Below are 60,633 nucleotides of genomic sequence, written 5' to 3' on the forward strand. Positions count from 1 at the left end.
GATTGGCTCAGACAAGCTGCTTATGCTAGCAAGAGAAGAGCACAGAAGGGATGTAGAAATACATCCTTATAAACACAATGTTTCCACCAGATAAAACAGATGATTTTATAGTTTTTTTTCTCTCAAAATGACTTGAGTAAGACAAAACAAGCATTAAATTAGGCCAAGTGGAAAAATAATGATTCCCAAAAGTCTTGGAAAAACTGGATATAAGAATTTTAAAAGTGTTATTTATAGACCTTGAAAAGTCACAAGCTATTCAACTCCATGGGCACTTCATATTAAAAATAACATTTTCTAGTCAAGTCCAGCACTGATGTATTTTATCAATTGTTGGATTAAACAACTTGGATAAAAAGAAACTAGAAAGGTCACGTATTTGTTTTTATTGAGGCTCGTGTATTTATCCATCATCTATACAGCATTGTGGGATACACTTGTGTAAAAATGTCTAAGACTTAGGTCAGGTAGCGAACCTCCGCTGAGTGAAACTCATTCTGCAGTCCGTAATGATTTGTACAATTGTTTAACAGCTGGAAAGCAATTCAGCTTTCCTTGGAAATACTGTAAAAACTCAAAGCATCCCACTGGAAGAAATTCCTCAACATCACTTGATCATCTTGCAGGGATCATCAACTCATCTGCACATTTGCAAATAGTGTCTTTTTTAATATCTTTTTTGTTTGTTTGTTTAATGTTCCTTTTATGGTAAAATCATGTAAAAAAAAAAAAAAAAAAAAAAAAAGTTGATAATCCAAAAAAAGGCCAGATCCTGATAATCCATTTGATATGTAATAACAGGAATCATCTAAGGATGTGCTCTGAGGTTTTGGGATGCGAGGAACTGTAGCAGTTTCTCAGACTCAGTGAAAGACACATGCTCATCAGATGTGAAGGACAGTATATAGCAGATGGTAGTGACGGTGGGGACCTTTCATCTCCCCAAGTGTCCATATAAAAGAAATAGAGAAAGTAAAGGAAAACTCTAAGTTGGACTAATGGTCATAGGTTCATTCGTAGATGCTCTGGCCTTTTGGAGATCACGGGGTAGGTCTGCTGCTTAAACTGGCCCACATTGGAGCCAGCGGGTTGCCTGATGGGAAGAGGGGCAGTGGCCTCGGAACTAGCCTGGATCTCCATCTGATCCACGGTGGACACTTCCATAGCGAGCTCTGTGGGGGACTGTAGGGTGGAGGGTCCGGGCAAAGTGGGACCTCGTGGCCAACAATCTCCTGAGAACTTAACCGGGCTGAAAGACGAGAGAAGAATGGTTTTTAATTTGAATTTTGGGACATTTACAAGTCAGAAACCGTGATTACCTGACAGGCGTGCGAGGGCTTCCCAAAAACCGGCGAGGTGAACGGATTTTTGGCTCAAATGAGAACTTTTCCTTTAAATTTTCCAACACAGATGGAGCTACATAGGTGAAACCCTGCAAGAATTAGAAGAAAAGATAAAGGAAAGCTCAAGACAATTTCTCTAAACAGATAAGCAGGACAGTTGAATCATGACTTGACTGCCTTACCAAAAAGACCTGATTTGCACTTTCACTCAGTGTTGAGTCATCAGGACTGTCAACGGGAGTCTGGCTGGTGAACTTTGAATCAAACTGGCTCACATCGTCAGCAGATTGCTATCGAAATTAGACATCGGGTCACGTAATTCAAATATACTCAATTATCACATAAGATGATGGAACACCATAAGAAGTGACTATAGTTACCAAGAAAGGCTTGAATGGTGGTTCCACTTTACGCACAAGAAGGTCATCCCAATTAACATGTCGGAAGAAGGGATGAGTCTAGAAGACAAACTCAAGCTAATTAAAACTAAACCCAGCACTTCTTTCTGAATTCTGAAGTCTGGTTAAACATTAAAGGTCCCGTTTTTCGTGATCCCATGTTCTAAACTTTAGTTAGTGTTTTATGTTGTTGTTATAAATAATATCTGTAAAATTATAAAGCTCAAAGTTCAATGCCAAGCGAGATATTTTAACAGAATTCGCCTACAAAAAACGACCCGTTTGGACTAAATCCAGTAATGACATCACTAAAACAATTTTTTGACTAACGTCCGCCCACATGAATACACAAAAAAGGGGGCGTGGTCTTGTTGCGCTCCGACGGAGGAGGAGGAAGAGCTGCGTTTGTGTTTGTCGCCATGTCGTCGAAACGCTGTTATTTTCATCTCGGAGTCCAATCACCTTTGTCTGGGCTTCTCAGGGACGCTGTACTTAGAGATCAATGGTTACAGTTTATGTTTAACTCTGTTCCCGAAAATTATAATCCACATGTAAAACTATGTGCTATTTGCTGAGGACAGCTTCCTCAATCTCAATCAGTTTAATGCCGGATTCACACAAAGATTATTCTTGAAAGATGGAGCAAGGAAGTCATCAGCTCGTTTTTGTGACAGTGAAAACAGCAGTAAACAGATAGGTGAATTGTGTGAAAAATACTGTGTTTTTTTACACGCGAAACATGAACACGTTATATTGCTCATTGTAAACACAATCAAAGCTTCAAAAAACGCGTAAAACGGGACCTATAAAATCAACAGAAAATCAATAGTGAAAGACAATCTTCACCCTATAGAGCATTTTTTTTTTCATTTGATACACAAGTTTTTAAGGCCTGGAAATTATCAAAAAGATCAAATCTTGCTGAAAAACCTGTTGTACACATTCTACTACATGCCTTCTTCCATCTGATTGACAGTTTAATTTTTTTTTGACTAGTAAAAGGTTTTCAAGTATAACTTGAAAAACTCTTTTCAGGTCATGGGATGCATGTCTTTATGCTTTGGAATCTTTAATGGTTTTTAAACGATAAATATAAGAATAGATTATATTCTTAGCAATACTTCAAGATGAACAGTTACCAGATGGAAGCAACTTGGGTTTACAGCAACAGCAATATATTTTCTAAATATCAAAATCTATATATTTTTTGACTATTATCATTATTTAATGTCAGGCTTTACAAGGTTAAGATGTTGACATTAATGTTGATGAAAACAGACCTGTACTTCTGTTGCATCTCCAGGTCCAGCCCCAAGCCGAGATGAGGCATTTCTTTTCAGTAGCTTAACACAGTATATTTTTATTACAAAATGACAGAAAAATACTTATTAAAACAATTACATAACACACAATAAGTGTAATACAGGGAAAAATCTAATGGGTGTACACCTACCCTTTTGAGAAGGTCCCTGGCTTCTTGTGTGAGGTAGGGTGGGAGGTTGAGTTTGCATTTAAGAATTTTGTCAATGGTTTTTTTCCGGTTCTCTCCTGTAAATGGGGGCTAGAATGGACGAAAATGTAAAAAAAAAAAAAAAAAACTTCTAAATTGACTAGATCAAGGGTTAAAGGGATCATTGGATGCCCATTTTCCACAGGTTGACCTGATTCTTTTTACCCTGTCAAAACCCTGTCAAAAACAGTTCTTTTCAGATCAAGACATTTTGCAGCATTTTCCTTGAAATGTTAATGAGCTCTACTGACACCACCCCTCTCTTCCAAGCCGCTCACTGAGAGATTGTCAACTTTAGCCACATTCATCGTGAAACTCGCTAATTAGCATGTTATTAGTAAAGGCAATTTGCAAAGATTCATTCAAAAAAGCCTTACATTCATGGACGTGAAGCTTGATACCGAATTATTCGTATTCAATTATGAAGATAGACGCAATTAGTAGATCGAGGCATTTCCTTCCAAAACAAAAGTAATCCTCTGCGTCTTCAGCGGATCAGATGTCAGAAGTAAATAACGACTTCGGTGTTCATTACTACATCCAACAACAGAACACCTCAATCACTTAGGAGCCATTCTTGTCTACATCTGCTCCGGTGGTGAAACAATGGTGGACTGATGACAACTCACTCAGGGCGGGTCTAAAGTAAGACACCAGTCCAGTCTGTGCTGAAACGCTACCATCAATCAAACTATTGTGGGAGGGGCCTGTCTCTATGACATCACATGTGAGATCAGCTCAATTTGAGAAAGGGGAAATGATTTAAAATATATATATATATAAAAAAAAAACACTTTTTATCATTATAGGGTGGTTGCGTACACACACTGCCAACACACATTTCAGTTCAAACAACTTGTAAAAGTGCATGTTGCATCCAGTGACCCCTTTAACAAACTTTCTGATGCTAAGAATCACAAATACAGTAACACCATTGTGAGAGACCTTCCTGACAAACATAAAGTTAACGATTTTATTATGCCTAAAAAACGGTTAAGTGCAATAGTTTTGACAACTATTCATTTCAAAATTAAACTGGCTTATACATTGTCATTACACTAAAATACTGAAAATATTTTTTCATTGGATTGAAAATTAACTGTAGAAATGTATAAAATAAATAAATAAATAAATAAATAAATAAAACCCAATTCTGACAAATAAAAAAAAAAATTATGTCTGGACCAGTTTTTAGAAATCAGAATTAAATTATATTACATTTTGAGGGAATTTGAATCACAAAACAAAATCCTTAACACTTTAAGAGAACACATTATTGTTGAAAAAAAAGTCTAGCTGATTTAAGTAATCAGTAAAAAAAAATGACAAAAATAACGAATTAATTAAATTAAGAAAAATAGATACAAAAGAAAAAGATTTTTTAATTAGCCAAGTTCAGTAACTGGTTGTTGACATTAATTCTAAAACATAAATTTAAATACAAAACCCAAACTGAACTATCGCAGGCTATAGATCGCTGCACAATGACAAATTCCCAAGACGTTTATACTCACTGCTCCAGTTAACATGTCATACATCAAAGCCCCCAGACTCCACCAGTCAACAGCCCGATTGTGTCCGCTTCTCATGAGGATCTCTGGAGCCCTGAAATAAAGAAACGTCTCACACTACTGTAGAATTCATCTAAATGCATGTCACACGGCCACGGCAGGCAATGAAGAGAGGCATTTGCAGAACAGGAAATTAGCTCCTTGGACATCACAAGGATGTAAAGGTTTCTTTAAACGTCTCACATGTATTCAATAGTGCCACAGAAAGTGTGTGTCACCGTGCCGTCATGAATCGACTCCTTACACAGCCCGAAATCAGTCAGTTTTACATGTCCTGTGATAAAACGAAAAACGGATTATTAGAATTAAAGACTTCTCCGCTCATTTTCAGATTTACTCCTTTCAGGATTACAAAAAGCAGCGGCCAAACCTTGGTTATTGAGCATGATGTTCTCCGGTTTGAGATCTCTGTAGATGATGCCTTTCTGATGCAGGTGTCCGAGAGCCATAGAGATTTCAGCCAAGTAAAAGCTGCGTGTAAAAAGCCCTGAGCATCATTCTGATTTTCTCTGTTCATCTCATATTGAATGTAAGGCTTATTTTATGCATGTGTCGGTGTTCATGTGTCCGAAAATGGTTTAAAACGTTGACATTTCAATGAAACACTCCATTAAAAGGACTAATCAAAATTAAGTTTTAACATAGCAAGATTATGCTTTAAAAGTCACAAAACTGATCAAATCGCCCTTTCTTACCAGGCCGTATCCTCCATGAAAATCCCCTCTCGCTCAAGCTGCATGAAAAGCTCCCCACCTGCAAAAGAAAAAAGCAGTTTAAAGAGAAAACCCAGATGGACTCATAGTAAAGCTTCACCACATCATATCTCAAACATCACATACTGCAAATGTACAATTTCAGCCACAAAATGAAAAAAAGCGTTTCAAACCTTTTTTTTCTTTTTTTTTATGCATTGCACAATTTAGCTTATTATGCATTTTGTAAAATGTTTAAATTCCCTCTATGCAAAACAAAAATGCCTCCAAGGGCAGAATGTATTCCTTAGCAACTCCGCAACAACAGGAGGACAGCTGAAAGAATGAGTAGTTATCCATCTCTGAGACAAAGCTTGTTCTTGAGTCACGAACCACTTAGGTATTCAAGGATGAGGTAAAGCTTGCCGCCCGTCTGAAAGGCATAGATTAGATCAACGATAAAAGGATGTTTGACTTCCTCTAAGATGTTCCTCTCTGCTTTAGTATGCGCTGTGTCCTTGGCGTTGCGTACAATCATAGCCTACAAGCAGCAGAACAGAGGGACATTGAGACATTGGCACAAATGTAAATGAACGCATTCAAATTTAAGGAATTTGCTTAACCTTTTTTAAAACTTTCATTGCAAATATTTTCCCTGATCCTGCACCAGATACTTTCCGAACCTGGAAAACCTGCAAAAAAATGTAATAAAATAAAAAGGTTAAATTCAAGCCCAGACAGGTTCAAATGGAATACGTCACAGTGTTATTTTAGTAATATGAATTTTTGTTATTGTTAAATATTACTATTAAGGTTTATTTCATTTAATTTTGATTTTAGGGAGCATAAATAATACATTTAATCTAAATAGTAACATTGCTCTAAATAGTGTTATAAGTAGTAATTTTAATGCTCTGAGTTTTTATATTTACATATTTCATTTGATTTATACTGTATTTCAATCCACAAACATTTTTTAAAGTTTTATTTTACGACAGTAACTCCTCTGTTCCATTTATTTGATATTACAACACTGATATTGTATATTATCATTATACCCACTGATATTAGAACTTGTCCAATGTTGTGTAAAGTCATATTTGTGCCCTTTAATCTTTTAACAGATTTATTATTACTGATTATGTAATGCACTGTAAGGTTGTGTATATAACAATTATCGTGTTCAGTACAATGTTAAGCACTTTGGGGGTACGGTATAGTGTGAAAAGTGCTTAAAAATAAAAGAAATTAAAAAAATAGATAGAAAATATAAGAATGTGTTACATTAAATAAAAAAATACCTTTCCATAACCTCCTTTTCCCAACACACGGAGAAGCTCAAAGCACTCCGGACGGATGTTCTCAGTGCCTTGGTTCACATTGTCCTCTGATATCTCGATCTTCTCACAGTCGTCCATGTTACTGTAAGAAATAAAGCAATAAAGTGCATTATTACTCTCATCTACAATAGAATACTGTTGTGCTGTTTATTTCTAGGCAGTTTTTTTTTTATTAGTATTATTATTATTATTGCAAACTCTACACATACTTACAACTCAAAGCCACTGCACTGATCCATGAGGTCATTGATCTGAGCCTGCAGAAGAGAAGTATGAAATTCATAATCAATAAAGGCTCAATTCCCTGCAGCAGTGAACAGCGTTATGTCGGGTGGAGAGAGATGATCAGTGCACGAGCAGATAACGTTACAAGGCAACAGTTAGCAGCACTTCTAGTCTGAACATGAAAGCGTAAGGGGTCAGATTTCGCAATACTATTCCCAGATTCCATAAGGTAAAAAAGAAATAAATAAATAAAGTATATTAGCGAAGTTAATAAATTATTTTAAGCAATATGCATGCAAAAATGTGTATATCTTAAGCATGCTGCATTGCAAGTTTCGATGCTAAAGGAAACGCATACATCCAGCCAGCCCTTTAAATTGCCACAACTGTACAGTACTGTACTGTCAAGTAGCAAGCTCACATACAACCAACCCCATTATATTCAGCTCGTATCATTGTCTACTGCACATAAAACACATTTCAACATGTAAAACTCCAATATCTCTGACTTGTGCTGACAGACAGAATACCAGTCATTCAGTAACGTATATAAAACACACTGTAGGTTAATCGTGTTAGCCTGTTAGCATAACATAAAGCAGTTCCTCGGGCCTCAGGCCTGCACTCTGCTCGGGGTGGTACACTCCCGCGTGCCGTTCACTTACAGCGACCGTCCCTTACCTCCTCCAGCTCATCATCGGAGACATTTTCCTCTGGCTGGTCCAGGTCGATATCGAAAACGCCAGCCATCGTTGATTTCGCTGTCTGGGATCACTTCAAACCGCGTGAAGAGCTCGCGCTTCCCGCCTCATGGACATGAACGCAGCGTCGCCATGACCGGCATGACGCGATCTGACGCCCCCGCGCGGAGGAATCCGGGAAATACTCGCGCGAGACTGTTTTCATCCGTGTAACTGTCAAGAAAATTCTATCAGGATACAAAAGCCATAAATAATTATAGAATATATTATAACATTACTTTGTGTGTGTGTTGTTTTATGTTAAATATATATGTATTTATATTTTACAATTTACATGTAGTAGCCTACATATAATCCAAATAATATCAGAATACAAAACAATGACAAATCATGGCAATAAATACATTTAAAAAAATTAATTCTAAATGTGATCTATTGTGTTGTGCAATAGAACTTGAAAATGACTTTATCACAACGAATAACATGCTTTCTTTGTGCACTTGAAGGAAATAAATTGTTATCAGTGTTATTGATTGATTAATTGATATTCCTCAAAATCAATCATTCTATCAGCCAGTTTTTTCCAATATTTCTTCAAATTTAAATACATCAATGAATTATTTTTTTTATATTTATTTATTTATCATTCTTTCTTTATTTGGGAGGATCTATGCATGTTTTTGTGATATTCGTAGAGCAAGGTAGCCCCCAAAATATATGTTTTGTGCACTGATAATCTGATAGTTGGACAGATTTTCTGACCTTTAGTTCCCATCATGCATCAGTTCCGACACTTACAAACCTGCACCCGCCTTCAACTGTGCGCACAGATGCTCTGCTTTTACTTTGTAAACGTTTTCAAAAGTGGTGACTTAATGTTATTTAAGCAATGATTCCAGTGGACCAAGCAGAAAGAGGTTCGAGCAACGCAGTGATGAGAGATTCTTCTATGAGAGATCTACTGGAGAGAGGTTCAGCTCCCTCATATGTCTTAATACCACTGTAATATTTTATATTTATTAGGTTCTTAATTTTTATGTGTAACAGAACTGGTTGATATGGAGCCCAAAGTTATCTCTCAAGCAATAGCCAAGGCTTCAGAATCTGGAAGATGGAGAAATGGAAACAACTGGGTGGATGTAAGAGAAGTCCGCTCTTGGTTGGAGCTTTAAATCTGCGTTTGCCTTGTTTGTTGTTCTCTGAAGGTTCTGTGTTCATGGTCCTCATCATGAAGAGAGTGTGGAGGATCTGCTTCAGATGGAGATGGAGTGCTGTGATCATCTGGCTGGGATCTTCACCATGATGAGTGCGTGGGTAACCTAACATTACATCACTCGATGTTGAGGGGCTTGTATCCCAATTCCTTCATCCTCAAGTAACATGGCCATATGGAGCTGGTGAGGTAGTGAGATTTTTGTATTTTTAAGTATAAATGGCACAGAGGCAGTTGGGTCAATGATATGACATGTTTTGTGTGTGTGTGTGGATCTGGTAACTTAATGGAAAATGGCTTCAAATAAAATTAATACATACAATCATCTGAATACACCTCTTATATATGAACATATTTTTAATTTCTGGATGAATTTTCGCTCATAAAGTAAAAAATGTCAGGGTCAAACAACATCACAGTCATTACATCACAATGAAGAAAAGAGCTAATTCGGTTGCACTTTATTTTACAGTACGTGTACTAACATGTACTTATAGTGTACTTACAGTGTGTTTATCTAAGAAAGTTCTGGTAATACAAGGTAACTAACTACATGGGTTAGGGTTAGGTTTATGGGGTAGGTTCAGGGTTAGTACCTAGTTATTACATAGTTATTGTAATTACTATAATAAGTACATACATGCGGAACAGGGCTGTAAAATAAAGTGCTACCGCTGATTCAAATAATAAAAATCACGACAAGTAAACCTTTTTAAATAGTTTAGCAGCTTCACTGCTTAATAATAAAATAATCAACAAACTCATGTGGTGCAAAACATGCAGAAATAAATCTCAAACCTCTGCAGACCTTCATAATTTGACCTTTTTATGACAATGCAAGTTTAATTCGTTTTGTAAAAAGGCATGTGGTGCGACTCAAAAACTTAATATTTATACATTTACAAAGCATGATATTTGTCATAAGAATAATCTACCTATTTAAACTTTTTTTTTTTTTTTTTACCATAATGACTAACATTAGTTGTTCCATATAATTTGGTTTCCTTAAATGCTATCAAAATTTTATTAAATGTAAACTTTTTGTTTTTCCATGCACTGGTATACAATTTTGATATTTTTCGGGCTATTTTGTTTTCACAGCATGTGCTTTTTCAGACTAGTGGAAAGAAAACTTCCAAAATACACATAAATTAATCTTTTTTTTTTTTTGTTTGCAACAAAGTTAGCAGGTGAATCCCTATTTATATTTTGCAAGTTTTTACAGAGGGGTCTGTAAAACCAGGTTATTATTTTTTTATTTTTTTTCGGGGGGTTGGGGTCTGTTGTCATGATTTTTCTGATTTATGGAGTGATTAAAAGAAAGTGGCTTTATCCAATGTTCAGATTTCTGTTATGGATTTTAATGCAAATGAGTGCATATTAAATGAAAGAATTCCACGTTTAAATATATAAACAACACTCTTGTAATACAAAAACCTCTTATTGTGCTATGATTAATCAACTGGTGAAGTATGGTGATATCTGTTATTTTGTTTGTTTGTTTTACCATATTTCACCAGTGATGTACATTTAGTGGAATAAGTTTTAAAACCACATGAATACAAAGAGTGCATTCCTATACGAACTTGGTGCATGTGCTTTAAAAAAATTTTTATCACTTTATTTTGAAGATTTTATCACTTTATTTTCGAAGATATTTTGAAGATTCTGTGTAACCGAACAGTGTGTGTGTGTGTGTGTGTGTTTGTGTACACACACCGTTGATTTAAGCTGCTGTACGTCTTTGTTACATTGAAGGGATTGTGTTAAATGGTGCCGGTCTCTTTTTCATCCTCTGCCAATTTGTAAATAAATTTATAGCACACTAGAGACATGAAGTACATGCAGGGTTTTATAAGAAAGCATGTTCTTGCAATTTGGAACAGGATTTTAATACATATTTTTTAGAAAACTGACATGCAGATTACTTCAATCAACAGATGGCTTTAAAGGGGGGGGTGAAATGCTATTTCATGCATACTGAGTTTTTTTTACACTGTTAAAGAGTTGGATTCCCATGCTAAACATGGACAAAGTTTCAAAAATCAAGTTGTACCTTTGAAGGAGTATTTCTGTTCCAAAAATACTCCTTCCGGTTTGTCACAAATTTCGGAAAGTTTTTTTCGAGTATGGCTCTGTGTGAGGTTAGATGGAGCGGAATTTCCTTATATGGGTCCTGAGGGCACGTCTGCCGGAAGAGCGTGAGCACAACAGGCATTTGCTGATCAGAGCAAGAGCATCGGGAAATGTCACAAAAGAAGTGTGTTTTTGGTTGCCAGGGCAAGACAACCCTGCACAGATTACCAAAGAAAAAACAGCATTAAGGGACCAGTGGATGGAGTTTATTTTTACAGAGCATCAACGGAGTTGTGCAAGTGTTTGTGTTTGTTCCCTGCATTTCTAAAATGCTTGTTTTACAAACAAAGCCCAGTTTGACAACTGATTTGCGTATGGTTTATTTCTTAAGGATGATGCAATCCCAACGAAAAAGGTTCACGATTGTGTGTTGGAACCACAGGGGGTGAGTAAAACTGCTTAAAATATCTCTGCCTCCTTAGCCCCTTTCACACTGCACGTCGGACCCGCAATATTCCTGTAACATTGCCTGGTCGCCTTCTGTGTGAAAGCAACCACGTCCCGGAATTGATTACCGAATCGAACCCGGGTCTGGGACATAGTAACATTGCGGTAATCGATCCGGAACGAGCGCTGTGTGAACAAAAGCCAGATCTAATTCCGTATCGAAGTGATGACGCGCGTTATCGCGCGACTCTTTTACCGGCTGTTTTGAAGGAAGATCAACATTCGCGACGAAAACATATGTGCAAACTGTAATGAAGCAGAGATCAGTTAGTTCCTCACTTTCCGCGCTGACGCCGAGGTCGTTTGCTTGCTTGAGTTAAAGTATAACGTGCCAAGCCTTGTCGACTGGTACATTACACGTCACGCGCTGATGTCACGTGTCGTTACGGGATCTTCAAGGGTTGTGTGTGAAAGCACGCACATACACTGGCAGTGTGAAAGTGCCAAATCTAGCGACCAGGGAACAATTACAGGAACACTTTACCCCTGTATTTGCCGGAATGGCAGTGTGAAAGGGGCTCTTGTAATTGCGTCCGCCTCCCATCGGAGACCCGGGTTCGAGCCCCCCCCCCCTTTAAGGATCCGTTATATGTGCCTTTTGAAACCCTTGGAATAAGCTTGCATCGGGGTAAGAAATACAGTAACATAAATATTGGACATTTTTTTTGTATTGTTTAATTATTTTTAAACAATTCCATGTTTGGAATCTCTGAAGAGGATTTTCTGGACTGTTTTACAGCACTAGCACAGCCACACACACCTCTGATTTACCGGATCACACACCGCTCATCATAAAGTGACAATATTGATTTCATATGATGTGCCTTTCCTGCCACTGGAGATATTTGTTAAAATAGGGCAGTTAAATGCACCATTTTGGCATACAGTTATTTATTTTTGTCTTTCAAATCTGTTAATATATATATTTTCTGTATGATTTGGAAATGATAATGAAATAAAGGTTTGTAATCTCGCTATATAAAGTAATCGTCATTTCTTCTCCTTTCATCTGTTTCAGACATTTTAATTTAATTATGACCATCAGCAGGGCAAATACTGAATGTGAATACGAAGACATATCATCAGAGATGCCAAGAAAAAAACTATTCACTTTATTAGATCATTGTACAGATCTCAAGTAAGCACAGACCCCACCAAAACAATCTCTAAACTGTGAATTAAATATATATAAATGTCTGCAGATGTTAGGTTTGGTAAGGACTGCTAACATGATTGGATGCATGTCAATCTTTTTGCGTTTTTGTTTCTACCTACACTACTTCACCATTGGTCCAACCTTAATTTTATGAAGCTATTTTTTTGTGTGTGAAGAAAACAAATACTCCCATGAACATGTGTCGAAGACATACAGGGACAAGAAGAAATTGTTCATTTTCTTTCCTTGTGTACAAAATGCATTGTCAGAGCTTCATAAAATGACATTTGAACCACAGATGTTACATGGACTATTTTACAGATGTGCTTACTACCTTTCTGGGCATTTTATTTTTCTGTTGTGCTGGTGATTTAGGATCAGAAAGCTCTCGGATTTCATCAAAAATATTTGTGTTATGAAAATAAACGAAGGTCTTAGGGGTTTGGAACGACATGAGGGTAATTACAGTATTTTCGTTTGTGGGTGAACTGTCCCTTTAAGAAGTTATTGGGTTTTACTTTTAACAGTCTATGTTATAATTATCAATTGGGTTTTTAGCAAATACAGAAAATGGAATCTGCACATACAGCTAGAAAATGAAGGACGATTCATGTTACAATAATTGCCCACAACAAAAGCTCCGTTTGAAAGCCTCAGAAAACCCCTCAAAACAATGATGCAATTGAGTGTGCACTCAACAAGTGTTGTTTATAAAGCACCGCATCTAACCGTCATGCTTTGCTGCCTAAAGTTTTACCTTACAATATATTCTCTTAAACTAAATCTAATTATGCCTAAATGTTTAACATTTAACATAGCAAAACGCATGCAAGAAGGAACCAGAGTTTATTGTGAACAGCAGCGTTTTAAAAAACCAACTGAACTATGGAAATAACATTTTTTCGCTTAAATAAACAACTGAATCTAATGAGAAAATGGCAACCAGATATTACCTATTACAGATTAATAGACACACAAAAAAAAAAAGAGTTAAAAGGAAAAAAAGCAAAACGCTTCAGCCTAAACATGTCTATCTACTTAATAAACTAGAAAAAAATTCATTAGCTATTCAGATCCACTGAACACTGCAGAACACAAACATTAGTCAGTAGCCTAAATAGTTCATGTAAATATTAACTTCACACAATTCAGCCTGAAAAAAATATGCAGATGGCGATGACAAAGCCCAAAATTTCAGGCAGCCTATTAGACTGATATTGCCATATGACTTACAGCCAACACCAGTCTGATAAGCTACCTGACAGAATGGGACACTTACGACTCAATGTGCACAACACACTGAAACAGGACACTTCTTATAAGTTATATACGTGTGAATAGACAGAAAAATAGATGGATGATAGACAGACACTTATAATAATAGACAGACAGATAGATAGCTTCCACATACCTTTTTTTAAGACCGCATCCTCCAACTTCTGTCATCCATCGGTCTGAACCCAGAGAACCGATTATTCATTATGTATTTTTCTTTTTAAATGTAAAATCCAAATATAACACAACAGATGTATTAATGAATTTAATGTCAAACAAATTATGTGACAATAGTTCTGAGGGAAATCATAATTAACTACACAAATGCTTCAGCCCAAAATAAGAGGAAAGTATGGATCAACTTATAGTTTTAGTTCAAAATGCACAAACATATGCAAATATTACGTCTTAATTTTCTTGGGTTAAAATTCACATCCACTAGTTTGAGACATCTTGGTTTAAGACCAGAGAATAAACATCGTGTGCGTATAGTAAAAACATTATTTTACAAGATGTGCAAACCATTTAGATGATCCCACGATGATCGGAGTTGATATTGCTATCCTCTTTAAACATTTAAAGAAATACAAAATGACATCAATATCGATTAAAAAAAAAACTATCCCTGAAATTCCAATCACAAAACAGACTCCCCATCCATACCTGTATGTTAGAAATTAAATAAATCAATCTATTGATTAAGAACTTTATACACTTCAATGGAAGCATGACCTCCAAATGTTGCATAAGGCATTGCAACAAGTCGGACTCCACACAGCCTGTTAGTTAGACTGCCTTGGTTCTGTAAATGTTAAATCTGGTTTTAAATAGCCGAGCACACTACGGACAAAGGAAGAGGGACTCCACACGACTAAAGGGATCTCAATGAACGTTAACATACAGAAGCGCACATAAATCAGTGCTCATGTAGCAGTTTTAGCTTAAATATTTCATAGGTTCCAAACGGGAGCGTGAGATGGTTTTCTGCGAGTCCGTCATTTCGTTTTCTCTTCCGAGTACTTCTTCTGCTGGAGACGCTTGGCGTAGCTCTGCGCCATGGAGTTAATGATGGACAGAATAAAATAGAACACCATGACCAGCACCACTTTTTCAAACACCCACGAGAGCCAGCTTTCACCCTGCAGAAAGAAAAAAAATTATACAAATGATATATAAATAATACATCATTATAAAAAAGACTTTTGGGCCACATTAAATTTCTTTCATATTTTTAGAAGCAAGGAATTTCTAAAAAAAAAAATATTAATAAACAGAATAACTTACAGATTTTGTGGCCAAATTAAATGTGTCTTTCATATGTTCATACATTTTTAATCAAGAAATTTAAGATTTTGTAAAAAAAAAAAAAAAAAAAGATCAGATTTACTAAATTAAGGTTTGGGGCTACATTATATTTCTATTTTTATTATTTTTCTCATTTGAAAACATTACTTAATGAATCATAATTAATGAAGATTACATTTTTAGAATAAAAAAAACACATAATTAGAAAAAATACATAAGATATAGATCGATAGTTAAGATAAGAAATGAAATCATTAAATCAAATCACAATTCCTTACGATTTTTGGGCCAAATTAAATTAGCCTTTAATGTTTCTAGAATTACATAAAGGTTTCTAAATAAATTGTGAGAATTTATTAGAGTAATAAACCATTCTTACTGCTGGTGCTCCATCGCCCGCTGGGTTATGAAGCTTGGCTCTCTGGGCCTCCAAGTACTCCCTAAAAGGTTTCTGAAGAGATGCTCCGATTCCAGGGATAATACTGTCCAAAAAAAAACAAAGTTATGATTAGCAAAGCCTTACCAGTAACCGAAACCGCCAGCAGTCCACATCAGCCTTCCTTCACTGAAGCCCCCAGTACAATGAGACCGAAGCTCTCTGAACCCTCACTTATAGCAGCCAGGCTTCTGTAGGAACTGCTCGAATGCAATTAATGAGGAAGTGACTCAATATCGTGTCATCACTGCGAACCGCCCAGTTCTGGGTGGGTGTGAATGTCACTGAAACCAAGCCATCATGTAAGATCAATTATAATACTTCTGCACCACATATCTTCAGTTTCAGATGCAATTCTCATATCTTTATTACATCGAATACTATTGAAAGGAACCACAATATAAAGTCTGAACGTTGCTGGTCTTGGTCACATGACCTCACCACAAGAAAACTCCTGGCTGGTGATTAACAACCTCAAGTTTGAGCGGCATCTCGCCCAAATCATGATGAAACATGCTGACTGCATTCTTAAATGGTAATTATGAAGTGCTTTCGATGTGGCTTGATTATAAAGCTACAATTGTCAGGCCTCATTCAGAGATGAATAGTAGATTTCCAACATGGAGACCACATCTCCACTTTTGAGTCACTCTGCTACATCATCTCAATTCTGACTGCATCCCCTGCTAAACTCACAGACATCACCATAAATGGTGAAGATTCCTCATGCTTACTAATAAGTGGCTTTAGTGTGTGATGCAAATGTAGTGTTGGTGTATCTCAAGGTCTCAATTCAACCTACAATCAAATGAAAAGCATTACAAAAGATGATCAGGAACCATTTTAATAGTCAACTACAGGTTTATTTTTTTAAATGGCAATTAAGCACATTTTCCCTCGCCCAAGGCTTGACACATAAATAGTAATGGTTTTAAAATAGGATCGATTTACACAACATCATTTCCTCTCTTTCTGATTTTTAGGTAAAATGTGACCTGGACGGATTGAGCAGTCTAGAGGAACAGAAACTTTAAGCATTTCTATAGATGATTCAGACTAAACAATGCTAAGAATGAGACTGTGTGAAAGGGGTTTGTAGGCAAGCATTAAAAAAAGCTGGCCACAGCTCATGAAAGTTCTTTGAACCCTTCTAGATCCTTTTTTTGTTTCCTTTTTTTTGCATTTACATGTCACAATGACATTCACAAAGAAATTCATCTTGTATTTCCATCTATACACTACCATTCATATTTTTATTTTTATTTTTTATGTTTTTAAAACAAAACAAAAAAAAAAGTGCTTATGCACACCAAGGCTGGATTCATTAGATAAAAAAATGCAATAATATTCTGAAATATTATTACAATTTTAAAAAGCTGTTTTATATTTGAATATATTTTAAAAAGTAATTTATATCTGTGTGGCAAAGCTGAATTTTTAGCATCATTACTCCAGTCTTCAGTGTCACACGATTCTTCAGAAATCAGTCTAATATAATAATTTTTCTTAAATATATACACATGCATGTGTATTTATATATACATAATAAATATACATAGTACACACTATTTTTGGCTGCAAGTAATCTCTATTAATCATTTGACAGCGCTAATTAAATTCTTAAAAAAAAAAGAAATCTTGCTGACCTCAAAACTTAACGTTAGTTTAGGAGATATATAGATATATAAATAATATATATAGTGCAAAATTTTATGATTAAATTTGCTTTTGATGAAGCCAAAAGCAAACAAATCCATCTTCAGAATGTGGACAACTAGTATAATTTCATGCATTCTTGATTCATGAAGCTACTGTTTATTCGCTATAAATGTTTACTGTTGTTTACACAGGGTGTCCATATTCATCTCATGCTGGTGTCGTTACTCACCCGATCAGAGAGACCATCTGCTCCACTATGTGCTTGCTGAATGTTATGATAACAAATAGTTTCTGTAGAGAAGCAAAAAGCAGATAAACATGGTCAGACAATGAATCAACGGCACGTTCCTCAAGGCGGCGGCTGCATGCAGCAGATCTTGTGTTATGTGTCTTTAGGAGACAGTGAGACAATAACGCTGTGATGAGACACATGACACCCGGTGAGATCACAGACTCGCTCATGCTCATGATTCAATCATTCGGATGAAATAAGCAGACCCGAAGACATCAAATGCACCGCTGTGTAGAATCTGCTTAGTCAATAGGAGCTACATGCAAAGGTGTGTCTTTGATGATCTAGTGCCTGCAGTCTGTTTTATGACTCACTCAAAAAGCATAAAGCAAACGTGTTTAATAAATATGCAACATTGGTTTTCATACCTGAATGTGCATCTTAATAATGGCCTTTCCGATGAGAGTCGCTCCAAAGAAGGTCCAGAATGGAATCAGGAAATGACCACAGGTGATTCCAGCCAGGTCAAACAAGGGATTTGGGATCTGAGAAACATTGGAAGCATTGGTGAACACTGAAAGATAATATACTGGAAAATCAATGTGAAACTCAGAACCAAGTATTCAAGTATTACATTAAACTCAGTGAACACACTACATTAACTGCTTATTCACAGTGGATGTGTTACTGTAAACCATTTACACTGGAAATCTGTAATTATCCTTATATATATATATATAAGGATAGAGGTAATTAAATGAAGAGACATACTCCATTCATAATATCTCAAAAATAAAAAAAAACAAAAAAAAAAACCTGGAAACAATTTTTTTTTTCAAGAAAGTTACTTACAGAGGCACAAGCTAGAATTCCAAAAAATCCCACTTTCTGCACCATGTTTTGCACTGCAAGTTTGGCTCTCGTCGCAAAATCCTGTAAGAAATTTGACAAAGAAAAAAAGCCTTGGATATCTGGGCTTGACATGGACAATTGATTGTAGGATTCACCAATCTACATGACTTCTTACAACTGCTATATACAATTTACTTTATATTATTTGAAACAGTTTATTTCAAAACTAAAATCAAAAATATTAAATGATTAGGAACTATTTGTATTTTTATATAAATATATATATATATATATATAAATAATTACTTGTGTATAATTATGCAAAATAAATAAAAAATTCTGCCAGTTTGCTGATTAATCACTAAACTCGGAGCTAAAAAGGAACCATATTAAAGCACTCCAATTAAAAAAAAAATTCTAAAAGGTAGACCATGTGGGGTCCACTTAGACACTAAGAAGCTGTGATTAAAGAGAAGCTCTACTTCTGAGTCACCCGCTGCTCAAAGGGTTTACTGGAAATCAGGGGAGAGCCCTTCCAAGAAATCATGTGACCCATAAGTGAACCACAATAGTGAGGGCTCATGGGAATAAGACACTGGGACACCTGCCACTAACAGGATACAGTATCAGCTGCATCATGGGGGGCATCACTGTCGGCTTCATCAAGGCATGAGCAATGGAAGGAAATGGTAAGTTAAGCTCTGAACATCGACCGGAGCTCCTAATGATGATCAAAAGGAGCTGCTGCCTGTGTGAAGGTGAAGGTTCAGACATGCGGGTCCAGTATGAGATGAAATCCTGACCTGTGCGCTCTGTGCCTGCTCCAGCATCTCCTCAAATTCCTCATAGTCTTCATCATCAGGATCTGCTCCAGACAGCCGTGCCGCCCGTGCCATGAAGTAAGGGGGCAGCTCTCCAATAGCCGTGCCCGCACCCTGCAAACACAGTCACAAATGATGAGCCTAATGGGGACAACATGGGATTCATCGAAGGTTTCTGAGAACATAGGCATACATGTAATAGACTTTCACAGTTTATAGTTTAAACTTGAAATATGAATTTATGTAAAATGATGTCAAAAAGGATCAAAACATGAGATTGACTCTGATAATCAAACGCAAAGGATTTGCAGAAACCAACGTTTTAGATCGTGCAAACTTAAATTGAAAAGCTGATGCAAAGCATTGTTAGCAAATGTTTCTAATAATTACTTAACATTTAAATGAGGATAAAATTTTAAATTGTATGGGGGGAGGTATAATTCATTATTAAAGTATATAAGAAATACAATAATTATGAATGTTCCAAATTATTAATATTATACTTCCAAATTGCATTAATATTACTTGTAATGTAAATTAGTAATTTAGAATATATAAATTTACATTACTCTTATATACACATTGAAAAATAAATAAATATTATATATAGTCGTGATTAATCACATTCAAAATAAAAGGTTTACACATATACAAGGTATGCACATGTATTTATTTTAATTAAATTATACACACACTCTTACTATATTTAAATTACAAATATTATATAATAACTTAGTATATTTATATTTTAAAAATGTATATTATCAATTATAAATCTACATTTACAAAATAATATAAATTATTGTAATATATAAATGTAAATATATAAACTAGATTTACATTTCAATATTAAAATAATTAAATATCCTTACTAATTCTAAACATTCTACTTAATGTTTTACAATGTGTATATATATATATATATATATATATATATTTTTTTTTTTTTTTTTTTTTTTTAATAGAGGTAGTGACATCATACTCGTTCCATGGTTTGAAATAAGTCCACAACATTTAGTGTGATCGCTTTTTACACTTGGCAGGAGTTTGGACTTTCAAGAGTGCCTTCAGTGAGCAGCTTTAGTACTTGAGGGAAGACTGCGCTGTGAAAACACTCACCCACATGCAGGCCTCCAGGCGAACCTTCGACATGATGGTCCATAATGAGATGCTCTCCTGTAGGACCTCCTCCTCTGGACAAACTATCTGGGCTGGGTAGGGCGGCTCGGGGAAACTCACAGAGCCACATTCATATGCAGCCAGGGTGACAGAAGCTATGTGCGGACCCTGGAGGAAATGATGCAGTCACATGTTTACAGACTGAAATAATACTTCACATGAGCATGAACATTTCTTTTCCATGAGCGCTGTCACATGCACAGCTTGATACATTTCTAAGGCTAGTACCTCACAATTAAAATAAACAATTGTTCACTTGTGGTTCAAATGCAACAGCAAAAGACTTGTGACATCAATGCAGCACGACGGAAAAACCGCAACACCTACTGAATGACAATTCATTTGCTAAGTGAAAACAGACATTGATGTCATTCATTCCCACAGTCGGTCTGTTCGTGGGAGACGATACGTGGGAGAGGAGACTGGACGATATACCATGTCTAGCATTTTTAACCTCTGATTAATCTTGCATAACCAAAGGAGGCAAGAATGACTCAGGTGGTACCATTCAGTGGACAGATCCATCCGAATCAACCTTAACCCAACAGAAAATACCATGTAGATGCAGCAAGTGATACAGAAACTTTTATTTTCTCACTTCAAACGGTGCTTTATGATGACCATGTCTGTTAAACCTAAACCCAGTCTAAATACTGATGTTAGTCTTATGTCACTCTGCTGACTGTTGGGATCTTTACAGGCAGAGGTGATGCAAAACAGAGTCAGGACCATTTTTTTGTCATTTTCAAGGGAATTAGCTCATGCAAAGAGCCTAATACAGCGACTGTTTTATCTGGTTACTCACTGCAACTGAGTTTATTTCCCAGGCACTGAAACCTGACACAAGCCACTTCCCAAACTCAATCATTAGATGCAGACGATGAGAACCTGCTTGTTTTGACAGGCTGGTTTCCTTATATTAAGGTTTAAAACAGGGCTTCTGGTGCCAAAGACCCACCAAAAATGAAGTTTTTATTCAGCAAGCATGCATCAAAGTTATCAAAAGTAACAGGACTTTATAATGTTACAATAAATTATTTCAAATAAACACTGTTCTGTTGAACTTTCCCTTAATTAAGAATCCTGAAAAAAACTAGTTTCCACAAAATTATGAACCAACTTAACAGTTTTTGACACTGATACTAATATGAAATGTTTCTTGTGCAGTAAATCAGCCAATTACAATGATTTCTGAAGGAACATGTGACACTAAAGACTGGAGGAATGATGCTGAAAATTCAGCTTTGCAACACAGGAATAAATTACACTTAAAAGAAAATTTAAATAGAAATTTTATTTTAAAATTGAATAATTGATAAATTAATTTTACCAACCCCAAGAGGAAAAAAGAATAAAGTACTATATAAAAGAAAAAAATATTCCTAAAGATAGGTGTATAAACCTAAAAAGAAGTCTTTATCATTATGACTGACCGTGACTGCCCTAAAAAAAAAAAATTATAATTATTTTGTGTGCGCTTTTTTCTCTATAGTTTTTGTCCTTTACAAATTCAAAAAGATTTAAAAAATAATAATTTGAAGTGTGGAAAAATATTAATCTTTGTACAAAAGTCTTGAGTTGAAACGTTGCACATATTTGCACTTTCACATCCCATTCTTTCACAATGCCACCCATGCAACACAAACGGAGCACAAAGTACTAGAGTTCTCTGGTGACAGAGAAGGGGTTTGACTTTCACCACAGCCAGTGGAAGTGGACACACCAACCACGGTCTCGCAGTTCAGTCTGAAACTGCTGAAAGATCTGATTACGAGATTTTAAATTTAAAATCAGAGAAGCAGAGGAGCACATGCTCTGTCACACTATTAATATACTCCAGTGGAACATCGAGCACACATACACTTCGCTTTTGACAGAGGGTCCCACAAGGCCACTGACAGTTAATTTAGGTGACTGTACCATAAGTAAGACCCCATGAGATGTGTTTCAGACCATGTTTGTAACCATCGAGGTCATATAAATGTATGTATTTACATATATATAGAGCGGTCCAGTATAAGAATCCTTACCAGGTACAAAAGGAAAGTGTGCAGTCCAGTGCCAAGACCAACCGAAGACAAAATACCCAGGCCTACCCAGTAGGCACACCACAGGAACTTCTTCTCCAGGTACTGTACATACTACAAACAACACAAACACTAAGTTCATAAAGAATCAAGACACTTCAGAGTAATGAATTCTCTTAAAGGCTACCTTCCAGAGGCTACCTTCTTTAGCAAGAAACTAATCTTAAAGAAGTGTTACAATAATTCAATGACATTAACAATACAGCAATTCTGATGACAACAAAAATGCTGTAGAAGCCCCTGAGCTCACCTCTTGATGTTCTCCTTCTACTGAGTAAGCCACTGAGAAAAGTGAAAAAAGGACTACAGTCAAAAATACCACACCTCTTCTCTGCCAAAGCCTGCAAAATAAATTAATAAATAAACAAATAGCCACTGTATACTGATCTGTACTATTAAAAGTAGATTTGATTGCATTACTAAAAGGTGGATCTGATTATATGTATGACCTTAAATGAATTCAAATAATCCCAACTAGCCCTACAGTTCAAAAGTTTTGAGTCAAAAGATTTTTTATTTCCATTTTAAAGTCTTGTGCTCATCAAGTATGCATTTATTTGATTGTGATATATATATATATATATATATATATATATAGCCAAGATAGGAAATCAATTTACCATACAAGGACAGACACAAGGACAAATAATTTTGTTCCCTTCCCTTCCCACAAACCATATATAAAAGACACTTAAAAATTGAGTGCAAAATTTCTTACTTCCACGTCCACTCTTTCAGGGTAATGAGGGTTTCTATGCAGAAATACTGTAGTGTGGTAAAAGGCCTCTTCCACAGCACTAAAGAGAGACGCTCTTCCCGGTCCAGCTGCTTTCTCTCTCTCAGAGATGAATCTGTGGGTACAATACACATGCTTTTATAATACGATTAAATTATTATTATTATTATTTTTTTTTAAAACATGCAAAACATCTATTGGTGAGCAAGTGATGCTAAATTGGCCTGAGGGTTAGGGTGAGTTCACATTTTAAGGTGAACTATTTCTTTAAGATCAGTGATGACAGATCAATCTATCAGTGACCAGGTTATGTCCGTTTATCTCCACGGGACGTTTTATCTCTGGTCCTGACCCTTGATCAGCTCAGCTGAGGGTGACGCTGTGACTGCCAGCAGGTAATTGATTAAATCAGGTTTCCATCAGCTTAACGAACCTGTAGAACTGCCGTTCTGCTTGTCTTTAGGGTTTTGTCTTTTCTGTGGCTGTTCACATTCTGCTCCATTTGCAGCCATCTCCCACTACTGTTCACAGACACCTGCACACAGAAAACACACTCTGTAAAGTCATCATAAATGACAGCCGCTGAAAAATGACTCACTGAGCTCTTGGGAAGTTTGCTGAAGGCTGACAAACAAGTTTTGATGGTGGTTTGTCCTCTTAAGAAAACCTTGAGTGTGCTAATAGTTAGTCTTTAGGGAATAAATGTTGATTAAAAATAAATAATTAACTTTTTTTTTTAATCTGATGATCACAAAGACCATTACAATCATTAAAGCTAACAAATTATGATGTATCTAGTACAAGTATATTCATTTGTTTCCATCACAGGACTCTGGATGTCAGTATAGGTTGAACTATGACCTTAACTAGCACTTAAGCTAACCCAACTGAGCTATAACTTCATAGCAGAACATTAACCATCTGATTAAATAGGATTATAGTATATGGACATTTTTAACACATGTTGGGTAATTACCAGTTATTATAAATTAACAAAATCCCATTTCCAGATTCTATTTACAGGTTACATTTAATTCAAACCGTCCATGTGTGTGATGAACCGGCAAGAATTAGCTGTCTATATTAGCTTCGTGTCCACTATCGCGGTTTATATTAGATTTCAGACCCAGCGTCGATTATATAATGATATTCACATACTTTAAGACTAAAAAGAGAGAGAATAGACCTAACAGAGGTAATGTAAAGTGAAGCGACACAGTCATACCTTTAACTCTTCCGTTCTGACAGCAGCAATAAGCGACAACAGCCACCGGAAATGACTCACGTTTAGCAAGAACGGTGACGTCTTTTCAAAATAAAAGACTCAGAGAGACCTACTGCCTGCTAACTGGCATCTGTCGCTAAAATTAAGCGAGCTTTAGTTTTGCTTGAAAACATTTTCACCATGCTCTCAATATTATATAACGTTTGTGAATTTTAATTTAGGATGTCGCACAGCAGCTTCGCCATATGGCTTGGGTACTGTCGATGACAAAAAATAGAAAAGCTATTTTAGGATGAACCAGGCGGACATTTATTCTGCCACATGCGTATCCGGGATCAGAATATCTGACTTCTCCAGAATTTCTTGCGTACTATCGAATGACTGAAGGAAATTCATGACCTTTCCCGTGTCCATATTTATACACGTCTAAAATATGTAGAATAAAAAAATAATAATAATAATAAATCCAGCCTTTTCTCTTATAGACTGATACAAGTGAACATGTTTACAAATATACATTTCTGATTCTTCCACATTTTAAAGTTTTAGATTAAATGTGTGTAAAATGTTACATTACATCAGTAGCCCTATTTATTTTTTTAATTTATGGCTAACTGCACAATTGTTTTTCAGTTCCTTCCAATATGACCATCATATAAATTAGCAAATCTAAATAAAAAAAGACCATGTGCACTTTTAATAGCTTGTGTGTCTGCTTTGTAGAAAAATAAAGTGGCAAGCTTTCTATGATGGAGAATGGATGGGTTTCATTTTAATCTTTGCCAATTTACAATCAAGCCACCAAAATAATCACAATCCTGTGAATTTATTCCCCGGTTTTCTGAATATGCAGATCGCACACAAACCTTACAGGTGGACAAAGCATTGGCATCCGTTTGCATATTCATTCTTCTGTACACTACGAATAGAGAGCTAGAACAGCACGACACCTGGAAACACACAAACCTCAATACAAAGAATCGGATGAGTAAACACAGAAGTCAGAAGAATCAATGTATCCCTTGCTCATTTATGGAAATGGATTCACACAAGAAAGAGCACTGTATTCAATACAAGGAAAGGTCACCTGTTACACATGGAGTGAATGAGATGTTAACAACTACGAGGTCGATCGGGGAAACAGGTTTAGGCTAAGGGACATAAAATCATTTACTATATTCATGTCTGTATGCGATTAAAATTTCCATACAGCTACATATTTGTGTAGAATATCAGATTATTACTTAGTGTTAGCTAAATGTACCCATGGATGCATACGTTCATGTTCAAATATCGTTGAACCTTTTTCAGAATATACAGTAATGAAATGCATTAAACAGACTGACAGTGTAAGCTCTTCACATACAATACATCAAAATTAAGAGATTCTACATTAGTTTCGTCTCACAGCAGAGTGCAAATCAGATGCTTCACGACATATTTTAAGGTTAATTGCTCTTCTCGACACTCCACTTACATACACAACCCATGCCCCCTTAAAAATAAAAATCAGCTCACAAACAAACAAAAAAAAAGTAAAGAAATGCTAGTGATGTAAGTAGCCTTAAATATGGAATGTGAAATAACAAAAATGTGGTCAGATTATTTTCTTTGACAACACAAATAAAAATGAAGTCCTTCATTGCATTTTAAGGAAAATAATTTAAAACTTTTTTTTTTTTTTTTTTTTACTTTATATAACCTTGTGAGTAGACCACAATAAGCCAGTAAGGAACTTAAGGAGCGATGGATGGACAGCTGAGGGCAGGAGGGCTTTACATGCCGTAGCCGAAGCCTGGCTGTGCTGGTTGGCCGTAGCCAGTCGCCGTGGGGTAGCCGTAGCCGTAAGGCTGCTGTGGGGGGACTGCGACGTTGGGGCCTGCAGTGAGCATCAGCTGGGGTGTGCCTGGGAAAAATGAGCAAACACGGAGCATTAATACAAAAGCCACCTACCACAGGTTTAGTATGCGACTGTAAATTATTTTACACCAGACTACTCCGCATTTGTTATGGTGATAGACCAATATATTATGCATATTCGTTATTTTGAGGTTACTTTATTTTTGAGTGAAAATATTACATTAATTGTATATGTATATAATATAATGAAATATCAATTTAATTTGTACTTGCTAACATTAAAAAAAATACCCAAAAGGTTACTGCACATATACTCATACTCATATACTTGCTAGCACTAAACAAAAAATAAAACAATAACAAAACCAAAACATTTTATATAATGAGCAAATATCTGGTATATCTGGTACTTTAAGGTTACTGCAAATGTGAAAATTACATAAATTATACATGTGCATTAAATATAAATTTATTAAACATTTATTTTTAAATGTGAAACAATGAATTTATATTTTGGCATATTTTGTATTTTAAGGTTACTGCAATTATTTTTATAAATGCAAATTAAATAAAAATTACTCTCTTATATTTATATTTCATAGCGTTAAACAACAGGAAAAAAAATCTACATAAAATGTACAAAACATGTAACATGATAAACTAATATATTGTGACATATTACGTATTTTGAGGTTACAGCAAAAATTTGAGTGAAAATATTACATTAATTATTTATGTGAATTAAATATACATTTCATTCATGCTTGCTAGTATTAAACCAAACAAACAAAACAAAACCAAAAACACAAAATAACAACAAAAATAAACACAAAGACAAAACAATAAGAAATTGTTAAAAGAATAATTATTTTAAATAAAACCTAATAAATAAGTATTAAAATCTAATATATAAAAAAAACAAATAAGTGCCTTCTAAATATCTTTATTAGCCAAATAAATAACATATTGCTTGATCAATAATTTGAAGCGGAGCTATAAAAAGTTTTTCTATCTTGGTCATACCGTAGACAATGGGTTGTGCCTCTGTGAGCTGTTCTTCCTCTTTCCTCAAAGACTCTGAAGCATCCAACTTATCAACCTGAATGAAGGAGAGCGAGAAAGGAGGAGAAGAGAGGAACAATGAGGAGAGATAAATACTTTGAAGAAGAACGGGGCAATGACTGATGGATGGGACCATTCATGGGAGATGCATAAAGCCAAGCTTAATACGAGGTGCAAACGCTTTCAAAGCAGGTCTTGGGGCACAAGCTTCTTGCCAAGGCACTCCATACCCAGTGACAAACACTTCCCATTGAAATAAGCATCCTATCATGTATGTACTACTGGTCTATGCATTTCACATGTAATCATGGTCACTAAGGCTTTGTCAGTTCAATCGATAAAGACTTGGTACTGCAAAGATGGTCCCCCATACAGTCAGTCAGCATCCTATTAATTATCAATTTATGGTCAGAGGACACTGCTCACTTGATAGGTTCCGTGAAAGATGCTCCTGCGAGAAAAAGAAGTCACTGTGCGAATAACTTACAAAAGACCAATAGATGCCTTAGCACCATAAAACAACCAAAACCATAATCTGATATAGATGACAAATAAGCAACTAAAAGCCAAGTTACAAAGGTTAGACTGTTCTGGGTGTCTTACTCATCCTTGAATGATTTGAATTATGATTTAAAGCAATAATGCAAATAAAAATACAACTCTGTTATCAATTACTCACCCTCGTGTCATTCCAAATCTATTTTTTTTTTTTTTTACTTCAGTGGAACACAAAAGTAGTCATTTTGAAGAATATTCAAAACATGTAATGAAAGTGAATGGGTTCTGGAGTTGTTGATCTGTATGGTCATTTTTGGAGCGTGGCACCATCTGTTTTGTCGTTTTCATATATATGGAAAAGAGCACCTTTGAAATTCTTCAAAATTTCTCCATTTGTGTTTCACAGAAGAAAGTCACTCATACAGGTTTGCGACATCCTGAGGGTAAATAAATGATTAAGGAATTGTCATTTTTGTGTAAACTGTCCCTTTAAATGTTGTATTTGATTTCAGTTCTCTACATAGAGCTGGGTCTCGTTCTTCGTACGTCGCCAACTACGTTAGCTGGATTTGATTGTTGATGATTTGGCAAGATCTTGGATTGGTCTTCGAAGCTTATCCCGGAGTTGCTGTCATACCGACAGGTCTGTAAGATTAAACCTGCTCGGGAGCAGGCTTATGTCATGTAAACAGGAATAGATCGCATCTTTTTATGCAGAATTGATACTTAAAATCTCTCCGCTACCATCACTACTTTATTAGTAGAGCATCCTACTCATACAGTGACAATTTAAAATAATAATCATTTAAAATTTATTCAAAGATAATATAATAATGTTGTGTAGTCTTTAATACTATAGAGAATTTTAGTCACTGAAAGATTTATTCATCATAAAATAATTACATGCATTAATTTGAACAATAACAGCTATCATGGGAATGACTTGATGGATTGCAGGAGATGCAGATAACATGATCATGACCCTTAAGAAACTATAATTAATGCGGTCACGTAACAAATCTGTTCAAATATAACATTTATTTGAAATATGAATTGCTAATTACCACATTGAAATAAAAATGTAAAGCCTAGTAAAGCCTGTACAAATAATAGAAGTCGTGAATCTAAATAATTGGGAATCGTAAAATTTTTTAAATTACATTTTAATTTATCTATTATAACTTTTATGTAGTTTTGTTCTTTTGGCTGTTTCCTTATAAAAGTCCAGAAATTTGTCAAGTTTTTCGTCAGGTGTCTTTTTTAATTATATGATGTCATTACGTTGCTGTCTTGCCGCCAGCCAATCGCTGCACTGCTGATCGTGGTTTCGAGTATCGACACACAACCCCCTTTAAACCAAACCATGAACACACAATTATCTCAGATAATTCAATCCAGCCAGACTAATCATCAACAACAGGTGCCTTCGAAGAACAGAGCCCTTGGGCCAGTTCTTCGTACGTCGCTAACTCAGTTAGCTGGATTTGATTGTTGACGATTTGGCGTGCCTTGGATCGTTTGGTTCTTCGAAGCTCATCCCGGAGCTGCTGTCATAGCAACAGGTCCGTAAGCTTAAACCTGCTGAGGACCAGACTTATTTCATGTAAACAGGATTAGATCGCTTCTTTTCAACCAGAACTGATACTCAAAATGTGTCTGCTACCACTGCTACTTTATTACAAGGGTATCGTACTGATCCAGGGACAATAATTTAAAATAATAATCATTAAAAAAATATTTAAAAAATAATATAAAAATGCTGTGTAGTCGATAACAGCCTAAATATTTATTTGTCATAAAATTATTACTTCATAATTGTATTAGAGTCTTACACACATGCTATGCAGATAATAGTCGTGCATTATTTTGAGTGATGACCGCTATTATAAAAGCGCAGGAGATGCAGATAACATGATATGGACCCTTAAGAAACTTTCATTAATGCTGTCACGTAACAAATCTGTCCAAATATAAAATGAAATGAATAGATAATTTCTACATTGAAATAAAAATGTAAAGACTGCACAACTATTATAAATTGCTAATCTAAATAATTGGGAATCATGAAAAAAATTCTAATAAAATAAAAACATGTATCTATTATCTGTTTCATGTATCTATTATAACATTTATGTAGTTTTGTTCGCTCGGCTGTTTCCTTATAAAAGTCCAGAAATTTGTCAAATTTTTCGTCGGGTGTCGTTTTAAATTATATGACGTCATTACCTTGCCGTCTTGCAATCGCTGCACTGCTGATCATGGTTTCGAGTATCGATACATATCCCCTTTTAAGACAACACATGAACGAGCAAATATCTCAGATAACGCAATCCAGCGATACTAATCATACACAACAGGTGTGTTCGAAGAACCCAGTTAGCCGGATCATGATTAGCACGATGATATCATCTTGTATGTGTCATTTGATCTCAGATGTAATAAGCGACGTACAAAGAACGGGCCCCAGATGTCAACTTTTAAACATTCGAGTATTATTCTGTTGAGCAGGCTTAAAGAGATTGGAAGGATCGAAGTTTCGTTGAGAGGAAGAAATCATGCCACAGGTGTAGTTTGTTATTCCCATGTTAAAAAGAGTGTATGAGAGAAAGTAAGAGTGAAGGTGTGACGGGGTGAGAGATGGGTTAAACAGCCATTCACGGCTTCCAGAGGCAGGCAAAACAAACAGCTACGATCCCTGACCTTTTAAGGTTGCTACTAACACGTTAAAACACATGCTTGTGAAGTATCTACAGCATACAATGGTTTTAGTTCTGTGAAGGACCACACTTTCTCATTGCTGTCGATAGATTGCAGCTTGAAAACAGATCAAGCAACCATGCAACTCTTAGTTTAATGCTAGTATTAAGTATGAAAATGTGGTCACTTCATTTTGCCGTTATCTCATTTTGAACCTAATTACCTAAAAATCAGTCTACAACAGAATTGGCTGATGAACTTTAACAATTCGTTTTTTTTTTTATTCAAATAGTCTAGTTGGCAATAAATGCAATTCCAGTTTCATTGCATTCATCAGCAAATTCCAGCTTTCTGAAGAGGCCAACCACAGCGTCTGGCAAACGGATGATCAGTAATCTAGAAGAAACTCAAGGAAAGTCTAGTTAAGGTATCTATTTAAAAGCAGCAGAGTGACATGGGAGGGAAAAACTCATGCAGATTCTTCAAGGTTTCAGTCTTCCAAACTACAAGGGTTAAAGATGGAATAAGAGTGAACCTTCACCTTTTCCGTAATTGCATCAACCTGAAAGGGAATTTAAGAGTGGCAGCTTAAGAAAAAGCAAACTTAACAGTGCAGCATTGCAAAAAGCAAGTAGAGAACAAAAGCAGCAATCACCAGAAGTGTTCAAAGAAATGAACCGCGGGAAATCAGAGAAGATACAAATCAAATGTCCTCTGTTAATCCACTAGCATTTGTTTTTTTTTTGTTTTTTTTTCACTTTTTGTTCAAATTATTTAATATTACACAGGGTGACTATAAATCTAAACTTTTGAAAGTGATATAGTTACATTATAAAAATCCTAAAAACCGGCCCACAAGATCCACTTTCCCCGCAGAGTTTAGCTCTAGCCTCAATCAATCACAACTGAGCATGCTAGTCAATGTCTTCAGGATCTTTAGAAAATCTAGCTCGCCGATCAGAAAAAATGCATTAAGTGACCAGGTGTATACAGAACCTTAGGTCAAGGCTCCTCAAATCTGGTCCTGGACGGCCAATGCACTGTAGAGTTTAGCTCCAACCTTAAGGCAGGCATAGACTGTGCGATTTCTTTGCGATTTTGGCAAGGTACCAACTCACACTGTACGAGTAGAACGCTTGCGATGTAAAGCCAAAGCTCACGATTTTTATGCGCTCATTGTACGGTCCGATCGTCGAGTTGCGATATGACTGCTCACACTGTACGTGAGGAATCAACCGAATCAACACGTAGGATCCCTCAGAACCCGGATGTTTGTGGCGGTTTCTGAATAAACATGCTTTCCCAGGATAAACGCACTGCTTTGGTGATATGCGCAATTCTGTGTGCTGAAACGTCCCCCCAAAAAAAAGGCATAGACATATCTAGACAAGCAGGTGGCTCGGAGGCCGTGGCCAATATGGTTTATCCATTTTGCAACGTGAACCTCTTTTTTTTTATATTTCGTAGCCCTGCTTCAATAGTGCGATACCTCATGAGAGGGGACCAAAATTTCTGATATGTCAGAAATCCATCCGACCAACCGATTGCCGGTGGGGAGAAGTTAATCGCCTCTCGTTTCCCCTTGCACACTGCACGAATACTGCACGACTAATGACGCATGAAAATGCTGAAAATCGGCCCGACCCGAAAAAAAAAAGAAAAAAAAAAGAAAAGTCGCACGAGTCAGAATTCGGCTCAAAATCGGATGAAAATCGCACAGTGTATGCCCGGCCTTAATCAAACTCACCTTCCTGTGATTTTATAATGATCCTGAAGACATTGATTAGCATGCTCAGGTGTGTTTGATTAGGGTTAAAGCTAAACTCTGCAGGAAAGTGGATCTCATGGGCCAGATCTGAGGATCTTTGGTTTACACACACGTCGTAGCCAGGTTTATAAGATCCATGTCGCACAGTGTGACATGTAGTGATCTTATAGGATTGCTAAAATCATACAGTGTGTTATGGGCTTAAAGCATCTACCATCCCAAACTGTGTTCACCATCAGACCCAGAGGATGGATGGAGGCTCACCTTGCTGAGGTATTCCCTCATGACCTGGATGAAGTAGGGCATGGAGAAGTCCATGAGGTTGTGCCTCCAGGCGGTCTCCAGGACCACGTCGGGCCTCAGCAGGTCGTAGCAGGTGAACAGGCAGGCAGCAAAACACTCTTTCTTGTCTTCCTGCAAGAACCACTGCAGCAGCTCCTCAGCCAACTCTGTGTCCTTTGACTCTGAAGCATACTGCATTGCGTCCTGCAGAAGAGATACAAGAACAAAGATTCAGTGAACAAGGTCCTGCCAAAAACTGGGCAACATTCTCAGTATGACATCCCATGAGGTTGGGACAGGGCTTTTCAAACTGAAGGAATTTAAGTACTAGGGGGTCCATAGAAAGGTTTAAAGAAAAACTGTGTGTGTATATTAATATAAGTTAAATTACATTAAATTAAGTTTTATAAATAAATTGTATTAATAAGCAAATAAGACTAAATAAATTCAATTAAAATAAGAATTGGATAAAAATAAAACTTGATAATGCAAGTAATAATAGGAGTAAAAAAAAATACAATAAGACAAAAATACATTAGATCAATAAGTAAATGAGTAAAATTTGTTTAAATCAAAATAAATATACAATAAGATTAAATAAATAATTCTTATAAAATGTAAAGCTAAAATTAAAAAAAAAAAAAAAAATATTATACTGTATATATGTATATATATTATACTGTATATATATATATATATATATATATATATATATATATATATATATATATATATATATATTAACACCTTTTAAGCTTTGGCATACGAGTCCCTCACATAAGGGTACATAAAATACTTAAAAGCCCTGGTATAAGAGACGGTAGGCTGAAGGTGAGACCTTGTAAAGTTTGTCTTTCTTGCAGAGCTCCACGCTCTGTTTCCAGCGGTTGTTGCCTTTGAACAGGTAGGCGGCGATTCGCCTGAACTCGATGAGTTCGTGCTTCTCTAGGCTCTGAGCCAGGGATATGTTATCAAAGTTATCGTAGGCATCGATGGATGTGCGCAGAGCCTGTGGAGAAAAACACAAAAGACAATAGATCACAAAGCTGCCAACCAAGATATTGCGTTTAAAATTACAGGCTGGTTCCAAAATGGTGCATCTGATATAAACCTGATAATCCTCCTCCATGATGAAGAGATTATTTAGTGCCTCATTTACAGCCTTGTTGTTGTGGTTCTGTACAGACCTCAGGTAGGGTTTCACCAACGACAACTGTTTGACCTGAAAACAACAAATCAAAACATTTGGTTAAATATTGCCAAACGGTGGCTGTAAGGGTTAAGAGAAGTCACACACAGTACCTTGCTGAAGAAGTTGACAGCACGAGTGTGGTCAAGACGCGGGGAAAGTACAATCAACAGGTCATTCAGTAACAGCGGTTTGAACTCCAGGTAGAAGTGGGTGGCTTTGTAATACAGCTCAACGTTCGCAACCTAAAACAAGATTCAACAGAAAAGAAATACTACCTTTTCAGTCCAAACGAGTGAAAAAAGTTGGACAAAGTCCTAAACCCAAAGTATGTGACAATACCTTGGTTATGATGTCCTTGAACTGGCTCTCCTTCCAGGCATCTGAAGGATGGTTCATCATGGTGATGATGGCGTTGTCATACTCCTCATACTTATCATACAGGAAGACTAGCTCTCCCCACAGGTGAGCCTGCTCTGCTGCCCTCAAAACCTGAACAGACGCATGAACTGTTTCTTCAATTTGCTCCATCAGCCAATACATGGAGATGAACCACTGTTTGCTATTTTAATGCTAATTAGTTTGGAAAAAATATAATAGGGGTGCTCCGATCAGGAGTCAACTGTGCAGTGTGCAGCTCACTTATTGTGCAAACGTGATGTGATTTGAAGCCATTTGCGCATTTTAAGAGAACGAGAGCGCACAGTGATGCACTCACACTGTGAATGCAATGTATAAGAACTCCATTTTTATCAATCAACATTTGATTTGAAGCAGACAGACCTTGGGAATGTTGACTCTGGACCAGAAGAGCTCCAGGTGCTCCTTCATCTTCTGTGGTTTGAATTTGGAGTAGAGGATGGCCAGTTCTGTGAACATGCCCATGTGAGCGCGCTCCAGCCCCAGCGCCGCCTCCAGCATGGTGATCAGCTCCTCGAAATAGCCGCGGTCCTGATGGAGAAACCGCAAATATCAGTGCTGCTGGACTCCAAGATGGCCAGACACACTAAGGAGGTTCTTCTTAAACTTTGAATTGGATCATTTTAATAGAGTCCAATTTGGACAACAATTACTATTTTCCATATACTTTACTCTGTTTTGTTTGTAATCCTGTAGTAGGATTTTGTTTATAAAAGCAGTAATTATTAAATTCACAAAGAACAATTTCTAGTCAAAGAAATATTGTAAAATTTAGTGTCGTTATATCACACTATTAACTAGTATTTTATAGTAAATTAGGGCCGTCACTAACAATTATTTTGGTAATTGAGTAATCGGTCGATTATTCTGACTATTAATCGAGTAATCGGATAATTATAATTAATTCTTAGTGGTAATAAAAATTAACAATATACTTTAAAAATGACTTCTAATACAGATATAATAGCAATGAGGCAATAATTAGTTCCAATAAAGTACCAAAAGCAAGTAATCAAAGAATTTTTGAAGAAAACTTTAAATACATAATGTATTATAAACAATAGAACTAATGTACACTATGCATTATAACAAATGCCTGCAGAAGATGGCAACACTCTTGACGACTGTTTTTTCACTTTACTGAGATGATGACAGTTTGTGTGGAGCAGCATTTACTGTTAACTGAGCTGCACTGACACAGATGTACCTACCCTACCATGTAAATAATTAAACATCTTAAACCTGAATTGCATTTACCTATTTAAATGAATCGCAGCATATGTGAATTCACGAATAGCATTAAGCTTTGATTTTTAAATGGGTTAAATATATCAGGCAGCCATGGAAAACTGTCTGATAATGCATTTCATGGATTTTCGTCTGTGAATTTCGCAATTCTACTCAGGCAAATTGCAGTCAAATGTTTTTTTTCTTTTTTAATTGAGTACTCGAATTGAATCGAGGAATTGTGACAGCCCTATATTAAATATTACATCTTAATTTACTATAGAATTATAAGGATTATGGATATTTTCCCAACTTTTCATGACTGTGGGAACACTTTATATCTCAGGCTATGAAAATGTCATCAAACCGAAATTAAATTAAATCATTCTCACCTGGTAGTAGTTGATGAGCTCCTCAAGTTCATCAGCATGAACGACAATATGCAATCCACACATCTGAGCCAGACGAAACTCCTTCCCATCAACACAGGCAAAGCAAACCTACAAGCAGGCAACATCCCAATGTAAACAGAATATATAGAGGCAAAACAAACGGGATCAAAGCGATTCACATAAACACCAATTAATCTGCAACTTAAAATGGTTTCTGCAACTACAGAAAAGAACAAGAATGTATAACCAGACCTCTTTCCAGGTCCTTGTGCTGTTGGCTTTGCGGGCCCCATCGACAGCAGCCTGATACTCGCCAAGATGCACAAGAGTGGAGGCCAGACGGCCGAAGTTGGATACATTGTTATAAAGTAGTTTAGCTGCCTCGTACATCTTCTCGTCATAGCATCGGTCACCAACCTAGACAGAAAAAAGCAACATAAGTTCAGACATTAATCGATCAGACATTTACAAAAAAACACTGCAGGAATTTGTCAATTTTTAACTAAATGGAATTATTTAATAGCTCAGAACTGATTTACTCAAACTTTTTTGTATTTAATTTTCCAAATTTTCAGTTTATGTAAAATACTAAAGTTTATAAGTTTATTTTACATCTAAATATATCCAAATACAGCAAATATTGAAACTGAAAAATACATTTATGAAAATTTAAAGAATTGTCATCTATTTTCTTTTTTCTTGAAAATCTGTATTTTCGGTGCCAAATTTTGGCCCATTAATTTCTAATCCAGCAGTGTAATACATTTAGCCAAAGTAGGAGACTCATACTTGTTGAATGTGTGCGTTGTTTGGTCCATTGATAAACTCCTCCAGTTCAGCCAGACGGTTAGTCTTGGCAAGGGCAAAGATCAGCTCTGTCTCTACATACGATTCACGGGCCTTCTTACGAGCCATCTGCAGAAACTTGACCAGATCCTCCCAGTTTCCTGAGGAGAAGACAACGATAATCTCACTTCTAGACCATTTCCCATATTTAAGAACATCTCAACTTGGAATGTTTTGGATTTAGTCAAGAACCAGGCACTTTTTATTGGTTCTTACCGCTTTGGGCTGCAGCTTGTCCCACTTCCATGTAGGCCGAGGGGTCATCAGCTTTGATGTAAGAGTCAATGGCCTCTTTCACCAGCCCCTTCTGCAGCTGTGCTTTAGCCAGCTGACTCCACACGGCCGGTTCATTACAGCGCTCCGCAAACTCATAGGCCCGGTCAAGATTTCCAATGTGCTCAATAAGAACCTACAGTCAAGAAAGACAACTAATTATTTGAGATCGCAAAAACAGGAAAAATAAACTAAGGGCAAGAAACATGTTATACATAACATATATAGAATATATTAAGATGATATTTGAGAGATAAGATTCACCTGCACTGCTGATGTGTTCACATCGAACTTCCTGAAGATCGCAAAAGCCTCCTCGAAGAGCTCATTGCTAATGGCGATGTTAGCGATGTCTGGGGCGTCGTAGTTGTCGAGGCGGTTGATGTACTCCATGACACGAGTGCGGTCAGCTTTGATGGCCGTCAGGATCAGGAGGTTCTGCAGGTTCCTGGGACACGAATAATGGAAAAGCAAAGGTTTAACAACCTAAATTCATTTATGGAAATTATTTTCCGTCACAGCTTGGATGAAATTACCGGTGTTCACTGAAAACGGAGTTGTCCAAAACAATCTTCTCTAGAAGTTCAATGAGTTCATTGGGTAGGTCAGCAGTCATGAAAGCTTTGACAGTAACGGACACTTCCTCAGGGTCCTGGGTCTCAGAGAGGGCAGTTTGAACAACCTGTGGTGGGCGGGAACATAAGCTGTATTTAATTCTAAAGTTTTGAAGCACTTTTTCATATTAAAACTCATCAACCTACTTGAAGTCAACATGAAATTGCCCGATTTTCTTTCCTAAAGCATTGGCATGGTATATCTAGCCTTCAAGGAACAGGTTGGAACAATGTTACTTTTCTGATGACATCACCAATAACCAATTGTGAAGCTCCTCCCCTTCAACCATTTGGTTACATTCTAGTATGTAACTCCAATTATCAATTGATTTTTTTTCAAAGTTATGCCATTCTGCTGGGAGATGTAAAATGAAGGAACTAAAATGGGCTGCAAATAAATCTTCATATTGACTTTTATGATATCTTCTAATTTGCACCTGGTCGATTAGGGGTCGCCTGTAAGGGTTGCTTTCCAGAAGCACACTAGCCCACAGCTCGGGGTCCTTACGACGCACAAGGTATCGGGACAGACTCTTGAAGAGCGAGTTCTCATTGCAAACCTGTGAAGGTCAAAGAAAAGCGAAATAGCAATTTCCCTCCATTTTAGGAACTGGCATTATCAATAAACACTCAAAAAAATCTCTTCAAATATTCTGCACCCCTGTTCCTTACATGGATGAGCTCTTGGTCACACTGTCCTCTCTCATAAGCCACACAGGCCAGATGAGGATCCCTCTTCTCGCAGTACTTGCCCACCACACGGCTGTCATAGTAGGGGTTCTCTCGGAGGAAGCGCTCAGGGTTGTTGTTGCTGTCAATGTAGATCTTAGCCAGGGCATTATGGGTAGCAGGTTCCTCACAGCCCTCGTGGATACGGGCCTCCAACCACGGCAGAAGCAGCTTCAGTCTGTCAAAGAGATCAAAATAGTCAATTTTAGACCAATGCAAACCAGAACCAGACTAATTTTAGTCAAATCAGCCCACAACAATATAAAACACTATTACTGGCCAATATGATTATAGAAATTTGGCAATATTTGAATTGTGCGTAACTGTGCCTGATTTAGCAGATTTATACATTTAGACCACCATCTAAAAGTGTTCATTCTTAAGCTGATGAACAATATTATTAATTAATATGATGAACAATATTATGATTTGATTCTTATTTATTAATCATTTCTTAAATATTATGTATCAAGTCTAAACGGTGTGAACTGTTACTTGTCAATGGATCACAGCAATGAAACACTTTCTATATTAACATGAACCGTGTTAAATATTTTACTTATTTAGTACAATTAAAACTGCAGCATGACTCAGTTTAGCGGAGTAATACTGGCCAACAGAACACACCTGTTTCTTTTCTCCACCTCGGCCACAAGCTCATCAGTAGAGAACTGGCCCCTGACCACCAGAATGAGGTTCTTAATGACGTCTTCAGAGCAGTCCACATCCAGCAGCCCTCCAATCACCACGGGTAAACGGCTGGGGTTCACCTGACAAAACCAGTTAATCGCTCAATCAGCCACTGCCACAGAAACACCACACCGAGAGCCGAGCAGATCACGTGAGAATCACAAGAGTCGCTGCAATCATGTCTCGAGTACCTTCTGAACATAGATCTCGATGTACTTCTGGAGGTTGTTGCGGTATAAGTAGAGCACAAGGTCATGGACAAAGTCAAAGCGGTCACACACAATGATGAGGGGCAGCTGGTCGGTCAGTTTGGCTTCCTGTTAAAGACAAGATAAACTGTTCTTAAGGGCACAATTAACTTCATTTCAAGATGCTTTTTAAAAGCCTAAACAAATTCAAGAGCCCTTCAGGAGTCATACCTTGAGGAAATTCTTCACACGATCAGGATCGTAACAGTTGCTCTCTCTGCAGATTCTCTCCACTTCTTTGATCTGACCAGTTTTACAAGCAGCCTGGATATATTTGAAGTGAACCTCTGGATCCTGGCTGAAGTTTACAATGGAGCCCAGGAAGTAGAATAGACCTGCAGGACAACCGAACACACATGCTCGTGAGATCAGATTCATTTCCATCATTTAGTTCAAACGGAAATCAAGTAACCAATTTAAAACAACTGTATTAAACTATATTGGTATCAGGCCTGATATTGCACTCCAGTACTCATATTGGTAAAAAATTAACTGATATCACATAGCATGTGAACAGAGCTGTGTCCAGATAAAGCATCACTAACAACAGAACAAACTAAGAGTAGAATGGAATATCCCTTTCTGACAGACATCACTGGAAAATTTACAGTTCATCAGATGCGTCAAAAAAAGCAAGTGAGTAAACCAATGCAAAAAAACAAGTTACTAGAGTTATTGGTTGTTAAAGAGAAAGAGAGTGTGCACTTCTGTTGCTTGATCTTGACTTCTGTTTGCTCCCTTAGCACATGCATCATCTGGATTTAAACTAAATTGTAAATATAAAACAAACTAAAATTATAGGGTAGCCAATATTTTTTTTTAATTACAAATGCAAATAAAAGGTATCGTATCTGGGAGTGCCAAAAAATTAAAGCACTGAAAGACTCGTTCTGGGAAAAAAGTGGTATAGATGCATCCCTAGTTTTAACTTTTTTTCAGGTAAGTGACCATGTGGCGCTTTATAGAGTTGTTCAGATATCCTTTTTCTCTTCCCGATACCGATTCCGAAGCAGCTCAACAAATAAGTTTAGGAATATAAAAAATTATATATTAATCAGATAATCTCTTTACAACAAAACAAGCAAAAAACAAGCAACCGTCTAGGCATAATTATTATTATTATTAATAGAGACGTATTATTATTACTACATATAGACATAGCTAAATCTACTGTAAGCTACAACAGTAGCTTAATATATTGTCAATTTACCCACGTTAAACCGAACATTTATTTTGATGGGCTGCCATGAAGATCTTTGAGTGTCTGTGTTTATGATATAACTGTTTTCTCAAATGAAATGGTAAATTCTCATGAAGTGACGGTTTATGCGTTCCTGTCCTCACATAGTGACACATGGCAGAGGCTGTAAAACAGCGAGCTCCCACACACCTGCGCCCGTCACCCACAGAGATGTAGAATTTGCAGGAGTAATATTTAAATATTATTTTGCAGTTTAATATTCACAGACACTCTGCGAATATTAAAGGAGCCCTGCACTTAGACTATCACGGAAGCAACTGAACGCAGCTGCTGGTACCAAATATACTCGGGAGTCTGTAACTTACTACCGTTACTACAGAGACGCTGGTATAATCACATTTTTTAATTTTCAGCACCGACTTGGTAGTGAAGTGCCAGTACTTGTGGCATCCCTAGTCGCCGTTTTACTGTCTGGTTGGTCCAGTGTGAAATACTGCTAAACAGTGGACATACTGCTAACGCGTTTTCATTTCTTCTTCGCTTCGCATTCTGAGCAGCGAAGAAGAACCGTGCAGCGGTTGGGCAAAGTTAGCGATCATAACTAGGTCTTGTTTAAGAAAATGGTATCGGATCAGTATATGGGTTCATGTACTCGCCGATGCCAGAATTTGTTGTGGTATCAGTGATATTTCCGATACTAGCATCTGAATCGGAACAACTCTAGCACTTTATTGTAAAAACAGTAATGCACTGTTATTAAAATTACTTGGACAAGTCAGACCAAATATACAAATATGGAGGTACACAAAGAATGTGGTTAAAACAAAACTACTCTAAAGGGATAGTTCACCTTCTGTTGCCAGACCCCATTGAGTTCCATAGAATGGGGAAAAAAAACTATAAAAGTCAAAGGGGAGCAGTTGAAGGAGATCCATCCCTTTAAGCTACATTGTCCTGCCCTAATTTCAGGAAAACCGGTTACAGTGCATTGAAAGTATTTCAGCATTCTTACCCTCAAAGCTCTTGAAGGACTCAAAGAGCTCTGTGAGCGACTGGGTGGAGAGCTGCTCGTGATACTTGGAGGCCACCTGGACGCAGATCTGGAGGTTCTGCCTGATGTTAGCAGAAAGCATGGCTCTCAGACACTCCAGAGAGTCCTCCACCGACAGAGCACCGAAGAAGTTCACCAGCCACTGCGACCAGAGCACAACATAATACCACATCAATCAGAGAAGAAGCACCAAAACACTGACGGCCATCAACACAACTATCAACATTTAAGAGTCTTATTCCATTCAAATAAAGGCAAATGAATGATACAGTAACATTGGGTGCAAAAGTCGAAGCAAATTGTGTGACATACCTCTGGATTGAGCAGATGGGTGTGGACAACGGCCCGTTTGATGTCATACAGGTCAGTGTAGTGCTCCAGAGCTCTCTGTAGAAGACCTGCCTTCTCACACAGCTGAGCCACATGGGCCCGGTCATAGTGGGTGAACATCTGGTTCCCCAGGATGGCATCTGCAACCTAAACAGGGCAAGAAATACCATGGCATTATACAAAACTTTGCAAAATAGGAAAGTAAGTGAGGTGCGTGGTGCTGATGTTTGTAGTGAGCACCTGTGGGGCATGCATCAAGTTCATCTCCAACAGACGAGTCTGCAAAGGACCTTCAGTGGGGCGGTTGTTCTTCAGGGCATCCAACAGGAAAGAAGTGCACTGCTGGATCAGGTTATACTCCATAAACACATCCACAATCTGTAGAATAAGCAAAAAAATTTGTTATTAAAACTTCACCTACTTTATCATCAGAAATGATTACATCCAGTCCAAATTTGTATACAGTACAAGAAATACAAGATATACAACTGAGGAAATACAAAATGCTATTAGACCTGAGTGATGTCAGCCAGAGGTTCCTCATCCTGAACGAGCATTTGGGAGAACTGCAGGCCTTGTTCTGGACTGATCCGCATGACGTTCCTCAACAGGAAGATCCAGTCTGGAGTGTAGCCAACCTGCACACAGATGGCCACGCATTAGAGGATGGAGCTCAAATATTAAATCTCTCACACAAACAGAGCAGCTTACAGAGCAGTGTGAAATTTAGAGTCCGGTAGGGATATGTCAGTATTAAATTTTCATGCTGCAATTAATTGCTAATACTTTTATCATCATGATATTGAATTTTAGTAGCAAAAAAAAAGGGTTGTCAATACAGTATAACAGGTTTATTACCTTTTTCTTAGAACAAAAATAACTGAACATTTAAATATAATAAAGCACTACATAAAAAAACAAAGTAAAATATTTGACACGGATTAAAGATATAATTCTAAAGACCAATAAGTATCACTTTACAATAAAGATCTCATTAATTAACCTTAGTAAATGCATTAACATTCACAATGAGTATTAGCTACATTTGTTACAGAAGTTATAATTCTTTGTTTAAAAAAAAAACCTCTTAGTTCATGTTAGCTCATTAAATAGCACCATTGCACTTAGTTTGCAAATTTTAACAACATGTTATTAAATATTGGAATTACCTTAGATTAACCAATGTTCAGAAGAACCTTTCATTGGCAGTTTGTTAACTAATGAATAACTAACGTCAACTAATGAAGCCCTAATATAAAGTGTGACGGAACAATAAAGAAATCAAAACACTTTCAAACAATATCAAGGGCATGTTGAAAGTCCAGATTAAAATGTAAAAAAGTTTGAAAATAAATAGCATATTAAGTTTAAATATTTAAGTATTTGGTACTGTGATGAACACAATATCGCATACACAAATCTGAATGATGTTTAAATAATTTAAGCACGTTTCAGAAATAGAAAGTAGTACAGCTGCTTTATTTATGGGGTTTTCAGGGTAACGGCTGCATTTCTGCTGTTTAGCACCATCTGCTGTCAGAGAGTGAAAGTGTGCTTTCATCCAGAACTTCACTCATGCGCTTCTAACACCTGCTTGTTTATTTCACTGTATTTGAAGTGCCCTATCACATTACCGAATACTGGCACGTTTAGTTCCAGGAAACACATTTAAACTCACCTTTTTGGCATACAGTACAATCTTCTGGAACTGCCCGGTCTCTGCGAAACACTGGATCACTTTGTTAGGAACGTTGGCCCTTAGATAAACGCTAAGAGCAAGAGTTGGATCCACAGACTTCACCAGATCACCCAACTCTTCAGAGCACTCCAGCTGTAGGAACCAAAAACAGATGATTTTCATTATGTAACATAATACTGAATAACAAATTTTACATTAGTCGGAAAGATATAAGAGGGTTCCACACTTTGACAAATTCATTTCTATGACCTTTCCAGTTGTTTTTGATAAAAGAATACGATATTACAAATAATTTTGATTAAGACTGATTAGCTAATGAATCAGCCTATGTGCTTTGTTAAAGTGACAGTCCAGCAAAAAATTAAAACCTATCAGAATTTTCACTTTCATATTTTTCTAATCCAAAGCTTTACGACTGAAACAATTTCGGGTACACTTAATTAACATAAGATTTTTATTTATATAATGGAAGTCAACAAGAATCAAAACTGTTTGGCTATCAACATTCATCAAAATATTAAATTTTATGTCCCACAGAACAACATGAGGGTGAGTACATGACACAATTTTCATTTTTTGGTGAACTAATCCCTAAAAAAAGAAATTAAAAAAGGCATCACTTTTACTCAAAACAAATAAATATTCAACAGGTTAAATATTTTACCGCACAGCATAGCTAGAAAATGTCAATTCTTCAAAGCAATTTCCATGGCTTTTCCATAATTGTATTAATTTCTAGATATGCACTGATCAACCGGCCAGGGACCAGAATTTCTCCATGATAGGCCTGGACCAGTCACTTATGCTCACATCTGCTTGTCATTGGCATGGAAGTTCTTCTGTGAGTGAAGAAGACAAAAGGTTTGCAATCTGTGATATGTGTAGGGCCCAAGTAAACTGTGGAGGAATCACAGGGCTCGATTTACGCTAGTTTGGGACAAGCAGATTTTTTAAAAGGGCAAGCTAGAGAGAATTTTACTTCCCCGATCGGACAAGAAGTCTGATTAAAATGTCAATAAAGAAAAATAACTACGGAAGCACTGAAGCTTTTCAAGAGAACGTCTAAGATTTTATTGCATTCCGTGTAAATAGCGAATGATAAAAAAAAATTTCACAAATTGAGTAAAGTCAATGATTCAGTAACCCATTCAATAAAGACAGTCACTGGCCTCGTTTCTGAATGAATCAGCTGTTTGAATGAATCAGTTGAACGAATGACTAAATGACTCTACCGGTGGTTTTATTTCTTCCGCTTTCCAGTCACAGAGCACTTTATTTTAATAGTTGTTAAAGTGAGAGAACATCTGCAACTTAGTCCAGAGTTGGGGAATTGCAACATTTAATGTCTTTTATTACGTAATTTCTTTTTAAGCATTGGAAAAAAATAAAAAAAAAACACGGGACGTGATGTTAAACTGTCCATTGTGCCAATGGATGGTATGCACATGAGGTTTGCCTTGATGTTAAGAGTGGCGTGGGAGCTGTACCTCAGATATGGGAAAGATGTAAATTTGGGACACATCATCAGTAGTATGCCTTTGAATCATGGGGTGTTTCGGCCTTTCAATACTAAACACCCTCATCAAAGGTGGCCAGCAACAGGGTGATCAAACCTGAGCTTGTGTCCCATGCCCAATCATGAAAATTGCCTAGTTGTTTAAATGGCGCAGCCCACGGGACTATGCAAGGCAGGAGGCGTCCTCTTCCCTGAGTCAAGCCTAGAGCTGACCGCATACCTTGTTCACCCTCTTCATGGAGGGTTGTGACCTGGGTTCTCAAGTGGGTTATAGAGTGGGGGGGATTAGTGAGTGGGTCATGTTGATGCTCTTTGAGCCCAACAAGGGTCCTTCCTTTTAATCCATATCCACTGGCTGCTTCTTTCGGCCGCTTCAGAGACTGATTTAATTGTCTGTCGCAGAGCCTGTCCATGGATGCCAAGGTCTTTCAGCAGTCTGATGGTAGAAGAAGCCACAAAACCTCTGCATCCCACTTCAACCGGATAGACTTTCGCTTTCCACCCTCGTTGTTGAGCGTCTGCTGCCAGTTCTATATAGCGCAGTTTCTTGCGCTCATAGGCCTCATCCGTTGAATTCTCCCATGGGACTGTAAGCTCTATGATATAAACAGTCTTCAATGAAGGGGACCAGAGAACCAAGTCTGGTCTGAGGGTGGTGACTGCAATCTCAGGTGGAAAGATTAGTTGCTGGCCAATATCAACTAGCATCTTCCAGTCCCGGGCCATGGCTAGCTGTCCAGCTTCTGTTTTGGTAGGGGGATGTTTGGGCTTTTTCTGCCCCTCTCGGATGAAGGTTGGGGCCGTGATGGAATCGATCGCTCTCAGGGGCAGGGAGTTAGTGGTATTCCTCTGGCTCTCAAGAGCTGCTGCCAGACTCTTGAGGACCTGGTTGTGTCTCCAGGTGTAACGACCTTGTGTGAGGCAGGTCTTACAACCGGCCAAGATGTGCTTAAGAGTTGCTGGAGTTGGGCAGAGGGCACAAGTAGGGTCCTCGCCATACCACTGGTTGAGGTTTTTTGGAGATGGGAGCACATCATAGGTGGCTCTGATGATGAAGCTGATGTTGCTTGCCTCCATTTCCCAGAGCTCCCTCCAGCTAAGCTTTCTCCTCTCCAGACCTTCCCACCTCATCCATTGTCCCTGTCTGACAAGAGAGACAGCCTTTGCGCTTCTTTCCGTCTCCTCCTGACGACGAACCTCCTCGACCACCATTTTCCTCCTTTCTGATGTTGAGGCCTTACGCCAAGTTGGCTTACTTGCCGTAAGGCCAAAGCCTCCTCTTCCCAACTGGACATGCCCTACAATGTCACTGTGCTTCAGGGCTGAGGTAGCTTGCTGCACCGCGTCAGATGGTGTCCATTTCCGTCCGGTTACCAGGAGTGGAACGGCATTGCTGATGGTCTGGTCTCTGGAGTCCTTCAAAGTCATCTGGAGTCTCACTTTAGAACACTTGTACTCTTCGGTGAGGCTTGTGATAGGCAGTTCAAGGACCCCTTTGCCATAGAGGCTGATGTTAGTCAGACAGCGTGGGACGCCGAGCCATTTCTTGATGTATGAAGTCATGGTTCGCTCCATCTTCTCCACCGTTGTTATTGGGAGCTCATAAACAGTGAGTGGCCACATTACCCGAGGGAGAAGTCCAAATTGCAGGCACCAGAGCTTGAGCTTCCCTGGCAGTAGGGTACTGTTAATGTCTTCCAGACTATTGGTAATATCCTGCCTTACTTGCTGCACTTGGTCTTTGTCTCCGAGGCTTGCGTTGTACCATCTACCCAAGCTTTTGACAGGTTGCTCAGAAACTGTTGGTATTGGGTCATCACCAATACAGAACTTCAAATTTTTAAGCTGTCCCTTAACTATTGAGATGCTTCGTGACTTGTTCGGTTTGATTTTCATCCGGGCCCACTTGATGTTCTCCTGCAGTTTACCAAGTAGCCGCCTGGTACATGCTGCAGTAGTGGTCAGAGTGGTCATGTCATCCATGTATGCTCGGATAGGTGGAAGGCGGATCCCGTTCTTAGTTCGCTCACCCCCCACCACCCATCTTGAAGCCCTGATGATGACCTCCATGGCCATTGTGAAGGCCAGGGGTGAGATTGTACAGCCTGTCATGATGCCTACTTCTACGCGCTGCCATGATGTTGTAAAGTCGGCTGTTGTAAAGCACAGTTGCAGGTCTTCGAAGTAGGCTTTTACTAAACTAGTGACAGATGATGGAACGTGGAAGAAGTTGAAGGATTCCCAGAGGAGGTTATGGGGAACTGATCCAAAGGCATTAGCCAGGTCAAGGAAGATGACATGGATGTCTCTTTTGTCTTTCTTCGCCGCTTGGATCTGATGCCAGATCATGCTGGTATGCTCCAAGCAACCAGAGAACCCAGGAATGCCGGCCTTCTGTACGGATGTATCAATGTACTTGTTCTTCTCCAGGTAGGTGGACAACCTCCGTGCTATCACGCTGAAAAAGATTTTTCCCTCAACGTTGAGAAGGCAGATTGGCCGGAATTGACCAATGTCTGTCGCATCCTTCTCCTTGGGAATTAGCACCCCTCCAGCCCTTCGCCACCCCTTAGGTATTATTCCCTTCTGCCACACTATCCTCATGAGCCTCCAAAGATAGCGTAGCACATCTGGTGCGTTCTTGTAGAGCTTATACGGTACTCCATTCGGCCCAGGGGCTGATGCTGATCTTGCGCGCCGTACTGTACTCTCTACCTCCTTCCATTTTGGAGGGCCAGTCTCCAGATTGAATTCGGGAGGTTGAATAGGTGGGATGTCATGTGGGATAACTATTTGTTCGTGCCTTTTTGGGTCATGGTTGCCCTTTTTCAGATGTTCTTCCAGTTCCTCCTTGGGAATTTTCAGGATTCCGCTTTTTTCCTTAGCGAAGAGATCTTTAACGAACTTGAAGGGGTTTTTGTAGAACCGTGTTCTTGTGTGTTCCTTCTTCTTGCGAAGTTTCCTCAGGTTCTCTGCTCTTCGCAAGGTTGCCAACCGACACTTGATGTCCCCCTGGAGTAGCATGAGACCCTCTCTCTCTGCATCAGAGGCCTTCTTCCACTGCTTTCTCAGCTGCCTTCTCTCTCTGACCAGAATTTCGATCTCTTGCTGCCTCCTGGCTTTGGCTGGTGCTGATATTGCTTTGTTGCTTCTCCTAGCGTTTACTCCAAAGCGCTCTTCTCCATAGTGGTAGATGATGTCAACCATCCTTTCCAGCTTTTTCTCTGCTGTGCCCACTTGTTGCTCCAGGATTTTTGTCAGGTCGTTATTGATTATTTCCCACTCTCTCTTTTCAACAGCTTTGGGCCACTTCACACTCGGTCTGTGCCCTTTGATCTTTTCCTCCTTGGGAGGTCTCTGTGGTTGAGTGGGTTCCTCCACCGGCATTTCTGTGCTTGTATTATCCTCCTCAGGGACACTGGTACTGATGCTCTGCGAACTTTGGTTTTTATCCCGTCGCTGTGCTTCAATCGACTGATTTGACTGGTTGCTTCGTAGGAAGTACTGGTCAATGCGAGGCCCTTGTCTCTGCTCTTTCAAGCACCCTCTCTTTCCTTGGTGGGTCCTCAATCCCCTGAATGATGTTATTTTCGCCCAGCCACAGGTGCACACTTGAAGAGAATGTCCAGCTGCTGCTGTGGTTGTCTCATGTGCCGTGTTCTTGCTCGTAGTCATGTCCGTTCCTGAGTCTGTAACCATGCTGTCAGTCATTGAGCCATCTTGCGCCCCCGCTCTCGCAGGCTCTGGGGGTATGTTCCTTTGTTCACTTTCTGTAGCATTTAGCGGGTGTCTCCAACAAACTGAAGCAGCGTCGGAGACTGCCGCCATGGGTAGCTAGCCCATGACAGCCCCAGTGGGGACTATTCCCTCCAGTCAGCAGTCTCTCCAAGCTGTCACACAGACTTTCCTGTGTTGTCAGCTGTCCTTTCACAGCGGTCACTGGACAAGTCCAGATATTCAGAATCAAAAAAAAACACGGGACGTGATTTTAAACTGTCCATTGTGCCAATGGATGGTATGCACATGAGGTTTGCCTTGATGTTAAGAGTGGCGTGGGAGCTGTACCTCAGATATGGGAAAGATGTAAATTTGGGACACATCATCAGTAGTATGCCTTTGAATCATGGGGTGTTTCGGCCTTTCAATACTAAACACCCTCATCAAAGGTGGCCAGCAAAAAAAGTATAGATTTTGATTTGTATATGCTGTCAATTATAGTTCTTCATAGAAAACCAGAATTGTCGAAAATCGGTACCAGCAGGTCACACTAGAAAAAAAAAAAAAAAAAAACTGAAATCTGATTCGGCCTGGAAAATTGCAATCTGTGCATCTCAGTTCATTTCGTTTTTTTTATGCATGAAAAACACAATATTATAATTTTGAAGTTTACATGGCTTTACAAAATTTATCGCTTGTGTTATATTGATGCTTTGTTAATTGCCAACTGCCAATAAATTAATTTGAATTTAATTCAACTTTGGGTCACATATTTATTCAGAAGAGGATATACCTTGTCTTCCTTTAGCCATTTCTCCAGGAGCTGTTTGCGGCCTTGCTGCAGGACGGGCCTGCAAAGCTCCAATGACTCAAACTTGTTCAGCTGGCCCTGATCCAGCAGAATCCCAAAGTACTGCAGCAGAGGAGACGTCTGACCGGGCTGGGCAGGAACACTCTGGAACCGACGGATGGTGTCTGGGGTGCGCAAGATGCCCTGCAAGAAGCCAACAGCTAATCAGAAACCCCAACATTTGCCTGACAATGACTAATAAGGCGCCAGGTCATGTGCCGCAGTCTGCTGTACCTTTGGTGCATTGGCAGCCACTTTGGCAGCTTCAGAGTAGTTGCCACCAGCAAATAGGTTGTTGAATTTGCGGGCGAAGAGCTCCTCGGCACCTGCCAAGTTATTGCGGACGGCCATCCTGAGGGCCAGATCAGGGTTCTGTAGCACGTTAGTGATGTAAGGGATGATGTTTTCTTCCTCCACGCACACAGAAAGCACCTGAGAAACAATGATAGTGTCAGACACAGAATGTAGACACTAACAGCATAATTCACGCTACAAAATAAACAGAATTACACTTTGGGATTCATCATTTCTTTTTTTATATATATAAAAATAACTGCTTTTAGCATCAGTAATGCTTGTTGTGAAGTTCATTTGTCTTTCTCAAAAAAATAAATCTCTGTGTACCAACCCATAATCTGCTCCATTTCCACATTAGTGCTAAATCTGGCTTATCTCTATTCATAAGTCCCTAATAATGCACTGATTGGCTCCAAATGATGCTGATCTGGCCCCATGAAGCACCTAAAGCGACCCTCAGGGTAATACATAAATGAACGGGCCGGTATCCCATTATACACTTATTCAAGTATGCAGCAGGGCACAAGTCTGTGACAGAGCCGATGATCAGTCAGTGAGTGAAGCAGAGTGAACACACGCACCATAACAGTAAGAGGATTACAGCAGCTGTCTCTACCTCCTCCTGAGCGGCACACGCTGTTCTCACTAAACGTGTCGAGAGGTCAACTAACGCGGTTATTTACAGGGATTCCTTCAGCTACAGCATCCTAATGCATTATGGTTCACAGGCTGGTTCACAGGCTAGATTAGATAATTATAGGTAATTAAGTTAAAAAAATATATAATAAAAAAGGGGAAAAAAAGAAAAAATAATCAAATTTGTAAACCAAAATAATATTCATATTTTCTACAGGTTTGGTTAACGCAGAGTGAAAACTCCTTAATATTTCCATATCCACAATAAAAAAAAAAATATATATATATATATATATATATATATTAATTCATGAATATTCATACACTGGCAGCTCAATATTGTATTTGCACTAAAACTGAATTTTCAGATTTATAGAAAAAACATTTCAAACAAATATAGCCAATTCCAGGTGTTCTTCTTTTCTTTTTTGCCAAATTAACGAAACTTATATATTTAACATTTTCATTATATTCAACAATATAATAATACATATAAAGCATCACCTACATTTACATTACCTACCTTTCATTTCATTTAAAAATGTAAATAATATAGTAATATGACATGACCTGCAATGAGCAATTTTGAATAATTCCGTTTTGAATCTTTTCATGGAAATGATTCAAACTTATCAACTCTAACACATACAGCAGTATGTAATAGAAATGCTATTAAAACACTGCTTAACTTATGAATCATGAGAAAAGGATTGTTTGTTTGATTATTAACGTCATGCCAGCCTTTTTGGTTATTTTCCTGGCAAAAACCTATATCCTATAACCTATTTTTTCCGATGGATGGATGGATGGATGGGAAACACATCGTAAATTGTGTTGCTTCATTTTATATTGCCAGCTAAATCAAGACAAATACACTGTGAACATTCAATATATCATCCCACCCAAGAGTGGACTGACAGTTTTGTGGTTTGATAAGGGCGGTTTATTTAATGAGGAGGGGGAAACAAACGAAGAGTAACAATGAGCAGGAATCATATTTCTGTGCTCTCTCTCTCTCTGCATATTTAATCACTCTTGGGTCTGAGCTCCAAAATAATTCATCAACTGATAGCATCCTGTTACAGCAGACTTTAATAGTTGCACAGACTAACTATAAGGAAACAAACCCCTGGTGTCTGTCTGGAACAAGCTCAGCTGCTCTATTCAAATGTGCTGACCAAGCAAGCCTAAATGTTCAAGCTAAAACAAAGCCAATGCACCACTTTCTTCTTTCTGTCTGCAAAGACAGCAGGTAAAGCGGTCGGTACCTGTCCCTTCCGGTTCACACCAATAATGCCAGATGTGGCTTCATGAGGAGCGGTGACAAAAATGGTCTCTCCACTGATCCGGTTCATGTAGATGCAGGTGCCCATCTCAAGGTCATACAGGTGGATGTAGCCGTATTTGGTGATGAGAAAGACAACATCATGCTTGGAGCTTATCTAGAAGAAGACAAGACAAGAGAGTGTCTTCTACATTAAATTAAAATTAAAATAAATTAATGAATGCATTTAGCAGACGCTTTTATCCAAAGCAGCTTACAGTGCATTCAGGCTATCAATTTTTGTGTTCCCGGGGAATCGAACACAGTGCTCTACCAATTGAACTACAGGAACACTAGCCAAAATGTATTAAATAAATGTGACCCTGGACCACAAAACCAGTCATAAGGGTCGATTTCTCAAAACACACACACACACACACACACACACACACATATATATATATATATATATATACACACACACTCCAATATATAATTATAGTAACATTTAATTTATTATAATTATAAATTATAATTAATTACATTTAACTTATTATTCAGATTATACATTATTTAATTTATTCTTATATATTAAAAAAAAAAGGCTGTTTTTCTGTTCTGATGGTCATGAAAATTCTGTGGTTAAACTCCTCCACAAGAAAAATTTTAATAATATTCATTAAATATTCAAAACTATGAATACCTGCATTGCAACCGGGAAATCATTCTGTGCCTCTGGAGGGAAAAACACGTCGACTGCTTTCTTTGGGAAGGGTTGATTTCCTGACGGAGGTGTTCCAACCTCAATAATGTGCAACTACAGCAGGGACAAAAAAATACACAAGCGACATTAAGTTCACAACTGTTTCAATGCAAAGACATAATTACTATTTTCTTCCACACGGACGTTCATTAAATTTTTTTAAAAATAACCAGACCTTTCCTCCAGCTTGCCCCCGAACGGCAAAGCAGAAAAGTGTGGACTCCTCAGCATTCCCCTCCATTTTAAACTGAGCAAAGCCAGCAGCATGGCCTTCGATCGGCTGCGACACCTTTCTATCCACGGAGTAAAGTTGCATTGCGCCCACAACGCGGTTTTGCTGACAGGAAAAAAAATGGAATTTCAGCAGAAAAATACCAACAACTGTGACATGCAGGTTAATGAGAAACGATCAGGTAATTTTTTTTGTGCATTAAACATCGCAAATCAAATCGTTCTTTGTACCTGTGCAGAAATTCCAATCAGAAGCAGCCATTTCTGTTTGGCGTCAGTGCGGTAATTAATAATTTGGCAGCCTGCTAAACTGGAATGCCGGTCAAAGACTTTGATGGGCTGCGAGTCTCCTTCCATACTCCAGTGATAGACCGCATTGTCTGTCACAAGTGCTACGGTATTGAGAGAGATCCACTTCCAAAATGTAACGTCCTCGGTCATGGTGTGGGCCTTCATCTTGCTCTTCATTTCAATGTTGAAAATCTGAAGGGTTTTTGCCGCTGAAATTCAGGAACATAGGTCACTTGAATAAAACAGCGACATTTTTCTTTCTTGTCTAGTTCATGAATGGTGTGATTTAAATTAGTTAGCATTCAGACATCAAGCATAATGCTAACAATGGTATGTTAAATCGTAAGTGTAAAAAAACAACAAAGATATGGACAACATGACAAAGCAGATACAATGCATAAGGAACAGCTATTGGACAAACACTGCAAACATTTACAAACATCAAGCCGAGTTTTAATCTGCATTTAGTTGGACAATTTTTAGTGAAGTTCTTAATCTAGCAAGCTTATCAATTATTAGTTAGTTAGGAACTCATATATCTCTACTCTGAACTACAAAAAATGCAATGCAGATTGTTTAATGTAGTAAAAAAAAAATATATATTATTCTCACCTGCAATCACATTAATTATCACCTTACCGTAAGTATGTGGGAATACAATTTGCTAAAACATGTATAAACATGTTTAAAAGTTTTAGCCTAAAATGTGGACTGCATCTGGCTAAATCTGCAGATTTATTATTTTTTAATCAAAATACAGTGGCCCCAAAATGCATTGAGACACTTAAAGCCACACTTGTTGTATGAAAATCACTGCGATAAAAACAAAATAGTAGCATATGTATTAAAGAAAATTAGCAGAAGCACAAAACAAATCAGTAGTTTTCAATCAAATTAAGACAAAGTATTTGGACACTTTATATTTATCAAATGTTAGTTAACACTGTGGAAAGCAGATTTCAAACAACCATTAAAAACATATTAGTTTTGAGAAAAGCTGAATTATGATTGGTTTGCACTCGATTTGATAATTTTCTCTAATGTGACAGCATTCTGACTTTTTAAGTGTCCAAATATTTTGAGGGTCACTGTATATTTGATTTAATTTCTGTTAATCACTGTTAGTAATTGATTTTATATAATAAAAAAATAAATGCCACAATTTAATGAGGGCGAAAAGCCTAACAATTCTGAATATGACAAAAAAAATCATATTTTATTGAAACTCAAGGGTTTAAAACAACATACATGATACATTTCTGCACTCAGTAAAAATACATTACCATTCAAAGTTTGGGGTCAGCAAAAATAGTTTGATGTTTTTCCAAAGATGTTTCTTACACTTACCAATGCTGCATTTATTTATTTAAAATACAATAAAAACTGTAAAGAATTTAAAATAGCTGTTTTCTACGTATTGTAACGCATTTTGAAATTTTATTTATTCCTGTGATGCAAAGTTGAATTTATCATCATCATTGCTCCAGTCTACAGTATCAGAAATCATTCTAAATGTTAATCTGCTGCTCAAGAAACATGTTAGTAACATAAATGCTAAAAAAAAAAATATATATATTATATATATTATATATATATATATATATATATATATATATATATATATATCCTACTGACCCCAAACTCTTGAATGCTCATTTCCAAAATGACTATAATCATATAGAAATCATCACTGCAAAATAAGACAAAATTCAATCAATCTCATTACTTTCAAGGTCATAATTCACCTTCTCATTCTTACAGTTGAGTTGCAGAGTGAAATATATCTAGAATCTATCTGTTTACAGACATATTACACCTTTGCCTTGCATTAACAGTGTACTGCCAAGTGCCAAACCAAAAACTGAAATCAAATAAAGAGCTGAATTTTGTATTTTCATCTAACAACAAAATTTATTTAATTTTACACTAAACAAGAAAAAAAAAACATGTTACATGCATGTTAGACGATCCCAACCCCCTCCTTACATGGCTAACCTATCATTCAACAAAGGCATTCAGATTGACCCCACATTTCACAATTCAAATCCAACAACTCAGGATAGATGAAATTGAACTCACCGTCTGCAAACATAAGAAAGCAGTAAGAAACAAAAATAAAAAAGAACAAAAACAAGCAAGAACAGACAAAGCATTTATGACGGCAAGACATTTCCAATGAGCATTTTAAAAGCTATTCTTAACCCAAATATTACAGCAAGAAGCTTTAATACGTAACGAGACAGAGATGGCTGGGAATATGAACATAAACTTGTAATAATAATTATGTCATTTGACATCACAAAAGTCATACATTGTTACATTAAACTGTCTCGATGGAAACACAGTCAGCTAAAGATATTGTAGTCATGTTATATATTGAGGGGGTGGGAGGGGGTTGCAGGAACACTCATCCTCATGGAAATTTCTATATTCATGCCAAATATTATCATTACACTTCAAAAATCTATGCCTTAATGTTTCCCCCCACTTTTCACATGTCTAATGTCCCCATGTCTTACCTTTAAGAGCAATGACTTTGCTGGCTGGGTTCATGATGGCACTGTCTGCAGAGATGGGTCTGCGGATGGGCGTATTAGGATCACTCATGTCGATGATCACCACCTGGGCCTGTTCGCCCACCTTCTCCCGGATGCAGATGAACTTATCCGACTCCATCGTCAGGGTGCTAAACCCAATGTTCGCTGGGTTTATGCCCAGGTTTTGGAGCTGTAAGTGGTGGACAGGCATTATTTACCATTGTTAAATACAGCATCAAAATGCGGTATAGCTTTGCTTTATTTTTTAATACACTGTTTGGACTTTGGAGGTCATAAATGTGTCTGCTGCAAGTCTATTTGAATGTTTAAAGAATGTTTTGAGATGTAAATAGGGATCTATAGGTACAAGTCCCAGCATCCTCCCCAAATGTGATACACCTGCGCAATAACACAATACACTGTAAAGACTTAAGTCATTACATGCCAATAACTGGAACCTATGTTGATAAACACCATCCGATTCTATACATATATACACTATCCTAAATCTTAGAGATTATTTAAAGGGACAGTTCATGTAAAATGTTAGGCAGAGTAGCAGCATCAGTCAGCATTGACTAACTTTTTTTTTTTTTTACTAGGGATGGGCTGACAATATCAAAATTGATTTTACTCCACCTTTATATTGATGAACTGATGTTTATTCTTAAGTTCCAAAACCTATAATTTTGTCTGTTTTCAATTGATGCGTGATCAAAACAATAAGCTTTGTGCTTTATTTATATGAAAAAGTCTCAACTCAGATTCTGTCCATTTTATCATGAAATTCAAGTACTAAATGTCATTTTGATGCCCTTTAATGTGGCAACACATAGTATTCTTTACTACTAGTTATAGCATGAAAAAAAATGAATGAACATCAGAAGGTATGTAAACCGTACCATAATCTGTTTCACACGTTTCAGTCTGAAAAGATGTCAATAAAACAGCTTGTGAACAATGTCAAATAGCATTTACCTCATGAAAGCTATTTTATGTCCCTATCATGTTTGTTAGAGAGAAAAACTATCTCTACTGAGGAGCATTCTCTTAAAAACAGTCTATGCACCATATTACATCGTAATTTACTTGACCTGTTAGTGTTCTCATTTAATATAAGTTTGGGAATAAAAATCTACGGGTGAAAAAACATATCACTTTACATAAATTATTACTTTCAATGTTAGGATAAAACTATTTTTATTTGAGTTCTGACTGCTATATCTAAAAATAGACAGCAATGTAATTTGGATTTCTGTAACGTAGTTTACAACATAGCGCGATTTTTCCCTTAAGAAAAATTAACGAGTTCTGTATTTGACATATCTACAAGCGAATCGAATTAGAAAATAATCGAAATCCAATCGAGATCACGATCATTATTATTTTTATACATTCTCGGGTTAACAATCCCTTTAAATCAGCAAGAGAAGAGATTTTCCCTATGGTAACGTGGACCATCCAAGTCACGTTTTATCTAAGGGACACATTTGCGATAAAATCAATCGCATCAGGTATGCAGCTTGATAAAGCTGGTTTAATCCTCCACCGATCGCTGCATCCACCTGCATAGATTATTACCAAAAACCTAGTGACATGCCTTACGTTACCCAGACTGCACTATAAACTCGTTCATGAACATCTAGTATTTTCCGTCTAAACGGTGGTTTCGAACTTTTAAATTCGAACATCCGTCAGTTTTCAGAATTCCACAAGCAGTGAATTCCACCGTTCAAAGATGCTGAGGTTTTGAAACACAGCCATTGAAATGGATGGGAGGTCATTCATTGAGCTAGCGCTAAAGCTAACGAGCACTGTCACCTCTGTAACAGCACAGCCAATAATTATTAATGCTGTGAAAGAGAATCGTACGGTTTAGCCGTGATAAAAACCCACCTGCAGGTGCTCCTGGAAGCGGATAGGCAGGATTTGAGCCATGGTTTGGGCTTTCTGTTCTCAATCCTCCCGGCCGGACTCCTCGCAAAATTTCTGGCTAGCTTTAGCGAGCGACGACCTCCTCTCCGCGGACACCCCCGAGCAAAAGATCAGATACAGGACTGTTGGCTTATTAGACAGAGAATGCAAGTGTCACGTTTCGGTCGTGTCAAGCCAATCCGCCAGATGGTTGATGTTTTTTCTCCCCTCTCTGCACGGATGGGACTCGCTCAGACCCGCAATGGCGGCGGAAACAGCTCAGACTGACAATCCGGAAGCAGCAGCGCGGACTTTGCGGCGGAAGAACATTCGCGATTTTGTTAATCAAGCAGGAGATGCGCGAGGCTCTGATTTGGTGTATGTGAGCGTTCGGGCGGTTCAAATTTTAGATTTGATTTATTAGTGCCGGTATGAGTAGTCTAGTCAGTATTAAATAATTCGTTTCATTTTTGCCACATCATTCAGTTCTTCATATTCTATGTACGTCATTTCCGACTGCGCTCTTGGTGGTGGTTCGTTCGGGAACGAATCGTTGTTTTTGAATGAATCTTGAGTCGTTCGCTGAATCGTTTTCTGGCTAAGCGTTTAAAATTGTAGATTCTGGTTGTTAAGAGCATAATGAATTGGTTGGATGATGCCTGGGGAATTTAGCTATTGAAAATACAACATTTTAACTTTTTGAAATGATGATAAATTTGCAGAACAAGATAACATTATTCGGTCCTCTGTATTTTTCGGTAAAATTCATATTTTTTAAGTCTGAACAAGAGAACAGCACTGAATAACCTAAGATGAACATCTTGTTAGTGAATGAAATTAGTCAACATATTGTTTGTAAATTTTATGTTGTTCCTTTAATCATGGGTCATAAAAAAAACTGGGTGTTTTTTAGGGCTGAGGGACAACCCAATCCAATTGCCTGTCAGTGTTGAGCCAGTGTTGAATGCCTGTTGGCTCAGTTTTTGCGTTGTGCTCTGCACCCTTGGCACTAGTCAGACCGTGTCTGTAGCTTTTTGGCCAAATGTGCATGTTGGATCAGCAACTGAGCCCATCAGTAAGAGAGACCAGTCTGACTGGATGTTAACGAACCACTGCACAATAAAAAAAACAACTAAAGTGATAAATCTATTTCCACTTATTTTTCACTTTCAGTTCTTTCCTTTTTGGCCCAAAAGACTGACGAAGACAGTGCCATTTACAAGTCATCAGACATATCTGAAGCAGTGAGTCCATCTGTGGTTAGCAAGAAAATGGTATCTAGCAATTCTCTGTTAATAGTTTGTATATCTGCAGTCCTAGTTTTAGGTTTAAATTTTTTAATGACACATAAAGACTACTGCCACATGCTAGTATGGAGAGTTGTCCAATAACTGTATGAGTTTCTTTCTTCTGTTTAGCACAAAAGAAGATATTTATAAAAACTGTTGGTAACTAACCAAACAGTTGACGGTAGCCACTGACTTCCACAGTATTGAAAAAAAAAAACGTACTACAGAAATCGATGGCTACCATACGCTGTTTGGTTATCAACATTCTTCAAATATTGTGTTCAACAGAAAAAAAATATTCATATTTTTTCATAAATGCACTGGATGTGGAAAAAAAGAACACACTGTATCAAAAGTAAAAACAAAAATGAACAATCTATTTACATAAAAGATATCAAATGTTTATTAGATGTTATGACTGGAGCCATATTCAGAATCCACAGGGACCAGAGTGCTGTGGCAGTAAATGAGGATTATGTTCTGAAAATCTCAGATTATAAAGTCTTTCATATTTGTATTCAGCAGCTGCAGTATCTGTGGTGAATATTTGATCCTCTCATGTGCCCATTTCTTTGCAAATGAATCTGTTTTTCGCTCCAAATAGCGAGCACAAGCCTCTGTGATTTAACTTTCATTGTTTTGCATTCCCAGCTTCTTTGTGACTTCTGTTTAAATGTGTTACAAAAATATGAAACAATTTCACAACATTAAAATGCTCAACCTCTACAAACGCACCTGCTTGTCTTTTTGCTGCCACTTTCTTCTTCCACTCCGCCATCTCTTCATCGGTTACCTCTTCCCTATAACACTACTCAACTCATAGACATCGATTTCATGCAGCTTCGACAACAGGTCTTTTACCCACTCGTAATGGTTGGGACTGACTGTTCTGACATACACCCCCGTGAGGTGACCAAAACATCATGGATGATGATCCAGTCCAGAAGCAATTCTTGACCAAAGAGCTGAATAAAAGAAGTTTAAGCAAGTGTTTGACTAAAACTATTATGATCTCTGCTTCATTTTTTTCTTCTGGTTTACCTTTAAAATAAAGGCAATATAAATAAATAAAAATTAATTAAAAAATTTGATAAATTCTGGAATTTCCAAGGTCATTCACTTTGATATAGGTACGACTTCCAAAATATACAAACTTACTAGAGTTGCACGATTAATCAAACACGATTAATTTCGATTATCATCTGTGATTACTCCTTTTTTTTATTAGTGATTCAGTGATTAGGAGTAAATCTGCTTTCAGGTGGAGCGGCATTTACTACACAGAGCCGTGGTTCTCTGACAAGCTATGCAGAATCGCGTTCATAATTGCAGACGATTTAATCGTAGGATTATGAAATCAACAAAATCATTCGTGATAATGTCAGCTGTTTGGGTATCTTCTCATTGAAGTATGGCTCTGTGTATTAAATACTGCTCCATTTGAGAGCAAGTGAAAATACCACAGCATGTTTCAACACCAAATTCACTTCATAATGTTTATGAAGGCTCACTGGACAAAATAACTACAGTGTTAAATGACTATATCAATTTCTGTGTGGAGCTGAACATACCTACTAAAGAGATTAAAGTTTTTCCAAATAATAAACCATATGTGACTAAAGATATTAAAGAAATGATAAATGTGAGCAAAGTAGCGTTCAAGGATAAAGATATTAAGGTATTTAAACAAACGGAAAGAGAATTAAAAATTAA

The 60,633-nt window shown here is 37.5% G+C and overlaps 3 protein-coding genes across 5 annotated transcripts; all 3 read right to left on the minus strand.

Moving 5' to 3' along the window:
* Positions 1-371: 371 nt before the first annotated feature.
* On the minus strand, positions 372-7,949 carry LOC127972780 (ribosomal protein S6 kinase beta-1). Its single transcript, XM_052576553.1, has 15 exons — positions 7,761-7,949; positions 7,068-7,111; positions 6,816-6,936; positions 6,138-6,206; positions 5,908-6,055; positions 5,518-5,575; positions 5,193-5,293; positions 5,006-5,096; positions 4,766-4,856; positions 3,195-3,302; positions 3,022-3,084; positions 1,724-1,801; positions 1,526-1,633; positions 1,320-1,432; positions 372-1,249 (listed from the first exon to the last, which is right to left on the minus strand). The coding sequence occupies exons 1-15, from the start codon at positions 7,827-7,829 to the stop codon at positions 1,003-1,005; spliced, it is 1,509 nt and encodes a 502-aa protein (XP_052432513.1). The 5' UTR covers positions 7,830-7,949; the 3' UTR covers positions 372-1,002.
* A 6,310-nt stretch (positions 7,950-14,259) lies between these two features.
* Positions 14,260-24,666, minus strand: LOC127972161 (vacuole membrane protein 1-like). Of its 2 annotated transcripts, none has more exons than XM_052575484.1 (12): positions 24,540-24,666; positions 23,748-23,849; positions 23,297-23,429; positions 22,829-22,919; positions 22,522-22,632; positions 20,432-20,599; positions 19,295-19,426; positions 18,492-18,572; positions 18,068-18,184; positions 17,637-17,698; positions 15,692-15,794; positions 14,260-15,146 (listed from the first exon to the last, which is right to left on the minus strand). In XM_052575484.1, exons 2-12 carry the CDS (start codon positions 23,824-23,826, stop codon positions 15,003-15,005), a joined length of 1,221 nt encoding a protein of 406 aa, XP_052431444.1. In that variant the 5' UTR covers positions 23,827-23,849; positions 24,540-24,666; the 3' UTR covers positions 14,260-15,002. The 2 variants fall into 2 exon arrangements, with proteins under 2 accessions (XP_052431444.1, XP_052431445.1); XM_052575485.1 differs by having other exon boundaries at positions 24,291-24,543.
* Positions 24,667-25,549: 883 nt separating this feature from the next.
* LOC127972160 (clathrin heavy chain 1) lies at positions 25,550-58,155 on the minus strand. 2 transcript variants are annotated; one of them, XM_052575481.1, is made up of 33 exons: positions 57,614-58,121; positions 55,700-55,907; positions 53,121-53,389; positions 52,834-52,995; positions 52,599-52,712; positions 51,900-52,073; positions 49,933-50,130; positions 49,642-49,842; positions 43,595-43,747; positions 42,432-42,554; positions 42,157-42,294; positions 41,899-42,063; positions 41,548-41,728; positions 39,506-39,669; positions 39,278-39,403; positions 39,024-39,166; positions 38,340-38,574; positions 38,105-38,227; positions 37,590-37,735; positions 37,318-37,501; positions 36,997-37,189; positions 36,724-36,881; positions 36,187-36,351; positions 35,935-36,042; positions 34,679-34,846; positions 34,238-34,387; positions 34,009-34,140; positions 33,818-33,928; positions 33,545-33,715; positions 32,689-32,910; positions 31,198-31,218; positions 27,423-27,498; positions 25,550-26,445 (listed from the first exon to the last, which is right to left on the minus strand). In XM_052575481.1, the coding sequence occupies exons 1-33, from the start codon at positions 57,653-57,655 to the stop codon at positions 26,315-26,317; spliced, it is 5,055 nt and encodes a 1,684-aa protein (XP_052431441.1). In that variant the 5' UTR covers positions 57,656-58,121; the 3' UTR covers positions 25,550-26,314. The 2 variants fall into 2 exon arrangements, with proteins under 2 accessions (XP_052431441.1, XP_052431442.1); XM_052575482.1 differs by lacking the exon at positions 31,198-31,218 and having other exon boundaries at positions 57,614-58,155.
* Between the last annotated feature and the right edge of the window lie 2,478 nt (positions 58,156-60,633).

This window comes from Carassius gibelio, chromosome B15 (assembly GCF_023724105.1).
Source record: "Carassius gibelio isolate Cgi1373 ecotype wild population from Czech Republic chromosome B15, carGib1.2-hapl.c, whole genome shotgun sequence".
Taxonomy (NCBI): domain Eukaryota; kingdom Metazoa; phylum Chordata; class Actinopteri; order Cypriniformes; family Cyprinidae; genus Carassius; species Carassius gibelio.

Coding starts and splice junctions, on each gene's coding strand:
- LOC127972160 (XM_052575481.1), bottom strand. CDS start 57,655: ATGGCTCAAATCCTGCCTATCCGCTTCCAGGAGCACCTGCAG. Junction 55,908..57,613: donor GCTTCCAGGAGCACCTGCAG/GTGGGTTTTTAT, acceptor CACCACTTACAG/CTCCAAAACCTGGGCATAAA. Junction 41,729..41,898: donor CCCATCTGCTCAATCCAGAG/GTATGTCACACA, acceptor CTCTGGTCGCAG/TGGCTGGTGAACTTCTTCGG.
- LOC127972161 (XM_052575484.1), bottom strand. CDS start 23,826: ATGGCTGCAAATGGAGCAGAATGTGAACAGCCACAGAAAAGACAAAAC. Junction 19,427..20,431: donor GCCTGGAGGCCTGCATGTGG/GTGAGTGTTTTC, acceptor CTGTGTTTGCAG/GGTGCGGGCACGGCTATTGG. Junction 18,573..19,294: donor AGCAGGCACAGAGCGCACAG/GTCAGGATTTCA, acceptor AATTTCTTACAG/GATTTTGCGACGAGAGCCAA.
- LOC127972780 (XM_052576553.1), bottom strand. CDS start 7,829: ATGGCTGGCGTTTTCGATATCGACCTGGACCAGCCAGAGGAAAATGTC. Junction 6,937..7,067: donor CAGTGCAGTGGCTTTGAGTT/GTAAGTATGTGT, acceptor TATTTCTTACAG/TAACATGGACGACTGTGAGA. Junction 4,857..5,005: donor TGTGGCACTATTGAATACAT/GTGAGACGTTTA, acceptor TCTTTATTTCAG/GGCTCCAGAGATCCTCATGA.